Source organism: Nyctibius grandis, chromosome 1, assembly GCF_013368605.1.
Source record: "Nyctibius grandis isolate bNycGra1 chromosome 1, bNycGra1.pri, whole genome shotgun sequence".
Taxonomy (NCBI): domain Eukaryota; kingdom Metazoa; phylum Chordata; class Aves; order Nyctibiiformes; family Nyctibiidae; genus Nyctibius; species Nyctibius grandis.
The window spans coordinates 66,122,611-66,194,699 of NC_090658.1; positions in this window are offsets into that span (position 1 = coordinate 66,122,611).

The following is a 72,089-nucleotide window of genomic DNA, read 5'->3' on the forward strand; positions in this document are numbered from 1 at the left end:
AGGCTGAACAGTCCCCAGCTCTCCCAGCCTCACCTCATATGAAGAATGCTTCAGTCCCTTAATTATCATTGTGGCCCTTCACTGGACTTGCTCCAGTATGTCCATGTCTCCCATGGATACAGCACTCCAGGGGCATCTCACCAGGGCTGAGCAGAGGGGAAGGATCACCTCCCTCCACCTGCGGGCAACACTCCTCCTAATGCATGTTTGCTGCAAGGGCACATTGCTGGCTCATAATCAACATACCGTCACCTCTCTGTGTGCCCCCCCCCCCCCCTTTTTTTTCTTTTCTGCCAAGCTGTTTTCCAGCCAGCCAGTCCCCAACCTGTGCTGGTGCCTGGGGTTGTTCCTCCCCAGGTGGAGGGCTTTGCATTTCTCTGTTGGCTCATTTCTCCAGCCTGCTGAGGTCCCTCTGAATGACTGCATGACCCTCTGGTGTATCAGCCACTCCTCCCAGTTTGGTATCATGAGCAAACTTGAGTGCACTCAGTCTCATCATTCAGGTCATTAATGAAGATGTTAAACAGTGTTGGCCCCAGTATCAAACCCTGGGGTGCACCACTAGTGACTGGCCTTCATTAGACTTTGTGCTGCTTATTGTCACCCTTAATCACAATAACGTGTTTTAGATAGTCAGAGAAAAATGATCAGGTTAGTCTAGTTTGATGTCCGCTTGCCAAATACAAGTTGCACTTCCTCCAGGTTTGTTTTCACCTCTCCATCTTTAAGAGGTTTCTGATTGGAAATAGATTCTGAGACCTGTACCTTGATAAGACAAATGCAGTGAGGTTCATAGGTGTGCTAGAGGAAGAAATCTGTACTCACGGGTAGGAGGGAACTCTAGGAGGCTATGGTTGCATCAGATCTGTGGAATATGGTTCAGCCAATAAACTGTAGGGTCTTTCTGGAAATTTTTTTTGGCCAGTATTATCAACAATAATAAAATTTCAAATAAAAAGGTTTTTTGAGCCTGCAATTTAGCTTACTAATCCTTACGTTTGGAATTGGGATTGCTTCTGAGAAGGAGTGTAGTTTTCATTATAGCAGGAATCTGCAGTGTAGGAGATACATAGTTGGAGTGCATGAGGATACAAAACCTTCCCCTAGCTTTTCTAAATTTATTTCCATGCCAATTTGCAATAGATATCAAACAAACATAACATCTCTTGTCTGCTTGGGGAAATCTAACATAAAAGTGTCTGTAAGAAGGAAATGACATAAAAATGAGATGACAGAAGTAATGGAGATTTAGATGAGGAGAAATCAGCTCTCATTATGAGGTAATAAGATTGCTTATCTGGCTGTGTATTAGAATAGAGTTAATCATCAATGAGATTTCTGTTGATGAAGCTAGACAATGGAATGAACATCATTTTCTTGCCTTTGGAGCTGGTAATTTCTATCCTTAGTGAGTGTATTGCTTATGTGTTTCCAAATATTATGCATATCACAAATAATACAAACACAGAATTCAGCAAAGCAAGTATGGTAGATGTGAACATAAAGCAAATCAAAGTCCCTTCAGTTTAATGAATCACATCTTGACCAAAAAAGAAAGCAGATCATCAGGACATCTGGGGATCAGAAAAGCAAATCTTCAGCAATTGTTTGTGGCAATTATATATCCTGACATGCAGGAGTTACCAGCTAAATAGATTGGACATACTGCAATACAGTCTTAAATATGATTCTCTGGGAGTGTTGTGAAATGCATTGGAAAAAGCTAACTATGGGGACACAGTCTCTGATCCTGCAGATACTTATGGATGAGTTTAAATTTAAGCATTGATTTCTACTGAAGTCAGGGCTAAGAGCTGCCTGCTTAACTAGGCCAAAATGCATCTAAGTATTTGTGGGATGCGTGGCCAGCTTTTCTTCAGTGATACCAAATCCTCATACTGTCCATTAGTGGTCAATGGAAAAAAAGTATATATATATTTTTGATCACTTCTCTTCCTTGTCATAATTTCCGGTATAGACATCTGTTGGGTTTTTTTTTAGTTTTCTTTTTACTGCAAGTGATAGCTCTGCATTTATAGACCTGGATGCTACCCCGCGGTGCTTGCTTGGCAGTTCAGTCTCAGTGTTAAAGCATCATGTCAGTAAGCAACATACCTGACAGGGAGCACGGGATAGATATGCTGTTCTCTGATCTGCTCTGGCTTCTGCTGGTCCCATGGGTGCAGTTTAGGGTGTTGGTTCTGACCCTAAATGGGTTGGGAGTGGAGCCACGTTTCCAAAGCTGAGCCCTTCTCTTGATTCCTCTTCCTATAAAAGAAAAGGGAAGGGAGAGTGGGCAGGGAGTTGTCTGCCATAATCCCTTTGTTCTGAAATTCACTTTCTACTCTGTTTGACCTAGGCTGAAATTGATGGAAATGGGGGTTCCTGGCTTGGTTGTTTGGGAATCACTACTCAAGGCAGCAGTGGTTGCTAGCTCTCAGGGCAGGTTGCTCATCCCTGCTTGCTTCCCAAACCAGGACTGCACTCCCACTCATCTTCCCTTCCCAACCTTAAACTCCTTGCTTCCTTCTACACACCCTTCTTAAGCAACAGTTCACTCCCTGGCTCTTATTTCCTCCCCTTCTTATCTGCCAAAATGAGGACTCAAATCTTACCCTTCTTCCTTCTTAATTGCTCTTCTACTTTCACCTCAGGGATAAACATGATCTAACTTTTCTTCCATCCTAATCCAATGCTCTCTATCTCATTCTGCAAGTTCCTACAGTTTGCATTGGAATTACAGTCATGGTTGTGTTGGATGCTAATTCTGTAAACTCCTGATTGCCCTCTGGGAACAAAAAGGGATTTATCCAGCAGCTCCTATGGAAACCTCCATGCAGCCGTTGTCAAGAACTGCTGCTGCCACCTGCCCCACACATTCACCTGGAAGAGTTTTCCATACCCTCATGCCATGCAGATCATGGATTGGGAACCTCAGATATTGACATCTTTTATGTGGGACTGCCAAGAAAACTGAAGGACTGGGTTTTCAGGTGTGACAGGTGTATGTTGTGGAGTGTCTGCATATGCTAAGAAAGAATATACACTTGGTTAGAAAGAAGGGAAGGAGGGTTTATACATAAGTTGCAGGAATGTGAACTGGGCATCCATAGTGTTTCAGTTTTGTCCCATAATTTCCAACATGATATCCATTTTATCCATGAAGCATGGACTTCTGCTTAAAATTAACTGGGAGCACAAAAAAACTTGTCACTAAAGCCAATTTAATCTTTTACAGGTATACGAATCAGAGGCTTGAAATTATAATTTTCTGTCAGCATCAATGTTTATGATAGCTACTCTCCAATTTTCACATTACAGTTTTTTTTTCCTTTCTGAAATATTTGAAGAAGAATGGTGTTTCTAAAAGATATCAAGTAGCTGGCTCCTAATTTCAGTGGCAATTGTGCATCTAACTTAGATTGGTTTGAGAAAGCCTACCCCATCGAAGAAAAAAAATCCAAGAATAAAGCGTCTAGATGTTCAGTATAGTCTTATCCACATGTGAAGAACTTGCCATGCTTTGTAGTTAGGCTATGCTTAGAATGGGTCAATTAAACAATCAGTGGACATTCAAATAAGCAGTTAATCGATTGTGAGATCCCTGTTGATTCTGTTATGTTAGTATGCTCTTTATAGCCATTGCCTATGTCCACATGTAAAGCTTACTGCTAATGTGCTTCTAACACTCAGGAGGCATGCTTCTCTGATCAGTCAATCTTTTATAAACAAAGCAGTGTGTGTCATGCAGAAAACTGATTGAAACCTGTGGCCTGTTGTGGCATAAGATTCAATGCAAAAGCTTTCAGATGTGCTAGTAAAGCATGTCCAAACAGCAGGGAAACATGATTTTTCAGATCAATCTTTGTAAAAGCCCCATCAGTGTGTATTACACAGAACTATTCATAAGGAGGATGTGTCTATGCCTGGAATGATTATTTATAGCCATATTTTAGAGGGAAGCAACATTATTTTTAGAAAATTTGAAGAAAGAAATTTTAGGAGAGGGTCTCTAAGAGTTCAAGCTGGGTGATCCAGGCACATGGGGTTGTGTACAAGGCACTGACCTAGGAGCAAGTTACTTGAAGCTCACCTCTTCTCTGTGCCATTGTTCTCCTGAAAGATGAGAGACACATCTCTTTCTGCTCTTGGCTTTCCTTTTTTATCTTCATTAGCATTGTCTATTTAAACGGTAGCATCTTTGGGACAGAGAGGTTCAGGTCCAATCCGTCAAGATTATCTAAGATCTCGGGTGACTTTCAGAGGGGAAGGACTGCTTTTCATCAACCATATATTGCTAGACTGAATATAAAGGGAATCTAACTTAGATGATGATCAATAACAGTCAATATTCAAGTTTGCTTGAACTGCATAGTCAGTTGCTATGTGTGGAGCCTACTGAAGCTGGACTCTCCAAGGACATCTGTAACTCAAATGTTCACTATGCCAAGAAGTGTCACTGTTTTACCTCCTAGGATGTATGCTGGTTTTACTTGATTTTAGCCTACTTCTGATTAAGGGTCTTAGACAATATAAATATATTTATTCAAAAGCCATCTGGACATAATCGTGGGCAGCAGGCTCTAGGTGACCTTGCTTGAGCAGGGGGTTTGGACAAGATGACCTCCAGAGGTCCCACCCAACCTCAACCATCCTGTGATTCTCTGAAATACAACAGGAAATTACAGAAGAGCATGCAGACAGGGAAAAAGAAAAGGAAAACTCGTAACAGTTTTGTGGGATAGCTAGAAGCAGTTGCTGCTTGCTCATGAAGATGTTTGCTTCAATGTGAATGCTCAGATTGAGCTGTGATGTAGCTCTGTGAAATGTGGTGCAGTGGCAATGGGGATGAACGCAGTTCATTTTGCGTTTGGGTGGAAAAGATGTGGGCAGCAGCTTGGGCCTTTAATAACTGAGTATATTGGTACAGAAGTGAAATCCCTCCCGCTCAGCCATATGCTTACCCTTTATTTATGACCTTTGTGAGCCTGACATGGAAACTCAGAAAACATTATCTTACGCTAGCAATACATGCCTTAATGATAGCTGAAGGTAAAAATTGCTTTTTGCAATTTTTAATCTCTGTGTTAGTCTAGTATAAAAATCGATGGTACCCAACGACCATCTGGGACAATTTCCACTCCTTTGGATTAATCTAACCAGTTAATTTCCTTACTTACTTTTTATGCCTTCCAAATGCTTACAGCCATCTCCATTTTAGAAGTTCTTTGGCCAAGCTAAACACATTTAATGATTTTAATCTTTTTGCATAAATCGGTCTGTCATACTGTATACTCTGAGGTTATATCAGTTGGAGGAAGTGAAGGAAGCTGATGTCATGGATTAACGTTCCCACCCCGTGTGTGCTCATCTTGTTGCCAGATGGTCGAGAGCAGAGATTTTGAACATAATCTTGGATAAAAACAGTCCTGGTTGGTCAGGACAGGAACGCTTCTTATGTCCTTTCAAAAATGTATACGGCTCAGCAGTGAGAATAGTCCAGGGGCTGGAACACCAGAATTTATGAGCAAATTCAGGAACGCCTGAATTCATGTCCCTGATTCACCTTCGACCACATTTTTCCTATTACTATTGGCAAACCACTCAGGTCTGGACCCTCAGAGGTGCTTGACCCAGGTTTTCTCCTCAGCACTGCAAGATCTGACTCCTTCATGGTCAGTCCAAGCACCACGATGAAAGCACAGGTTTCCTGTGCTGTCTGCAGGCAGAAGCAGCCACCTGCAGAGAGGCAACCATGAGCGACATGCACAGGAAAGTTTTAGGCACCACTTAACAGGCCTCGTCAGAGGTGAATACTTATTTTACAGGATTCTCATCTGCTGACACTATTTCCTGAAGTGGTTTATTTTCTCAAGTGCAGAGGTGTGGTATTGAACCATATTTATCAGTCGCTGCTGAGCTGCACTGAAAATATCCAAGATGACTGAAAGAGGAATTAAATTCTTTTCTTTGTTTAATTGGGAGCAAAGACTCAAGGTCTTCCTCATTCTGGGGAAGTGCTGTAGCCATGGGTAATGTCTCACTGCCCTATTGCTCTGCCCTTGGACTTTTGGCTGTTCAGGGCTTAGGTCTGGTGCAATTGCCAGGAACTGCCAGGGCAAGAATTGTGCCTTAGGGGCAACCCCAGAGACCCGTGGCCCCAATGGTTTGGTGAAAACTCAAGTGAGTGCCAGCGATACCCAGGGCACGTGTGGGGTTAGGTGGCTGCTAAGCAGCAATCTCCAGCCTTTCCCCACCGCCTGTGCCAGGGGCTCAGGTGTACAACATGGCAAAGGGCGCGGGTGGGCGAGGGACTGGCTTGCCTGCATCAGCTCACCTGGCAGATGGGGATAATGGGGCTTTACTGTCCCTCAGGGGTGCCGTAAGGATAAATAGATTAAAAGATTGTGAGGTGCATGGAGGTGTGTGATGGGGCCTTTAGAAGAAGTTAAGATCAATATATTGTCAGCAGTACAACAAAAGATCTCCTGCAGTTTAAGAACTGCAATATATTAATGCTGTCTTGAAAACAAAATAATTTTCATTTTGCAGTTTTTGGAAAGGAAGCATTTCTGTCTAGCTAAAACTCCTTTTTTTTTTTTTAATAGCAAATTTGTGTTCAAATGGTGGGATTTTAAAACTTTAATTTCCCTCTTTTTTTGAGGGCAGGACAAAGAGAAGTCAGAATTGCCCAGTTTTTGAAAAAAATTCCAATGTGGGTTTTTTTCACACTGATATTCTTTTATAATATGTGAAATTCACTTAAAGTGTTCATTGTTTACTTGAGCCGCCTGACAAATCAGTAGGAGCCGGCTTAAAAGCTTTGTCTTGTGTCTTTCAGCTTCACATCTTAATGACTGATGTGAGAAGAACTACTACATCCTCAGAAGACTTACCAAGAGGCTTGTGGTCACCCTGTTTTATACAGTGGTGCTGTTATTAAACAAATGATTTTTATTTTTTCATAGCTATATGTGTAGTAAACTGTAGTAATGGTTAAAATCCTTTATTGATTCCAGGATGGTTGCTTTTATTTCCTATTCTTCTCTTTCAGTTTTATATCACCACCCAAGAACAGGAATTATAATATATATTATATATTATATGATTTTTATATATATAAAAATATAATATATATAATAATATAATAATAATAATAATAATAATAATAATAATAATAATAATAATAATAAAATAACACAAAGTGCAAGGTTGAGTAAAGTTGCCAATTTTTGATTAAGGTCAAAATCTGGACTTCTCCTTTTCCCTGGTGTAATCTAAAAGCAAATAAGAATGCTGAAGCCCGCCCTGCTTTTCCCAGTGCTCTCCCTTGTGACATTTATTTATTCTAATTCTCAGGGCCTCAAAGACTCGTGTTTGTTCTCTGTCACTCATTAGCATGTGTGGGATTGGAATCTGTGGGATTTCTCTGTTTAATAGTACAATGTTTTCTTCTCTGGAGATGTCAAGCTCATGAAAGTGTTGATTTATTTTAATGGCATACGTTAAAGCAGACGAATGATGAACATTGCTACTCTCTTTTCAGATTAATGATCAATTACATGGACGTCATTTAAGTGCTCTGTGTTTGCCCTGTTTCATCTGTGGTGCCCAAGCATAGTATGGCTTTCATTTGCTGGCTCCCTGCTGGTAGGGCATTGGGTAGTGTACTTTTCATGGCACGAGTTAAATTCAATTTAACTTGTTCGTTTTAACCCAGAGGTGACGTCTTCAAATACTTCTAATTCTGGTTCTTTCAACAGCATGCCTAACAAACAGAGCTCGCTTGCCTTAGAGTGCGTGTCATGACTGTGCGGTTTTATTTTGCCCAGCATATTGCCCATTGTATTTTAATTTTCATCTAGAGAAGCAGAAATTACTCTCCTCAGATATTTGCAACAAAGATTACACTGGTGTAAGGCAAAATGAGAAGTGTGCTCAATTTTTGTCCCATGCTGTCTTGGGAGGTAACTTGCTCCTAAGTAGAAAGCTTCTTGCTTTATACGTATTGTAGCATCTCTGTTATTTTTAGCAACACAGGTAGTTCTTAAAACTAAAATGCAGAGCTGAAAAAGTGAAATGTAGTGTAGAGTAAGTTGAGCTGATCATCTGGGCTACCTTTGTATAGGTCTGTATGAGGAAAATGCACAGAGAAGGAAAAATTGATAGAGAACTGGTGGCTGAGGCTCTGCCTTAGTCTCCAAAATCAATGGCGAGGAGACTGAAAGCTTGAGATCTGGTGGGTGAGTTACTGCTGGTTATGGTAAAACACCCCAGAAGCTGAGATGCTGGAATCTTTGATACCTTTAGATGCGCCAAAGGAAAAGTGGCAGGATGAATTCCGGACAAACGCCCGTCTTTCACTACAATTTGGCCAAAACTTCCTGGTTTTCACCAGTCAATAGTTTCCAATGAAAATCTGTTTTTTTGGGAAATTCCCCAGCAAGTGTAATAAGATCCATGTTGAATTGTTGACGTGATAACATATGAATGAGTAATAGCTCATTGCTCAAGTAGATAAAAGGACTGAGGACATCTAGAAAAGACAACATTGAACTCTGCCGTTCATTTGATGTACGGCCTGAAGAGTGCCAATGTTGTTATTAAAGACTTGCTGACTCCATCGAGTGCAGTCCTGTTGAATGAATCTGCCCAAATGTCTTCACAGTCCTTCCTGTTGCTTTCTGTTTGTTTTTAATTACACAGACTTTTACATGAAGAGAGAATGGGTTTTGCCCATGAGTTCATCTGCTTCTCCATTTGGTTGCTGGCTGAACTCCTAGTCACAGAATCACAGAATGTCAGGGATTGGAAGGGACCTCGAAAGATCATCTAGTCCAATCCCCCTGCCGGGGCAGGATTGCCTAGACCATATCACACAGGAACGCGTCCAGGCGGGTTTTGAATGTCTCCAGAGAAGGAGACTCCACAACCTCTCTGGGCAGTCTGTTCCAGTGTTCAGTCACCCTCACCGTAAAGAAGTTTTTCCTCAAATTTAAGTGGAACCTCCTGTGTTCCAGCTTGCACCCATTGCCCCTTGTCCTGTCAAGGGATGTCACTGAGAAGAGCCTGGCTCCGTCCTCTTGACACTTGCCCTTTACATATTTATAAACATTAATGAGGTCACCCCTCAGTCTCCTCTTCTCTAAGCTAAAGAGACCCAGCTCCCTCAGCCTCTCCTCATAAGGGAGATGTTCCACTCCCTTAATCATCTTCGTGGCTCTGCGCTGGACTCTCTCTAGCAGTTCCCTGTCCTTCTTGAACTGAGGGGCCCAGAACTGGACACAATACTCCAGATGCGGCCTCACCAGGACAGAGTAGAGGGGGAGGAGAACCTCTCTCGACCTGCTGACCACACCCCTTCTAATACACCCCAGGATGCCATTGGCCTTCTTGGCCACAAGGGCACACTGCTGGCCCATGGTCATCCTGTTGTCCACTAGGACCCCCAGGTCCCTTTCCCCTACGCTGCTCTCCAACAGCTCTGTCCCCAACTTGTACTGGTACATGGGGTTGTTCTTGCCCAGATGCAGGACTCTACACTTGCCCTTGTTATATTTCATTAAATTTCTCCCCGCGCAACTCTCCAGCCTGTCCAGGTCTCTCTGAATGGCTGCGCAGCCTTGCGGCACATCAGCCACTCCTCCCAGTTTTGTGTCATCAGCGAACTTGCTGACAGCGCACTCTAATCCCTCATCCAAGTCATTAATGAATATATTGAATAGAACTGGTCCCAGAACCGACCCTTGCGGAACTCCGCTAGACACAGACCTCCAACTGGACTCTGTCCCGCTGACCACTACTCTCTGGCTTCTTTCCTTCAGCCAGTTCACAATCCACCTCACTACCCGATCATCCAGACCACATTTCCCCAGTTTAGCTGCGAGGATGCTGTGGGAGACCGTGTCAAACGCTTTACTGAAATCGAGATAGACCACATCCACAGCTTTACCATCATCTATCCACCGGGTAACATCCTCATAAAAGGCTATCAAGTTGGTTGAGCAAGACTTCCCGTTGGTGAAGCCATGCTGAGTGCCCCTAATGATCCCCCTATCCTTGATGTGCCTAGAGACAGCACCAAGAACAAGTTGCTCCATCACCTTTCCGGGGATGGAGGTGAGGCTGACTGGTCTATAGTTCCCCGGGTCCTCCTTCCTGCCCTTTTTGAAGACTGGAGTGACATTCGCTTTCCTCCAGTCCTCAGGCACCTCTCCCGTTGCCCATGACTTAGCAAAGATGATGGAGAGTGGCCTAGCAATGACTTCCGCCAGCTCCCTCAGCACCCGCGGGTGCATCCCATCAGGGCCCATGGATTTATGGACGTCCAGGTTGCTTAATTGGTCCCTGACCCAGCCCTCATCAACCAAGACAGATTCCTCCTCTATCCTGACTTCTTCTGAGGCCGCAGGGGTCCAGGGCTCCTCAGGACAGCCTCCAACAGTATAGACAGAGGCAAAGAAGGCATTCAGTAACTCCGCCTTCTTTTTATCCTCTGTCTCCAGGACCCCCACCTCATTCATCAGTGGGCCTACATTGCCTCTAGTGTTGGCTTTACCTGCAATGTATTTGAAGAAGCCCTTTCTGTTGTCCTTGACCTCTCTTGCAAGGTTTAATTCCAAGGAGGCCTTAGCTTTCCTAGTTGCCTCCCTACATCCTCTGACAACAGACTTATATTCCTCCCAAGTGGCCAGCCCCTCCTTCCACGATCTGTACACCCTCTTCTTCCACTTGAGTTTGCCCAGCAGTTCCCTGTTCAACCATGCAGGTCTCCTGGTTCCTTTCCTTGACTTCCTACCTGTTGGGATGCTCTGATCTTGAGCTCGGAAGAAGCTCAAAAAAAAAGTCCCCCGTGACACCATTGTTTTCCTCATTTCAGCTGTCACCCACTGGGATCAGAGCATCTTTTATTTGTCCTCTCTGGATCAGACATGTGGAAGGGTGCTATGGTCCCCTTGCAGAGCCTGCTTTCTAACTGAAGTGATGTCCTCTCTCATGCTTAGCTCTGGAGCCCCTGGAAATAAATGCCAGCTGGGTGCCAGTCACAGCAGTAGCTGTAATGGCTGGCGATTCGTAACCTGTCAGTTAGTAACGTGAGGGGCTAAACAAGTCTCATCCGTCTTTGCGTAAATATCCTTCACAATATAGTGGGCCAGGTAAGGAGAAACCACAGGACAGGCATGCAGCATTAACTCTGAAAATAATGTCCTGAAAATTAGGACAGCGGGGGTGTAAAGCCAATGAGGGATCCTCAGGAACAGGAATGAAAGGACAGGATATGATTTTTCTTGCAAAGCTGAAACTAATTAATACAAAACTGAAACTAATTCCTACAAAGCTGAAACTAATTCCGTGTACATGAAATGACCTTGCTTTGCATACCAAAGCTGAAACTAATTCCGTGTACATGAAATGACCTTGCTTTGCATACCCCTATATATATGTATATTATATATATATAAAAAAATACAGGTATGTATGTAGCAGAGGTTCACATTCAGATATTACAGGTACTGTTTGTAGACTTGAACTGTTAAAAAGAAGGGGATTCAAAGGATTTAATCAGATTATTTCTTTCTAGTATCTTCCTTCCCTGACCAGGCAGGAAATAAGAAGTGCCAGTTTAAGGAATATTAAAAAGATGTACAGAGATCAGGTGATACAAGCTATCTTTTCCATAATATCTTAATTTTCATAGTAAAGCACCTGGGACTTGCAAAGTCCTGTAAGACATGCGAAGAAGCTCCGTAGCTCCTGCATGGCAGAGACCAGGAGCTGCCTAAGGAACTCCCCGGTAAACTCGCTGTGTAAAAACCTCAAAGAATCCAATACCAGGTAAGTCGGCTTATTGCAGCTTTTCTTTTTTATCCTGGTGACTTCCCTGGGTGCATAACAGATTGAGAAAGAAGCGTGAACTTAAACCCTGACTACACCTATATCTTTTCAAGAAGCAGATGACCTCCTCTTGCAGGTTTTCCTCCTCTTGCCTCTGTACCTTGGACCTGGGCAATGTTTGGAGGTGCTGCAGTTTAGAGCAGAAGACTCCGTTATTTCAGACCTGTAATGTGATTTTCAGTTGTGTAACTCTGAAAAAGGAGAGATTTCAGGGTATCACAGGTGCCAAATTAACTTTCCAAGAGACAGATAACAAGGCAGCAGCTGCGTTACCACAACTACAGCACAACTGGTGACTTGGAAGTCACTGGTATGAAAGAACGTGGAGGTTTTAAAACTCACCTCTTGAGTCACGCAGCATATGGTGCTCAGGAGAGGTTAAGAGCTACCAAATAAAATATTCACCATCCAGTAGCCCTGGAGCTCATTACCCATAAATACTACAGGGTTTACAGGTATGCCAAGGAGGCAAAGGAGATGAAATGCACTTCTGCCTTCAGAAGGGGAATTATGTAATAACATGCATTCCTTTTGTAGATAATACTGCTATTTAGGAAGTCCTAAGGTACATGATGTGTTTGCTTATTAAATTTCCTGTGTAAGCAAAATGTTCATAAAGTTACATAACTGCATTTTCTTCCTACTTCACTGCTGGCAGCAGCAGTACAGGTTTCTGGAGCACTGCAAACCTTGCTTTGCCTCCATTTCTAGGTGGCCTAACAGTGAGGAGAAAAGAGTGGAGGGAGAGCAGAGGAATTGAGAGAGAAAGAGTGATGCTGTTGTCATAAATCCTTCATTCAGTCTGTGTAACTCTCATGTACTTCCTGCCTTCCTCTTGCATCCCTTAACACATCTAGGCTCCCTGTGGCCTATTGCTTCCCACCTTAGGTCATTTCTATAGTTCTGATTCAACAAAGTGACTGAAGTAATTTCCCTTTCTATCTCTGGTGAACTGAGCTGAGAAACCAAGATCATCTGTCCCATTGAGCTCAAGCCTGCTAGACAGCTCTTTGCCTCCTGCTTATGCCACACAGTCTCTTTTCCTATACTGTGGGGCCTCTTTTCCGTAATGTAACTTTTAGTGGACTGGTGAGTAAAGAGCATCAAGTTGCGAGACAGACCTTTGGCCAGAGGATGTCAGACAGGCATCCTCTGCATCACCTTCTGCAAGCAGTTCAACAGAAATGATTGTGGTGGGGAGTGTTTTGGGCATGTCCTCTAAGGGAAAAATTATAGGGGGTAATTTTTCTGCCTCTAGACTGGCTTATCTGATTTTTGTATCCATTTGTGGTAGAGCAGGTCCTTGCCCTGTTTTTTTCAGTCAATTTAAAGAGTGAGTCAGGCCAAGTAGAGTCTATTTCAAAGTTTCCATATTAATTATTATGAGTCAAAGTAAAAATGAATATAAGATTAGTCATTTTGCTTAAGTAGCACTGTCCAATCTGATTAATAAGTACCCTTCTGCTGACCTCAAAATATGTTGTAAAACTTCTTCAAGATAAGGACCAAAAAATGTACAAAGACACTTCTACTGTTCTTGTATTTGTTTATTGTACTTCTGCTCCAGTTTCCTTTGCTGCCAACGGCTTTTAAATACAAATGAGCAAACTGTGGAACAAATTAAAGGAAAGAAAAAAGATTTTTAAAGAAAATGGTGGGAGCTCAGCAGTGGAGTGTATATGAAAGAAGAGCTTTATTGTGTACAGTTTTGTAATACAGAGATTCCCTCTCAACAGATGGATCATTGCCCTGCTGTGTATAGAGAGGCGATGTCCTCATGGCTGAACCCCTTAAGAGAACCAGTGCACTTGGATAGGAGAGCTTAAAACATCCTGTGCGGGGTTTAAAAAGTCAAGCCCAAGAGCTGTTAGCACCAGGGAACATTCACTCTGGAAATTAAGAAAGGGAAAAGGAGAGGAGACATTTCTTCAAAAGACTCTAAAAACACCTTTGGTTTTCATCAGTGTTGTGTTAACTATTATCTTGCATTTTTGAGTTGCTTGGCATGGAATGATGCAAATCTGCTGCACGGCTCTGGGACCAGCAAGGAGTGACAAGCTCAGAACAAGCTGTCCGTTCATTCTGAGTGAAAGGTAGAGATACAAGCCATGCTGCAAGACTTTTGCCCCAAGAATCAGAAAAAGATGCTCTTTTGTCCTGTTCTGCCTCTTCAGGACTCGGCAGCAGCCTTCTTTCAGATGATGCATGATGGAAGGGTCAATCTCCTCCTCTTCAGTCTAAGCCTTTCTCTGTAGTGCCATTTGTCTCATTTTTGGCAGCGATCAGCAGTTTTGTTCAGTGTACATGGGACACTTGCTGCAGACAATTTACAAACATCAGGGGAAAGAAGGGAGTTGGCGGTGGTTTTTAATTCCCATAAGCTCTTCTCTTATTTTGTTGTTTCTACTGAGTAGCTGAAAAACAAAATGAGTGTTTTATTTCCTGATGAGTGCAAATATTTCTCCAAAATAACTTAAATTGTTTATTAACGTGACTCCATTTGGACATTTCTTTTTTAGGCACCATGTGAAAGCTCTTATTTTTAACATGATGGATCTTTGTCATCGGCTCATGTGAATGTTTTGGTGAACCAAAGGATGAATTGTTCTGTTTTACTTGCTTGGATTGTGAAATAAGAATATCCGTAACATGACAGGGCATGAAAGAGCCTGAAATGAATTAAGACTGTACTTCAATGAATGGTCTTTTCATTTAGCGGATTCTTTATAAACAACAGTGGTAAATCCACTTTCAGTAAATCCAAAGGATGGTTGACACATACATTTCATACGGGTGGGTACTGGCAAACTAGAACTGATGATACATCATTCCAGATGGACCATTTTTCAGCAGATGAGTGTTCTAGCTATTGTATTTCAACTGGAAGAACTGCCCTGGTGTAGAGCCAATACAGTATGTACTGTGTTTAATCTGATTATCTCAGCTCAAAACCTGGACAGATGAGAACATTCTCAAGCTGGATACCCCAGAAATCCAACCAAAGTGGATCTCTCAGCCTCCACTGTAAAGGGGGCAGGTTTCTACATGATGAATTATTTTCTAAGTACATGAAGATAACTGGGCCAATGGATATTCCATGTTGAAGGTGGAAGAACTGAGCAGGCATATACAAGCAAAACATGTGATAACACCCAGTGCTTCATTCAAAGCTGTGTGTTTATTCAGATCAGGAGTCCCTCTAGGCAAATGCTGCACCTGACTGTCTTTCAAGTTTTAAGACATAAACAAATATAACACCTACAATCTTAAGAGAAAATTAAAGGGATCTGTATCCAAATGTGAGTATGATGGAAAATGTTGTGACTGTGCATCTGTTGTAAGTATTTGAAAACACTGAATTTTGCCAAGACAATTGTGCCAAAAATGCAGGTCATTAGAAAGCAAGAGCTGTCAGGAAGTGCAGGCAATAAGTTGGATCATTTTGCTTTGCTGATATTTTCAGGAAGTACAGCAGTTGAAGGTAAACATACTATTTGTTCCTTAAGGACTTACTAACCCACTTGAACCAGAACCTGATGTACATTTAGCCATTTCTTTTCTCACAATGATGCAGGCTTACATCACTTTTTGCTCTCAGATTCATCTCAAAGAGTATCAGTGTCCACGTGACAGTTTGCATGAGAAGAGTTCACGGTGACTGACATTCTCTGTGTGCTCCTCTTCACATCAGAGAATACTGAAGCTGAGCCCTATAATCACAACCCCAAATAAACATCTGGGATTCCTAATAGCCAACAGGTTCCTTGGCAGGTCACACACATCTAGTGCTGGTCTGGAGAAATGTTTTTGTGGGATACGTGGCAAGAACACTGTTGATATCTGTGTCCCTTGCCTGTGGCCACTTCTTATTTTTGAAAGTACTAGTGTGATTTTCACTCCTTGGTGATCCCTTTGTGTTAAATTTTGTATTAACCTGCTGTTAGGCACCTAGTTCCAGCTACAGACACTGACTTATACCCATGAAAACACCTCCTACAGCTGGGTGAGGCAATGGACTGAGAACAAACTTACTGTCATCAATCAAAATGATTTCACAAACTTGTTCCTGATTTTTGTTGACCCTACATTTTCAGAGTTGAGAATGCAAAATGCAAGCTCTGTAGCTCAGGACTGAAAGTTTGGACCAGAAAATAGATACTATTCCTTTACACTCAAGTATAAGAGTATAATTGCCACCAGATAGTTGGTGTGACTACTTAGAGAGGTAAAATGTAAAATCCTTGCATGTGTAAGCATAAACTCCATCTTTGCAGACCTTTTAACCTAATTAAATAGGTGGTTGAATGTTTCTAGGAAGAGTGCATGAGAAGATGTGAACACAGCAGAAGACAACTTCTCTTGTCTTTTTTAAAAGATACTCAAATTTTTCATCCTTGGGCATAATCACAGAATCACAGAATGTTAGGGACTGGAAGGGACCTCGAAAGATCATCTAGTCCAATCCCCCTGCTGGAGCAGGATTACCTAGATCATATCACACAGGAACACGTCCAGGCGGGTTTTGAATGTCTCCAGAGAAGGAGACTGCACAACCTCTCTGGGCAGCCTGTTCCAGTGTTCAGTCACCCCCACCGTAAAGAAGTTTTTCCTCATATTTATGTGGAACCTCCTGTGTTCCAGTTTGCACCCGTTGCCCCTTGTCCTGTCAATGGATGTCACTGAGAAGAGCCTGGCTCCATCCTCATGACACCTGCCCTTTACATATTTATAAACATTAATGAGGTCACCCCTCAGTCTCCTCTTCTCTAAGCTAAAGAGACCCAGCTCCCTCAGCCTCTCCTCATAAGGGAGATATATAGCAGATATACCTAATGTGACTGTAGGTTTATCATGCATTGAAAGGCACTAGCCAGTACATTAGATACATTAGAGTCTGTTAGTGTATCAGTGACCCAATTAGTGTGCAATAAACAGATGCATAGCCTGGAAACATTCCCATCTCCCGAACTATGTTAAGGCTGACTCTTTCCATAATTAATAACAAGTCATTATGACAGATAAGGGATGGAGGATACAGAATTCAGTCAAATGAGTATTTCAGGCATCATTTAACTATGGTAAGCAAGAAGTTAACATGGAAGTTAGATGCCAGAGTAGACGTGATAAAGCAATTTATCAATTTGAGCAAGACTCCATTCTAGTCTGACCATGATGTAGACTGTCACTGAACTGAAGTTTATTGACCTGACCTGGTTTGCATCTCATGTTGCTGATTTTGAGAGCAAATGATTTCTGGTGCCTACAAGCTGATGGGGCTTCTAGTTTCTCAGCAGATAAGCATTGGCTGGCCGCCTCTTTCAGATTGGCTTGTGCAAACACATCTGTAACGATTGCCACAGATCACGTAACTGGAGCGAAACGGGCTGCTGGAAGTAGTAGTTACTGAAATCTGGCACTGATCCCCTCTGATTGATTGTGCAGTACACGATGAGTACTTACATGTGCATGTTATGCACATGCCTGCTCCCACTCAGCCCATGAGGAGAGGAGGACTCACATAGCGGTGCCATATGGCACAGGGCACTGAAAGGCTAGTGCACGCATCTGACTCCGACTTTAAATTTTGGATGCCTAGATATTACCAAGGAGTCTTTCCCCTTAAGCAGTGGCCTGAACTCATGCTAAGAGGCCTGTAAAGTCAATCTGCTCTGTAACCCCCGGTATGGCACTTCCAGTTCTCCTCCGGCCATGGGTCTGCGACTGCTGCAGCCAGCAGTGGGCGAGGAGGATGAAAATGTGGCTCCTTTCATAGCCACTGTTGAACCATTGCATTCTGAGCAGAGCTGCCCTGGACAGCTGAACTGCAGCGATCTCAAAATATAGGATTTCTGCTTAGAAATAGAGCCAACTGAGCTTTGGTTTTTCTAAGACCTTGATCTGCTTTTCCATAATCAGCGTAACTTGATGTAACCAAGGTAACATTGATTGTAATTGGAAGGTAAACACTCATGTTGAAAATGGCCTCTTATAATGTTGCAATAATCTGTGGTGGTTTACTGGCAGTCACTATGGTCTAGCTGCTTTGGCTAAACTGACAGGTGATCCTAACCGAAACCAAAACTTTCTGAAGTACTATAGTTCTTCTTAGTCTATGCATATTTTCTCTGTAAGTGGAATTGAAAACTTGTCTTCATAGCATTTCAGCTAAATTTTTACAAATATTTAGCTGATTTAAATTTATTTTTGTGATTATTTCCAACATATTCAGAAAAAAAATTAACCCTTTTTTTAAACCAGTATTCTGAATTTTCTAAGTTTGCCAGTGCATCTTAAGCAATGAAGGTAAAAATTTTCTGCATAAGAGTTTTGAGACAAATATATATGTATGATGCTGCAAGACTAAGGTTTTTTTTTTAAAAATTAAAGTAGAGATTGATCTCAGCCAGGTGTCATTCACACTGGCTTCTTGCGTGGGTTGTAAACTGGAAATAAATCTGCAGGACTAAATGGCATGCTCTTCTGCTCTGTTTGGTCTTGTGAAGAACGTACCTGATGATTATGGTCTCAGGCCCCTGCTCTTGCTGCACTAGTGTCAGTCGCAAGGGCAGGCAGACAGGTGAGCAAAACTGTTCTTGAAAGGCATCAGTGAGAGGGAAAATGATCCACTGTGCCCAGAGAGTACCCAAGGCAATTGCCTGGGCAGTCAAAAGACTGAGGCCACCTTTGCTGGTGGAAAGCTTCTCTCTGATTGTTTCTATGGACCAGAGAAGTGGGTTGGCCTGTTGCTTATCTCTCCTCTGACCGCAGCGAGCTTCTGTGGCCTGTGCTGTTCAGTGCTCTTCAGGTACCCAAGGTGGTGGGTTACTACAGTGTCTCTAAACAGCAGTTTAAAGACACAATTAAGAAAATTATTTTGGAATGATTTATTTGCATCCAGATGGCTGCCCATGAAGGTGCAGGTCAGTATGCTGTCCATGAGCTCTCAATGAGTAGCATAATGGCTTAGGGTTTTGCATGGTATAAACCAGGGTGTAAATTATGTTTGTCAGTTTACTCATATCGAAGCCCTGCCTGATATACACTGGAGCAAATCCAGTTGCATCTTCTTGAAGAGTGTCTATCCCATTTTGGGGTGTCTACTGAGGTCCTGAAACATCCTTCGGTTCCATACAGAAACAAACCCAATCTCTTTCAAACGTGTTCACCAAACTCAGCTGTGTCAAAATGCCACTTTTCATCAAAATCTGAACTGTTTGGGAAGTGTCACATGTGTCTGTTCTCATGTGCTCTGTCTTCCTCTCTCCTTTACTTTTGTCCATACCCCACCCTCTTCCCTCCTTCCTGTCAAAACAGTGACAGGTTATGTTTTGCAATATGGGCAAGTTTTGATTTTAGTGAAATTTAATATAGTAACAAATTTTGGCTATCTCTAAATGTGTGGTTTCCTACGTTGCCTAGCATGGGGTTAAAAAGTACCACCCCCACCCCACCCATAAACTATTAATACAAGATATATAATATAAGACAATATATTCCTGTTAGTTGAAACACCTTTTTGATTTTTAGGCGTACAAGCAGTGTCCTTTCCTCGCCCTCCGTCCTCCTCCCATACCAAAACAAAGCAAAGGCCAGAGGACCGGAGTGTGTGAATTCCACTGCCTCCCTCCTCAGCCGCGCACCCCCTTCCCTCCCGCAGGGAGGTGAACACCGTTCACACACCATTTGAGACAGGAACAATATAACACAATCTGTTTTCAAATTTTCTAAATTTTTCCCAACTTCCATTGCAGGCTGTTGTCTTCATGCTGTGAATTTGTGCCAAGAACTCCCCAACAGCATTCTTTTCTGCCTTCCCAAATCACTCGGAGAGCAAACAAACCTTTCCTTGAGTCATTGATTTCTGCAAGAAAGCATTTGTGTTTGTTACATATGAAGGAAGAATGGCTAGACTGCACATTTTACAGCTCGCAGCTTTCCAGTGAAAGCCATAAATAAGATCTTTGACAGCACAGAACTTCTTTCTCCTCTGTGTATTTCGATCTGTGAGCAGGACTTCTCCCTTCCCAGAGCAGCCAGGTGACTGCTGTGCTGGGTAGGAAACAACTGGCTGGCAGTTTTCTATCCCCTCTGAGCCCATAAGGTGCCGGGACATGTTGTGCCATCTATAATTGGTTTTACTGCCTGAACGAAAAGCTTTTGATGTAATAAACATTGTGTACACAGTGCAGTTTCACAGGATAATATGATCATCTGTACTTCAGTGAGCTATACTGAATGGCTCAGTCTAGACAGGAATGTGTTAAATTAGTACTGGAACAATTTAGCAAACACTAGAAATAATTAGGAGAGGATTTTTTCCTACTGTAAAAAATGTAAGCTATCTAGCACCTAATAATTAAGTTGGACCATAGAAATTTTCAGTATTCATCATCAGAAGTACTTAAAGTGATCATGGTATGTGCTAATACTTGCCTGTGAGGGCCTATACTCATGACAGCAGCAGTTTGCCCTGCCCTGTATGAGTGCATTTGTGCCTGGCCATGACTGTATTTTGAGGAGGCCTAATCCTTGTTTGCCTCCATTTATTTCCTCACTGCTCTAGCAAAGTAGCACTCTTGTATTTCTGTGCATTTTTTTCCTTTGGATCAAAATCACCATCACGTTGTACTATTGTAAAGTGTTATTGGAGCAAGCGTCCTACCATTTGGTGTTTGTGTTTCAGCTCTCCCACTTTTCACGGAGCTGTTCCAATACAGAAAGCACGGTTCAGTGATTAAAGCAAAGAAAGGAGGTTAATAGACTGTGGTTCTATTTCTCAATAGGGCACCAGTGGCTGTCACGTAAAACTGGCAAACAACTTTTTAAGTTCATTGAGCCACACTGTAAAGCAATACTCTGCACCAGGATGTGACTCAGTCTGCCGGTGCTCAGCATCACGCAAACGGAGTGAGTTTCCTTTCCATTCAAAAAGCTTGTGTACCTGAAAGATCATCTGATCTTTTGTCCCTAGCTGTATCACCTGGTTTAAAACACATACCACCTCTTCTTACCACCTTACTTGTATTTTTGTGCTAGTTCATAGCGCAGTCAACATAAAGAGGTCAGTGTACTTTCTGAGGTGTAGAGGGCTTGTGTTATCCACAGGTCTGAAACCATATTGCCACAACCTGGTGCCTGAAGTCTGAAAATCTGAGTGAATATGTCCTAATTTTGGCACCCAGATTCTGAGGCACCCGTGTTAAATGGCATCTGGTAATTATGTCAGTTGGTCCAACTGCCTAATATAAATGGGCTATCACAAAGCTTAATTTTTCACCTTTACAAAATGTGTCAGGGTACCTATGTATAGCTAATATATTGATATGAAACATCACCCCTGTTGCTGTGGAATAGCTGTTTTGCAAAATTATCTTTTCCAAAATGAGATGGCTGAACTTTGCTTAATGTTTGTTTGCTTGATCCAGATAGAAGCAGAAGAATAGTATTTCTGTCTGCTTTGCACTGAGCTTGGGGGAAAGGTTGACAGAGCCTGCATTTTGGACTGCAATGACAAGATTTAGTTTGAGCTGGGGATGCTCCTTCGCCAGTGGTTCTGCTCTGCTGCAGCATTGAGCAGTCTAAGTTCTGGCTTTTAGCACCAAGACTGAAGTCCCCAGTCACTGTTCATGGCGCACTCCAATAAAGCCTATTTCTCATGTCCATTAGCAAGAATATTTTTCTGTCACTATCTGCAAATGTGTGTGAAGAGTGATAGAAAATGCTGTTGATTTACCTCCGGGTGGACTCTGAAGGCCACCAAGCAGGCAAGAAAGACAAGACATGGCAAGACAAGCAGAACATATTTATGCTAACTTCTGGGTGTGTGACCAAGGACCAGTTCCAGTCACTCTCTGTGCACAACTTCACATGTATCTCAGACTCTGGAAATCCAGAGCATCAAGTATATTGAAGACATATTGCAGACCTGAGTCTGTTCATTTAGGCAGTCTGGGTGGATCAAACAGAGGCTGGCCCAGGTCTCACCACAGGTCTCCCAGAAGGCACAGCAATCATTTTCAGGTGCAATTTACCTTCTTGGAGGCAGGGGATACTGCCATCTCTTACGTGTTTGAACTCAGGTTGTGAATGGTGGGTGCCTGACCTGGACAGATTTGGGCTAGGCAAAGCCTGCAATGTGGGCAAAAATCTCAGAGTCATGAGGAGCAGAAAGTTTATGTCTGCACTTGAATCTGCTCCCATTTCTGCTTACCAGTGTGTGATGGCCTTTTAAGCGAGTGCACTTCAGTTTTCTCCCCCGGTATGAGCTAACATAGAGCTGTGGACACTGTGGGCCATGCAGGTAATTCCTTTCGAGGCACTCTACTGCTTAACCTGCTCAATAGCTCTCCAGAGGACTGTGAAGGCTGTTTTTACAGCTAAATATGGCAAGGATTGAACTATGAGCCTTTCATCTTAGAGGTGGCTCCCTACCACATGTTTTTGTTATGGAGAATTTCCAAAGTTTGGTGTTACATATCTAAAAGTTTCCATAGGCCTTTAGAAAAACAAAAGAATCTACATTATTATAAAAACAGAGCTCTTACTTATATGTAATGAGCTGAAGTGAATATATTGCAGTTTGGAAAGTCCTTGCGCTGTTCCCGCAGTTTTAAAGCCCATGAGTATGAAGAATTTTTGAAGAAACCAAGCAACTGTAACTGCAATGGACAACTTCATGCAGGAGATGAACTAGCTGTTCAGAAGATTAGTTCCTGTGTCATAGGAGAACTTGCTTCTCTGCTTTCTGCCTCCTTTGAGCAAACCGCCAGTGCAGAGCTGAGGCAGTCCTGTTGGGGAACAATCACTACACTGCCGCATGCCATCTGTAATTCTGGAATTTTCTTCTCCCACCCACACCACGGTGGTTTCACAATGTGCGTTCTTGTGCTGTAGCAGGGACAGCCTCCTCAGGACATGTTTTCCTTAGTCACATGGATTTGTCAGATCCAGCCTTTTTTGCTAATCAAATGAGCTTTTCAGTGTGTGCTCAGCATTGGATAAGCACAGAGGCTCACATAATCACTCCAGATGACTCTTTAAGGAGACTTTTAATGACTGTAATTTACTGCCTGTGTTTTCTTTCCTTTGAAGCATACCTTACTTCCCTGCTTGGACGAAGCAGTACCATGGCACCTGTTCTGAGTGAAAAATGACAGTGTGGTCCTTTATTGGGAGTGAGCAATATTTCACTTGAATGTTTACGCTGCAAAACCACAGTGACAAAGGACTGTGCAGGGGTGGATAGATTGGGGAAACCTGTGGGACGGCATGAGGAATTAGCGTGTGGACAGCGTGGCTCAGTGGTTAGGCATGGAGACCTGACAGATCTGGCCCTGGCAGACAGAGCCTGAGCTAACACGGGCGAGTAGAGCTCTGCTAAATTCAGTGGCACTACAACAGTTTATGAAATGTGAGTTGCTTTTGTTTTTAATATCCTGCTCTCTGGTGACCACCCTGACTAGCCAAATTCCTTTTTTCTGAGGGCACGTTTCCTAGCTGTTAAGTGTCAAATTATCCAGATTAAAAAACCTGCCAGTAAGGCTTTGGTTTTCTTCCTGCATTGCTGTTGGTAGTTAATGAGCACTGGTATGCGATTGCTCCAGCCTCTGGGGCTTAATCTCACCATCATGTTAATAGTTAGTTATATCACAGAGACCCACTGAATGGAGACTATTCCCTGTTGAAAAATTGCTCTCTCCTCTAAAACAGAGGATCTGTGTGAGAAGAGAGGCATATTGTAACACTGGTTTAATTCTTTAATAGATCTTTAATTTTGAAAGGACTATAACATGGTTTGTCTGCTTTATTAGTGTCATGTAGAGAGAGGACCTGTGTCTCGCGGTCTGCCAGACACATAGCATTGCTGTGGACAGCTTCATTCTCACATCAGGGAATCCTGTGAGCAACCATCTTGCTGCTGGTATTGTCACCCGTTACTGGGGAGGCTGACCTCTCCAGCATGGGAGCATGGACCACAGCACAACCTGCTCAGTGTGCTGCCTGGGGAAGCTTTTTCAAAGTTGGAGGCATTCACTGCTACGCTATGCTCTGCAGTCTGGGCGTGTGTTAAATATAGGCATAGCAGCTGGAAGAATAGAGGCAGAAGAGGGAACCCGAGGTAACAAGAAGTCAATACTGGTCAGATGCACAGTTTGTTACTGGTTTCAGTCAGTTTTCCCCACTTCACTAAAATTCTGTTTGGAAAATAAAAACCCTTTTTTCCTTCTCCTGCTGGGCTTGTGATTACAAATAAAAATGTAAGCATGTATGCGGCTCTCTTGAATCACATTTTCTACATAGCTGTATTGAATTGGGATCTTCCAGACACGGCAAGGTCTTTTCAGAAATCTCTTTTTTCACTAATGTTTCCCATCAGCCTGCTGCAGGCATTCAAAAAGTCAGTGTTTAATTAATGGAGAAAAATGCCAATGCCAAACAGAATGCTGAGTTCCTGCAGGCCACAGGTTAAAAAGAGAAGGATTTTGGCAGCTAATTGAAACCTAAGCAGGATTTTTTCTGGTGCGCTATTATTTCCCCCGTTTGTTCTCTCTGCTAATATTTAACAGGTCTTTACTGATTACAGTGGCAGATTTGTACTCTAAATGGAAGCCAAAGGTCACTTTTTTGTCACGTAATCAGTGGCTATATATATTTCATATATATTTATCTATATCTATATATCATGCATACTTTGCAAATCAATGCTGGGAGAAATCACATCCTGGCACAGTGGGCTATAAAGGCAGAATGGCATTAGTAATTTTAAAAACCGAAAATCTCAGTATCAGCAAATTCTCCACTGAGAAATGGAGAAAGTCTTCGTTACTGCTGCATTACCAGCATGTCTGAATCTAGCTATGAACTCAGCTTCACAAGTGTTGTAAGTTCCCTCTGGGTCTGCAGTCAGGTCAGCCATCTCTTCCCTGATAAAGTGGGAGCACTTCAAATCTTATCTGTGGTAAGTCTCTTTCAGATTCAGCTGGCAGCTGCAGATCTCTTTTGGCTTGGGTTTTTTCAGATTCCTGTCGTAGGGAGCATCGTTAAGGTCCCACACATCCTCCTGCTTCCCTCTCCAAGTCCCACATTGAGCCGTTCCTCTCTGGGGTTTGGACCGCCTGTGCATTGAAAAGCTCATTTCCCAGCTGTGCATGCACATCTAGGATTTTTTTGCTTACTAGCCAAGATTTTTAGTCAAATGGGGAGGATTTATTAAGCTGATATAAATTTGGCAATTTGTAAAATTTCCACACGGTTCACTTCTTGTCAACCAACCCATTCCTATAAATAACTTAATTTGCCATTTCAACATATTTCCCTCCTCCTTTTTTTCTTCTGCCATTGCCAGAGCTTTCTGCATCCATCTGAACTTTGGCAGCAAAGCCCATTTCCATACTCCATGATACTCTTAATCCTACAACTGTGTGAGAGCACATCGCATCCATGCCATGAAGGGTGGCAGACACTGCCACTCTGGTCCTTAGTGCCTGACTGAATTTGCAACTCAATTCTACAGCACGTTTAAAACCACACCTGTGTCATCCCCTTTCTGACAGGCGTGCTGTTGCCTGTGTGTTTGGAGGACTATGGGTGCATTTTCTTCAGCACAAGTTTGTACTGCTACTTCTCTTGATTTTGCCAGAATTTTGTACACCAGTGCCGGTAACTTTATCAAATAAATGTGAAATCTCACTGAAATGTGCAGTCAGGTTTGTCCCCGGCAAAACCTGTTTTCCACTTTGCACTCTGATCTTTGAAGTTGTTAGTCATAAACTCCTGCTCCAGCTTTGCCAAACTTTGCCTGAAACGGATGTCAGCTAAGGGTTAAACTACAGTTTAGTCAGCTATAGTTACCTCACTTTTTGTTTTAGTACTAACACAGTACTGACTCACTTCTGAAATTTTCACCTATAACTGGAAATTTTTCAACAGCTAACATCTCACCCATCTCTTTTGGGGCTCATTGGTATGAATTATCTTGATCTACTGATCCAAGAATATTTCTCTCTAGTTAAAATTGTTTTATATTCTTCCTGCTTGGTTGCAAATTGACTGGAAGTATTTCATCATTATCAGTCAGCTTGTTCTTGATTTTCCTCAATGCTGGGAAATTAGCTCTTTGGAAACAGAAGTATAAACACTATTGATGGGGACTTTGTCTGATTTCCTATAGTTCAGTCATGACTGTTGCTTATGAAGCAATTACAAATGGTACAGGGGGAAATGAACCTTTCACCCATGTGGTGTACCTGAGAAAAGATTAATCTCTGGATTCAGTACTCATTATATCCATATCCCTATAATAAGGTCAATAACAGGCTGTGTTCAGGTTGTGTTAGAAAGCTGTCATCTAAAGTTTTAGAAAAATCTGCTCATATTTCACTAATGGCTGTATGGTATCCTGAGATTACACCACCCATATGAAAAATATTTCAATAACATACTCGTTGAATCCTCAGATTCATTTTTTTATAGACAGGAATAATTTCTCCTTTTGACCTGTCTCAGCAGACTTTAACAGGACCCTGCTAGGATCATGTACATCAGGGCATCGTTCGACATGAATAACTCATGGTTTGAAACCCACTTGAAATGTTTCTGGGTTGTCTGTGCATTAAAGCAACACAACCACTACTATGAACAACCAGTAACACTAAAAATAAGAAATATGGTACCACAGGAGCTGATGTTTCCCAGCTGACATTCTTTAGCTCTTCATTTCCCCCCTCATCTCTCAGTGTCCTTTCGTGGATTCTCCCTCAGCCTCCCTTATAGACAGTCCCTCTGTTTTTCCACTCCTCCAGTGTCATTAGTAGGTCAGTGCTGGGCACTGTAGGGTGGGCTGACAGTGCTCACGTCTGCCAGGAGCACTTGCTGCCCACATCAGTCTGAGCCCCCTGAACTCTTGGGAAATACCACACCATGCTTCCCTGCAGCCCAGGGCCGCAGGTGGGCTGCAGTGGGCAACACGGACTTTTAACACAGGGCATCAAATAACATCTGCAAGTGGAATATGTAAAATATGTTGGTGTTCATTCCTTAGCTATAACTAATAATGAATTCCTTCAAAAACTGTCTATATCCTCTCTTTCATTGTTCTTTATTTCCGCTGCAAATAACTTGCAACAATAAAAATGAAGGGATGCCAAATCTGTGTGGCTCTTCAAAGCAAATTCTTTCCTTGAAATGAAGTTCAATTGAAAAGTCTGACCCTCCTCCCCAGCATTCGTGCAGGCCAGATGGGCTACTGCTGTCCTTCAGTGTGAAGCTGTTCTTAGGATACATTGTTCCTCTTTCCTTTTGAGTCTGAAAGAAAGGGATCAGAAACTTTACCTCTCCCTCCTGTCTTGCAGAATTTTTCTCTGCTGTCTCCTCTGGGTGGAGTCCCTTAAGGCCATATGCATAATGATCTGTTCACTGGCATTGACTAGTATCTTATTCTCCAGAGCCATTCAGCCATTGCTGACTTTCCTTACAGTTCTGTCCTCAGCTTCTTCAGAGTTTTCTTCCTTTCTCGCTAACAAGTGTTCATTATTTCTCCCTTAAACCCCACTGTACCCCATGGTGGATTTTTGCATCTTTTAATTTCCCAGAAGGGATATGAAAGGTCTACAAGTAAAATGCTTTGCTTGCTCTTATCCGGGAGATTACAGAGGGGAATCGGATAAAAGCAGGGGTTGAATACTCAGTGCTTTGCCATTGTCAGCAGCAATGCACTTTTGGTAGAAAAGAGCTTTATCCTTATGCAGTAGGGTTTTAAAAACTTTTCTCAGGCATAAAAAATGGAGGAATCAAATTCTTTGGAAGTTCATTTTCATTCCACTGGAGACAGAAAGGGAAATAGAGTGACTGGATACCCCAGCTCCCATATAATATTCAGAAAGAGGGACTGTCCTTATCATATACCTGTTTCCCCAACATTCTTCAGCCTTTAGCTGGATGCTGGCCATCATAAGGCTCATTAGCAGGAGCTGCAAGGCTGTTGTGATTTTTGTACAGAAGATCTAGCTTTGTCATCAATATGTAGAGTTTAAAATTTTCTGTGAGTACTTTGGTATTTGAACTTCTCATATGCTTGAGCTGGTGTCCCTTGCCTGCTGCAATGAGAAAACCCAGTGTCTTTGGAAGAGTGAGAAAGAACTGCAGGTCAAGCCCTTCGTTAACCTGTGGTGGACTGGCCAGAAGAAGTGTGGTGCTGGGTAAAGTTTAGTAGGCACTCCAAGGGTGAACCCCTCTCAGTCCCCTGGCAGATTGGAGCCAAACTCAAAATAAGTGATTTAAACAGCCACTGACCTCCACTTGAAAGGAGCTGAATGGAAACCAGCATCAGTAGAAGTAGTCTGGGCAGCTACCTTGCAGGGGACTCTCACTGTTTGGCCACAGCACCAGCTGCAGGATGTGAGCTGGGAGGGAGATCTGGGGGACATGGCTGCCCATCGGCTGTGCAATGAACAGACAGCTGTAGCCAGTCTGGTGATGGAGCTGGTTTGGTCTATTGCGCTTTTCAGATGCTGCATGGTAGGAAGCTGGGATTCACATTCGCATCTCAGTTCCTCTGGCCTTTCAAAAATTCATTATTGTGAACATTGTCCATACTAATTATTTTTGAGCAGTTGCAGTGAGCAGCCTTATAAGAGTGTTGGACTGTGTTCACAATTAAGAAGGACTGCCTGAAGGATAAAGATGGCTTTTTTTTTCTACAACACTGATTGAACTCTGATAAAACACATTTTTCCTTGTTTTTCTCGATGCACCCTTATGCTATGAGTTGAATAAATTACACAGTGGGAAGTAAATGAGAAGATTTCATACTGGTAACTATGTGCCTGCTTTAGTTTTCCCTGTTTTGCTTCACCATATTCCCTTCTCTAAAAAGAATGTGTACAGTTACACATCTCTGCTCTCCCCACAGGCCTCCTTTTCCAGATGAGATTTTCTTGCCACATGAAGTTGATCCTCATTCCTCTTTTTGTAAATGCCTTTGGAAATGCAGAATTGTGCTAAGAAATCTAGAGATGGTAGATGAAATAACGTTAAATGTCTGTCTCTACTTAAATCCCTGTACTTGTACTTGTAGCTGGAAAAGTTGGAGCTTAACCTCAGAATTTCACTGCCAGCCCTTCTACTTTCTTTTACACTTTCTCCCATTAGACGTTATTGATTTCAGGTTGCATCTCATAACGCCCATTATGCCAGTGGCTGAATTGGGTGACTGTGGAAAGCAGCTCTATGCTCCTGCTGGTAACAAGAACGTGCTAGCAGCAGGTCAGATTGCTTAAATTGCCAGTGGGATTTTGCACATACTCCTCATGAGTATGGCGGGGCAGCCAGACCATCCACAGTAACGGACTAGCTCTGTGCCTGGTGTGCTCCTGCTGCCACCATATCGCCACAGCTGAGCTTTGCCATTTATCTCCAGCTGGGGAGAGAAGGAAAAGCCAGATCAGCTTTAAAGATCCAAAAGAACATGAGTGTTGCCATTTGAGGGACTAGTATATTAGAAAAGGACATAGTTTTAAGCTCCATGTCATTTTCATTTTATTTCTGCTTGTGTTAGGTGGGGAGGGAAGACTCAGATTCAACCTCTGCACCTAACACATGTGCCAAGGAGTCTGGTTCCCCTGGTCCTGTTTCTGGCCTGATGATACGTTTCTCTGCTGCTGTTGTAAGGTCCTGCTATCCCTCTGTGCTGGTGTACAGAGCACAACTTGGTGTCCTCAGCAATGAAGAAGGAATAATGACTACAGGAGTATGGCAAGGCTTCAATCACTCATATTTGCAAATGGCTTTGACTATTTCTCAAGGAAAATAATGACATAAAGCCATTTACTATTAATAGTCTAAACATGCACTCACCTTATAACCCGATTAATAAGCAAGTATTTTAGCTTAATTACTCTATATGGCATATTAGAGGCGTAAATGCCTTACTGATAGTTTAATCAGGATTCTCCCTGATTAAACAACCTTCTGTGACCATAGTTAATTGCATAAAAATTTAAAATTTGCAAAATCAGGTTTGGGGATTAAAAGGCAGAACTGTCAGTCATATCTCTGAAGACTGCCTTATTTCTGTAAATCTGACTTGAAGGATTTCAAAAGCTTCTTTTCTTATTTAGCTTGACTGGTGAACCAAATGATCATTTCGATTTTTTGTCTTATGCTTGATTTTCTAAATTCTCAGACTGTTCCAGGAAAGCAAGTTTCTTTAAAACAATGTGCCTCAGTAATAATAATTTGTAATAGGAAAATGTAGAAAAATTGTGGGTCTGAAGTACAACTGGTTTTCTTTTCAGTACTCTCTCACAGTCAAACATTGCACATAAAAAATGAATCCCTGCAATTTCAGTTGTTCCTGTGGGACTGGAATTTTAACTAAATGAAAAATGTTTCTGTAATACCTGCTCAATCACCACTCAGTTCAATGACCCACTCACGATCAGATTAACTACCCTTATGCTTCCTAATCTCTTTCAAGGACGATTGGTGAAAGTCAGCCCTGCACTGAAAGCTGGCGGCTTTCTCTCTCCTGGGAGGACGAGCCAGACTCTGACAGCCACTACCTGCCAGCTGTCAGCCAGAGGCCCAGCATCCCATACAGCATCGCCTACAGAAACATACATACACATGCACACACATATACATGTGCATATACATATATACATATATCTCATAGGATTCCATTTGTAAGGCTTCCTCTCCGAGGCTGTTGCCCTTTGAGAGAAATTCAGCCACTCTTAATTTGGTTGCAGGCATTTGAATCGGTGTGACCAGAGCAGAGCGCCTGCTGTGGGTGGCATCACTGTGTGAGCAGGGCTTTGCTTTCTCCCTCCCTCCAGCACGCTTCTGACAGAGAAGTGAGATGCTTGTCAGGCTGTGAAGGGTGCAGTGCTCTGGAAGATGCCACAAGTCTGATATAGACGTAGATTCCTTTTCACTGCTGTTTGACATTAAATGGATAAGGCAGTGTGAGAATACGACAAAAAATTAACTTTACCTTTTTTTTTAAAATGGACGATTCTTATTGCTATACTAAATGGAATTTTCTTCTTGGAAGAGACCAGCAGTTTTATTTATTTTCTCATTAAAAAATAAATTTATTTTAAATGATTTTTTTTTACTGATGCAATATGAAAAGACGGGAGTATGTCTATAAGGTACCGGTATTGGATATCATTGAATGATCCTCTGTCAGCAGTTTTGTGGTGTAAATACACAGTAATTTTGAAAAGTGTCTCAGGATTGCTGAGAGAAAATGTGGTCAGAATCAAACAACTTTATCTAACTCTTTTAAAAAAGAGGAATACACAGTTCCTTCTCTTCTGTGAATCAGACACTGCAGGACTGAACATCACACATCTCAGCCACTGTGGAGAGCTGGTGGGGGTGGAGGTGTTTCTTTCACTGCAGTACAGTTTTGTTAATTTTATTTATAACTTTGGTCATAAAACAACGATAAAGAAGGAATACACCAAAGCATATTTAAGGAAATTAATTCTGTTAAAAGTCAACTTTAGAATTGTAGCTGTAATGTGAGAAGCTGTTTCAGAGCTTTCCAAAAGGATTAGCAAAACATTCAGAAAGTGAGATGACTTTGGAAGTCAATATTGAATGACATTCAACAAACGGTGGACCAACAAAAATGAGTCCATGCAGGGTGTTTGTAGAGGCTCACCATAGCCAGGGGAGGATAATCTCCTCGCTGTCTCTGATCGTCGGTCGAGAGCGGGTGAGTCAGAGGGGCTGAGTCCTGCTCCAAATAGTCCTCTGGACGAAGTGTTTGTCTCTGGAGGCAACAGGAGCCTGGAGCTCGGCACAGCTAAGGCCCGTGGCCCAGGGACGTGCAGTCATGAGCACCATAACCGTATATTAACAATTACACTGACAGACGGTCAGGTTCTGGTGGCTGGGCATTTCCACTGACTAATTTGCTAGCATAGGTTTAAAAAATAAGTTTTAAAAAATTTAGGCAATCTACTCAGATTTGCCAGACCACAGTATCACTGAAATGTTCAAATGGGAGCTCGGGGAGAATTTTTCAGTTCTCCTGTGGAAATGCTTCATCCAGCAGAGACAGCTGTGAAAAGCTAGAGCTTTAAGGGCAGTGGTGTACTTCCACTAAAGAAATAGTACCACTTCTGTACTGGTATAACTGGCAGAAGAGGAGGGGCCAAGGAAATGGGAGGTCTTTGAATATGGTTTGAGAAGTTTCTGGTCTTTCCTCATGGATTGAGGAGAACCATTAGTGTAAAGTGCTTAATGTTAAAAAAAAATTAACAGCTATAGCTTGACGAATTTCTTATTTGCAGAAGAGTTTTATGACTTTCTGACCCCTCTGGCAAGGGGGATAGTGCAAAAAAGAAGCTCATTCCAGCATCTTCAGTTTTACGGTGTCACTTCAACACCTAGGCCTTCACAGCTTTTTCTCTGTATGAATTGGTTTTATTACACTCCTGTTAAACTCTCAGCCATAGAATCATAGAACGGTTTGGGTTGGAAGGGACCTTAAAGATCATCTAGTTCCAAACCCCTGTCATGGACAGGGCCACCTTCCACTAGACCAGGTTGCTCAAAGCCCCATCCAACATGGCCTTAAACACTGCCAGGGAGTGCCACAACTCCCTGCCACGCAGCCACAACTAAACACTGCCACGCAGCCACAACTTCTCTGGGCAACCTGTTCCAGTGTCTCACTACCCTCACAGGAAAGAATTTCTTCCTAATATCTAACTAAATCTGCCCTCTTTCAGTTTAAAACCATTCCCCCTCGTCCTGTCACTACTTGTTCTTGTAAAAAGCCCCTCTCCTGCTTTCCTGTAGGCCCCCTTCAGGTACTGGAAGGCTGCTATGAGGTCTCCCCGGAGCCTTCTCTTCTCCAGGCTGAACAGCCCCAAATCTCTCAGCCTGTCTTCACACGAGAGGTGCTCCAGCCCTCTGATCATCTTCGTGGCCCTCCTCTGGACTTGCTCAAACAGCTTCATGTCCTTCTTGTGTTGGGGGCCCCAGAGCTGGACACAGTACTCCAGGTGGGGTCTCACAAGAGTGGAGTAGAGGGGCAGAATCACCTCCCTCGACCTGGTGGCCACGCTACTTTTGATGCAGCCCAGGATACAGTTGGTCTTCTGGGCTGCAAGCGCATATTGCCTGCTCATGTTGAGCTTCTCGTCAACCATCACCCCCAAGTCCTTCTCCTCAGGGCTGCTCTCAATCCATTCTCCACTCAACCTATATTTATGCTTGGGATTGCATGGAGTCTAAGTACAATCTGCCTCCCTCTTTATCGTTGGCAGAAATTTGGGGGGGTAGTTGGAGGGGAGCATCATAAGGAAGTAAAAGCCTTTTTCTTTTTGAAGTTGGATCTTTGGGATTTTTTTTCATGTCCCGAACAAGGAAAAGACCAGGGTCATTTAGCATTCATCTTAAATACAAAAACAACACTACAAGTATGTTTGATTTGCAAGAGAACTCTTTCATATATTCCAAAACAATTACTTGTGAGGCCTCCCACAGAGAAACAATATCTCCATTACCTCATTGCTAGGGATTGCATTTGGAATAATAACCTCAAAATGAGAATCAGAAGCAGCCCAGAGACTCTGTTTCTCCTCACAGGGTGTGCCCAGGAGGTGGCTTTTAAATGCATGTCTACAGAAATGCTGCAATGTTACACTTTATTGCACACCTTTGTTTTATAAGCTCACTAAGAGAGTTGTTCCATGGTATATTTTTAAAGACTTTCTGTTGTCTGCATTATCACAAATTGGCTGCTTACATCAGTATTATGCGACAAAATAAAGAGAGGAAGATATATACGATCCACAAACCTGTACTGGGCTTTAACAATGCAGTAGGAACAAATCCTATCAGGCAGAATGCCCAACCTTATAGCTGATGATGGAAATACTGGAAAGTATCATGTCTCAACCCTCCTTAATCATATAACTGGAAGTCTGACCATCATAAAATATGCCATCGCCCTACACCTGGACAGTCATACCATACCTCTCTCCTGCCTTAGTAGGTATGTGAAAATCCTGTCATTTGTCATAGCTGACACTTGAGGTGGGGGCCCTGGAGACAGAGGATAAAAAGAAGGCAGAGTTACTGAATGCCTTCTTTGCCTCTGTCTATACTGCTGGAGGCTGTCCTGAGGAGCCCCGGACCCCTGAGGCCCCAGAAGAAGTCAGGATAGAGGAGGAATCTGTCTTGGTAGATGAGGGCTGGGTCAGGGACCAATTAAGCAATCTGGACGTCCATAAATCCATGGGCCCTGATGGGATGCACCCGCGGGTGCTGAGGGAGCTGGCGGAAGTCATTGCTAGGCCACTCTCCATCATCTTTGCTAAGTCGTGGGCAACGGGAGAGGTGCCTGAGGACTGGAGGAAAGCGAATGTCACTCCAGTCTTCAAAAAGGGCAAGAAGGAGGACCCGGGGAACTATAGACCGGTCAGCCTCACCTCCATCCCCGGAAAGGTGATGGAACAACTTGTTCTTGGTGCTGTCTCTAGGCACATCAAGGATAGGGGGATCATTAGGGGCACTCAGCATGGCTTCACCAAGGGGAAGTCATGCTTAACCAACTTGATAGCCTTTTATGAGGATGTAACCCGGTGGATAGATGATGGTAAAGCTGTGGATGTGGTCTATCTCGATTTCAGTAAAGCGTTTGACATGGTCTCCCACAGCATCCTCGCAGCTAAACTGAGGAAGTGTGGTCTGGATGATCGGGTAGTGAGGTGGATTGTGAACTGGCTGAAGGAAAGAAGCCAGAGAGTGGTGGTCAATGGGACTGAGTCCAGTTGGAGGCCTGTGTCTAGCGGAGTCCCTCAAGGGTCTGTACTGGGACCAGTACTATTCAATATATTCATTAATGACTTGGATGAGGGAATAGAGTGCACTGTCAGCAAGTTCGCTGATGACACAAAACTGGGAGGAGTGGCTGATGTGCCGGAAGGCTGCGCAGCCATTCAGAGAGACCTGGACAGGCTGGAGAGTTGCGCGGGGAGAAATTTAATGAAATATAACAAGGGCAAGTGTAGAGTCCTGCATCTGGGCAAGAACAACCCCATGTACCAGTACAAGTTGGGGACAGAGCTGTTGGAGAGCAGCGTAGGGGAAAGGGACCTGGGGGTCCTAGTGGACAGCAGGATGACCATGAGCCAGCAGTGTGCCCTTGTGGCCAAGAAGGCCAATGGCATCCTGGGGTGTATTAGAAGGGGTGTGGTTAGCAGGTCAAGAGAGGTTCTCCTCCCCCTCTACTCTGTCCTGGTGAGGCCGCATCTGGAATATTGTGTCCAGTTCTGGGCCCCTCAGTTCAAGAAGGACAGGGAACTGCTAGAGAGAGTCCAGCGCAGAGCCACGAAGATGATTAAGGGAGTGGAACATCTCCCTTATGAGAAGAGGCTGAGGGAGCTGGGTCTCTTTAGCTTAGAGAAGAGGAGACTGAGGGGTGACCTCATTAATGTTTATAAATATGTAAAGGGCAAGTGTCATGAGGATGGAGCCAGGCTCTTCTCAGTGACATCCCTTGACAGGACAAGGGGCAATGGGTGCAAGCTGGAACACAGGAGGTTCCACTTAAATATGAGGAAAAACTTCTTTACGGTGAGGGTGACCGAACACTGGAACAGGCTGCCCAGAGAGGTTGTGGAGTCTCCTTCTCTGGAGACATTCAAAACCCGCCTGGACGTGTTCCTGTGTGATATGATCTAGGCAATCCTGCCCCGGCAGGGGGATTGGACTAGATGATCTTTCGAGGTCCCTTCCAATCCCTAACATTCTGTGATTCTGTGATTCTGTGATACACAATGATGTAGTATATCCACAAGAAAATCAGCATCTGGACTCACATCTCTTTCCCCTCTGCTTGTGTTTGAGACACGTGCTTGTGTTTGAAGGGACTCTGCAATAGTACTGGTGGATTGTGCCTTCCCTAAAGGCTGAAGATTGATCAGTCCTAATGGAAAGGGTGAAGACTGAGAGCTGCAGAGTTTTTGTGAATCTGAGGAGATGTGGCAACTCCCAGGAAAAGACCCAGGCATTTTATAATTACATTTGCAATGCAGGTGCATTTTACCAATTGAAGTACCTTGGTGGGGTATGCCTTGGCTCCCTTCTGCCCCTCAGAGGGACTCTGAGGTCCAAGGGAGAGAGGTCACAACCATGTCTCTTTCTAGCATAGAGATAGGACATAGCTGGGGAGAGCATATAGACCCAGCCTGGGAAGTGCTCGTTCATCCCACACAGTATATATAGACTTTGACCCTGAAAACCTTCCTCTGAGTTATATTATTTACTTCCATGCTCTTGATAAGTTATACCTAGACTACATCCTGATGTGGCTTGTGTAAACATACTGCCATTCATTCATCAATCTAGCTGACATGCCTAGCTGTAAGTAAAATAGAGGTGCCCCTATTGTAACTTAGGTAAAACCAGCAGCAACCAAGACTAATCAAAAGGACATAGTGTAAAGTTTAATGTTGTTATAGAAGACTATGTTGTAGTTGTGTTTTTAGGAAGGTTATCTGCAGTCTTATGAGCACGGCTAGCAGTTGCAGTCAAAACAGCTGGGAACAGAAACTCAGTTCTCTCCCTAGAGATTGCGGAGTTCTCGAAGTTTTCAACATCTGATTCGCATTTTGGTAAAGCAGCTATTTTTGGGTACATCACTTCTCACTTGAAATGATGTGGACCAAGTCTTTTTCTCTCATTATTGAGACAGCTCTCTCCTCAGATCTAACTTCTCTTTCATAATTTCCTGGTAGCTCTGGGAGCTGCCAGTGTGGTGGGAAAACGATGGTCAGGATGGTTATGGTGTTCTTCAGAGATGGCGGAATGTGCCCTCCTTAGGCAGGGAGTACTATATGGGTGGTAAGACACTATCTGCTGTTCTGTTCGGTGAGTTTACGTGCCTTGTGTGAGCATATAGGGAGACTCAGCAAGATCCTCAGAGGACAGATGCTGCAGAAATTACTAGTGTGTGGAATTAGAATCAATTGGACTTTGAATCCTGCCTAATACTGCCCTGTGCCTAGCAGATTGTGTAAGTACATGAAAGGCTTTTTGTCCATGCATAACTGTAGTCATTAGCAAAGGGATAGGCAATTATGGTAAGTAACATAACAATCTCAAATTCCGGAGATGATTGCATATAGAATCATAGAATGGCTTGGGTTGGAAGGGACCTTAAAGATCATCTAGTTCCAACCCCCCTGCCACAGGCAGGGACACCTTTCCTCTAGACCAGGTTGCTCAAAGCCTCATCCAACCTGGCCTTAAACACTGCCAGGGAGGGGGCAGCCACAACTTCTCTGGGCAACCTGTTCCAGTGTCTCACTACCCTCACAGAAAATAATTTCTTCCTAATATCTAATCTAAATCTTCCCTCTTTCAGTTTAAAAACATTCCCCCTCGTCCTTTCACTACTTGTTCTTGTAAAAAGCCCCTCTCCTGCTTTCCTGTAGGCCCCCTTCAGGTACTGGAAGGCTGCTATGAGGTCTCCCCGGAGCCTTCTCTTCTCCAGGCTGAACAGCCCCAACTCTCTCAGCTTCTCTTCATAGGAGAGGTGCTCCAGCCCTATGACACTAGAGAAGCAGTGGATTATCCAGTATTTGTCTAGAAGCAATCAGACCACTGAGAAGTAAGCCAGCAGTGAAACGCAAAGAGAAACCTTTATGCAAAAATGGCTGTAATGTTTCGTGCAAGCCTAGGACAACAGTGGCCCTCCTACCCATGTTTCTCATGGCTGCAGTTGGTTTCGTATATCCCTAAGGCTGGCTGCACACAGTGGAACTGATGGATTTTTCCCTTAGACATACCTGTCTGCTTTCCATCATTAAAAACTCTTCCTTTTTAACAGTAAGGAAGAGGGAGAGCAGAAGCTGTTCTGATTTCTCCTTGCAATTAACACTCTTTCATGAAAGCTGCTTTATAGCAGCCCAGATAGCAAATGAGCAGTGGATGCCTCTGTAAAGTGCTTATATGAAGGGCTTATACCAGCACAGTTCTCTGTTAAGAAGCAGACTCCCAAGGAGGATTGTAACACAGGAGCATTAGAGCAGAGAACGGTGCTGAAAATGCTTCTTAACTGAATTCAGTTTCTCAAGCCATTGTAATAATTTATCTGTTATGTATGAAAGGAAGAAATGTACTTCCATACTATTTGCATATACATTTGGCCATCCTTTCTCCTAGTATAGGGAAGTCTTGCCACACATCTCTCTTTTTTAAGGGGTGACATCTGCTACATGGTCATCTAGACCCACTAAGCGGTCTCAATGCTCGTATCAGGGAATGACAGTACTGGCAATGACTGCTGATCATTAGGGTAAGAAGTGAAGCTGGCTCAGGATAAAGAGGTTGTGATATGTGAGTGGGTGTCACAGGACTCAAGCAAGGGAACATCTGGGCCTGGATTAAAGGAACATTATAATTACTCAGCACAATTTAAATGAACCGTTAAAAGCCAGACAGCACTGAAATAAAAGGACAAATTGCTTTGTGGAAAAATTAAGCTTTCATACGCTAGTCTGGTTGGTCTTCAACAATGCTGCTTAGTTCATTAGAGGACTTTGTCAGCCAGGATTGTGTTACTTGTCAGTCATATTAGCTAGTTTATCTGGCTATTGGGATGTGGGCAGATGAGGCAGCATGGAGATCTCTAATTTGCTCTTTGGGAAGCAAGATTAGTGACTGCAGTGTAGGCATACCCTTATTTTGATTCCCAGAGGAGGGTGATGTTCAAATATGCTCTGCAAAACCTGCAGTCAGCTTTGGCATAGAAAATGATTTCTCTTTTCACTATACGCTTCAGTGAAAAGCTGGCCTCCAGTTTAAGCTTTCCTACATCAAATTGTAAGCTCGCACTTCAACTCATGGATCAAAGTGAGTATTTTCCGTCTGTAATGTATGGACCAGCAGAAGTCAGAAGACAAATTTTAAGGCAAGTGAATGTTATGTTAGCTGAAGTAATTTTGCTTTTGTTAAGAGAGAGGACTACATCTTAACAGGATGAATAATAGAATGAATCTCTTGACTTGTTACCAATCAGAACAGTAACATTTCATAAACTTTACGCTATTTTGGGCAGTGAATGACAGCACCAGATGTACAATATCAGTAAGTCAGATCTTAGGAATGTAATTAATAATGTTAGCTGAACAATTTAAAACCCATTGTTAAGAGATGCTCTTAAGAAAACAGAACAATTCTTCACAATAGAAGCTCAAAGAACTGCAATAGCTGTTGACAGATGAGCTCTGCTCCAGGGGCTTCTTGAACATCTCTGTAACAAATGGTGGGCCCAACAGCAAAGCTTGTAGGAAATCAAAGACTATGTTAGACAGATAATATTGCCCAAGACTTTGGCTCAATTACACGTACAGGAGCATTGCAAATAATAGCCAGAGGTCAGATTCATTCCTTTTTTCATGAAGTGAGTAACTCAGGAAATTCAACAATATGGAGCTCAACACTTCTATTGATAGACTTGACTGACCAAAACTTATGGCGTGAACTTGTTTCTTCTTCAATGCAATAAAACATAGGTTATCAATCAGTTAAGACTATCATGTATTTGCCCCTTAAAATTAACCTTTAGCTGCTTCTTTTAAATATAATATGAATATCAACTTTGTACTGTCAGAAGAGAATTACTGGGCTGTAGATTACAAAGTGAAGAAACCAGATAATGCTGTTTGCAGAGGAGTGGCATCTTTCTTACTGTGTAGGACCAACGGCTGAAAAAGTTGGGGTTCAGCTTCAGGAGGGGTGTCTATAAACTTTTATGTTTGCTAAGAGGTGAGTCTTCAAAGTTGGTGGCATTGACCAGCCAGGCTAGAGGATGCACTTATTGAGCTGATATTTCAGCTGAGACAGGTAATGCTGTCAGCTTCAAAATGTAGGTACAAATTAAGTCAGAAACCTTCCCATTGCAGACACCAGGATCCAGATACTCTGAAATCTTGGGAAATCAAGTTTCTGGCAACTTCTCAACTTTGCATTTCTAGAGAAGAGAAGCCAGCCTCTGTATTTGGGAGCTTGTTATTTTAAAGGGCTTTCAGTTGAATGAAACCTTTATGGGCTGGGCTAGTCTGTATATCCAGGAGCAGAACTGAATATACAGAGCTGTATCCCCAGAGCAGGGCTGAGCCTGAGCACAGATAAAGGATTGACGTAAGTCCTCGGATGAATGAAAGCATGCAGAACTTTATGAACTTAAAAAAACAAACAAACAAACAAACTGGGTCAATGAAAAAAAAGTTATCCAGGCTGGAAGAAGGGATAAGCACGAGGAATTAGGCAGGCTGGGGAGGCTACGCATGTGTGATCCAGTCATGTGCAACAGTCCCTGCAGCTGCTGTTACTGGAAATGAGCTGTCAGTGTACCAGATGCCATGAGCAAGGCAAGGAAAAGAGGTTACTGAAAAAATTTACTCCTTGACAACTCACACAGTTGTTTTTGTTGGCTGTGTTTTTTGATGTGCCCATTTCCGTTCTTAAATTAACCCCTCCCTTGTGTTTAGGAGTTCAGCACGTGTCTCAAGGCTGAAGCCCTGGAACCTACAGCCTGTCACCACACTGTTAAGCAGGTGTTGAGGGGTGCTGGCATGTGAAGTATGCAACACGAAGGTGAACCGAGATAAAACCTTGGTAAATTGCTCTAAAATGCAGTTAGAGAAAGATCTGTGAGGAACAGCTTATGTGAAAAAGTAGAGTATATGTATCAAAAAATCTCCAAAACATGCTTTTACTCTGCCTCTCTACTGCCTACCTATCAAGTGTTCTCTTGCTTGAAGGATATCTTTAGTGTCATTAAATACATTCAGCTGGTGGTCTTATGGCCTATAACTGTCTCCTGACAGAAAGCAATTGCACAGGTTTCCTAACAGTAATTCATGGTAAAACCAAAGTAGGTTTTGTGATTTGTTTTTTAGTTTTGTCTTTTTTTTTGGGGGGTGGTGGTGGTGGTAATCTAATGAGTGTCTAATGTGAACTATGTAATAATTTCTGGGATCAGACACTACAACACAAGTCTCCCCATGCTCTCTGACCTATTGACTCTGGCTCTCAACTACCTGCTCACCTTCTCACCCAAGCGCTTTACGTTCCCAGCTACAGAGTGATTCAACTTCTAGGTCATGTGAAATTGTCTCTATTTCACCTTGCATCACCTGCAGCCTGAGATGGGAACTACAGCCCCACACCCTGCATGCCCGTGAGCTGAGTGGCAGGCATGGGGGGCTGCCCTGCATAGGAAGGGGGACCTCAGGTGAGGGCAGGAGCCAGCTCTGAGCAGTGGGGCTGCTGATCCTGTTGGTTTGCTCAATGCCAGCACATGGAGTGCATGCACTTACAGCTAAGCTGTTCTCCGAAAATTAGGTTGCCATGCCCTAACCTTCTCTGTTCATGGTCTCATTTTTCAGCTGGGCCTTTTGGAGTCTTATACAGAGTGCTGGCATTTCCCTGCCTCAAGTGTGAATCATGACAAGATTTAGGTGAGCACAAAATGCCTGGCTTCTCAGATCAGGGCATTTGTCCACATATGTCTGGGCTCAGAGGCTCAGTCAGGGAGAGAGCTGTGCTCTTCTAAAGAGAGATGATCATCAAACTCAAGGTTGAGTTGGAGGGCAGGTTTGCTCAAGCTCTCTCTTCAGCTAACTTCCAGGTAATTCTCACCTTGAGTGCATAGGGCAACAGTCTGTATCACTCTATGTGTTTGTTTAGAGGTTGTATGTACAGTTTGTGCTAGGAAATACAATTCATTTTTCTGGTTGGCAGAAAGTATCTGGCAAATACAAGGTTAATGTAAATGCATAAAGACATTCCTTTGAACGCTCTTCAGAAGTGGTTAAGGAATTTACACAATTCATTTCAGAGGCATTACCTTATACCTCCTGAATTATGCCAAACAGGTGTAATAGCAAGGACATTTTAATGAACAATAACTGCTGCTGAGGAAAAGAATTATTTGCTCTTAAGCTAAACCACGTAGAGTATGTTCTGAGAGCCTGGTGACAAGCCCTTGTAGGTATGTATAACCGCTGAAGGCATAACTTCCAGGAGGTGGTAATATGTGCTCAAAGGGTGCCATATTTCTTAATATTTCCTGATTTTGACATGGTTTTTCTTATATACACATTTTTATATTGAACTTACTGATAAATACTATTTGTGGATATAAACACTTACACTAATCATAGCAACAGTGGTCACAGTGGCTTAGCACTGTTACAGACCTTGAGGCAGTACAGTAAGAGAGGAACAACCTGAATAATTTGAGCACACAGGTTAAATTTGGTTTCATTCTGGCCACAGGGAAAGAAGAAAACTGCAGAGAAGATTTGAAAATAGAGTGTTTAGCAGAGGAAGAGGGGATCAGTGTTAGTAATGCTATAGCCCAGCAGAAGTTTGAAGGAGAGGCTGTGAGACAGATCAGCAAAACAGCTCAATAAACTAAGGGCTGATGAGTTTTGAAAGGTCTCGCCACAATTAGAGCTACTTGGAAACCTTCCGGCATAAACGCTTTAATCAAAACACATCTTACCTCTGAAACTACAGAGTGTGGTGCTGTTTAAAAGGTCTCAGATTCAACAAACTTCCACAGTGGTAGGGCAAAGCTCTGAGTTCTCTTGGGTCTTCCTGGAGACATGGGAGGTGGGAAGCAGCCCTGTCCCTGCAGTGTGCGGTGGGACTCCTTCCGAGGCAAGGAGCTGAGAAGAGATCTCAGTCAGCAGGCATGTTCTCTTCCATCACTCCCACCTTTAAATTCCATTATCAGAGGTCTGGTTGGTCTTGCTAAGGGCATCACAGTAGCTGCCAGGCTGGCCTGGTGGCAGCTCAGCCATCACCTACAAGTCTGCAGCTCTGAGGGCCAGCCCTCAGCTCCAGCCCTGGAGGCATCCACCAGCCCAGCTGGGGAGGTCCAGCTGTGTTCACACTCCCATGCTCTGTCCTTTGGGAGTTTGCCTCAATGCAGGGGCATAGTTTCTTTTGTAGGAGAAGCAAAGCAGTACTTTAATAAAGGATTTTGAAACAGGTGATATTAAGACTTCTCAAGAGCACTGTCACAGCCTTCAGCTAGTACAGACTTTTCAACACAGCCAAAACCGTTCCCTGGAGCAGGCCCTCCATCCTGAGTGTGGGGTAAGGCAGGGTTGGGTCCAAAGTCAATGGGAGCTTTTCCATTGCCCCCTGTGGCCTCTGGAAGAGACCCAAGGGTGGGATTGATTATGTTTCTTCTTGCTCCACAGCCTCAAGAACACAAACAATATCTATTAAAGTAAGCATGAGACATCTGGATCCCATGGGACCACTATGAATGTCTCATGGAAGGGAGAGCTCTGTTGATAAAGTGGCAGGCTACAAGTTACATGAGCAGTTGCAGGAAAAACATTCCTGAAACAGCTCTTCCCCTGCTGCCTCCTTCCTCAGACTGACATTTCTATGTTCTGTATATCCAGTGGTACCAATTAAATGCTTACAAATTATTAATTAATGAAGCAGACTGTGAGGATTTATGCTGCAAGGCTCCCTGGGCACTAAAGCGGCTGTTCCAGACACCCAGGCTCCTCCGAGCCTTTTCTTTCAAAAAACACCTTCATGTTAGTGCTGAAACGGGTTTAGAATTTGTTATGTAGTTCAATATAGCAGTGATAAATACATGAAAATATTTTAAGAAGTTGATAATGGTAGGATCAACATGTGCAGGAGCAAATAAAAGCTGGGGGGAAATCTGACGTTGGGGAAGAGCCACCCGCACATGTAACAGGGGAGCTTTCCACAGGCTGCAGCCAAGTGCTCGTGCCTCACGTGTGTGACCGCAGGAGCAGCCAGCTTCCATGTGACTGGGGAGGAATGGTGAGCACAGCTTTCAGTGTGCCTTGATGCGTGCCTGTAAAGTAAATTTCTACAGCTGTTATGTAGTCAAGTGGATTTCTTTTATGAAATGCTTATGAGATGTGATTTAACAGTGCTGACACTGAAAACCAGCTCCTATTCTTTCTCTTCTTTTATGTAAGTGGGAGTTTTGAAGCAGGTAAGTTTTTGCAGGGTGCAACTTGTGTTTTTTTAAATGGCCATTTCCTAACCAGGTCTTAAGTGCCCTTATCTATTAAGAGGCCCAGAGTCCTGGAAAGCCCATGCTGCTCTGGAAGCTTGGCATTTCCATATTTTCATCAAACGGATGTAGGAAGAATCTGAAATCCCCCAGACAGAAAATATCCTATGTGTACACATTTATCTGACTGCTCCTTGTCACCAGATGCTTTTATTTTCAACTGCAGTCCTCTGAGAAATGCTGGAGTTAGCAAGTTCCAAAGGAAGGAGTTGGTTCCACTGTGCAGTCTAGACATGTAAGGGTTTGAATTTTGCTTCAAGGTCAAGTCTTCAGAAGCAAACTTTCTAGAAATTTAGTCTTTATTTAAAAAAATCATCCCAGAAGAAATTGTGAAGGGATTTAAAATGGAATTTATAAATAAATTTACAGTCATGATCAGAAGTTTCCTTTACATTTGTATGTAGCCATGGGATTTAACATTACATTTGGCACCGAAAACCTATCATCCTAGAATAATTACTTTATGAACTCTTACAGCGAAAACTTTGCAAAGGGACTGGCAGAGGACATCCTAGAGCCAGAAATCAGGTGGTGCTGCCTGACAGCTGGCATGTCTTGGCCGTGCTCGCGCAGTGTGACAGATTCACAGCACGGGGTGGGGGAGCTCCCCATTTAACTGGGGCAGGAGCAGATCACCACTCCTGCAGCCAGCTCAGGGCTTCTCCAAATGGAGGCAAAGCTCTTGCTTCCCCAAAGAGGAAAGGATGGGGCTGAGCTGAAGGTGTAGAAGGAGAATTTTAGATGGGAGATGAGGGGGACATCCCTGAAGAAGTGGACTTAGCATGTGTCGCTGCGGGGCAATAGGATGGGAGAGAGTGAGTGTAGGACATGACCCCCTTTACAGGACAATAGAAGAAAAGCCTGATTTTCCTGGGCCCTGGTATAAGGAAACTAGAATATACTTTCTTGCCCTGACATTACAGTGCGTAGGACAACTACTTAGGCCTATGGATAATCCTGAAGCTCACCCATGCTACTCTACCAGAATCTTGCAGTGATGATTAGCAAATGCCACACTTATGTCTGACAAGGGAGTTTCTTTGTCAAGTCCTTTCCATTCTTCTCTCTTTAGAGACTTTCAATACAACAAACAAACAAACTACCTGGTCGCTGCTGTGCAAGTGCATTCTGTATTGTGGCTGATGGCTGCTGGAAACAGGGCTGAAACCACTGCACGATTTTGCACATGATATTAAAACAGTAGGTAAAAAAGATTAGTCATTATTATCATGAGGCTGGTGTTTAATTAGTGACCTAGCAGCAAAAGGTTCATGACTGATCGTTCCAACAACTCTAAGAGCTGTCCTAGAAACTCATCCAGCGCAGACACAGTTTGCAGTGTAAGACTATTGGCATGCAGACAGTGTGCACACCGACTGGGAAATGAAGTGGTGTCAAGAATGCTTTGAGTATATTAACTCTGAGTGTGTCCTTGCTGCCCTGGGATTTTGGTTCTAAATGAAATATTGTATTAAAGTGCTTTGTAACTTTCAATGTCGTGTTCCAATAAGAGGAAAGGTGTAGCATGCTGACAACATATGGTTGTACTTTGAAAGAAGATTGCCAAAGATGCATTTTGTCTGTTTGTTTTGAAGACATAATTCAAGGATTTTGAATTTTATTCTTGAATCCTGAAGATAATCAGAAGAAGCCTTATATATGCACTGACTGATTTATTAGCAAATAAAATAATCATGTTGCCAAATGTCAAGATTTTGGGCATGTTTTCGTATTAATTAACCTAGTGAAGATCACAGATGTACTGAAGGGCACAGTCCATTCCAGCTACTGAATTTATCTGGCCCTGACACGGATTGAGTTCTTCACCTCTGCATCTTAAAGGAAAGTTCTTTTCCTTTGCTAAAAATTACAAAGCTCATCCTGCCTAATGCCCAGAAGTAGAGGATTTGGGAGACTACTATTCAGGATACTGAGCTGCTTTGTCTTGTGCTCTTTGTTGTAGAACTGACCCATCATCACAGCAACAAATTTGGCACTATTTTATTAGATTCAGAGCTAGAGACCTTGCTTCAGAGATGGAGCTGAAGTCTTCTGAATAGCACTCTCCAAAGAGAAAGTGTCCTGATATTGAAAGTATGGCCATTTATTTTTACATGGATAATGTGAAAACTTTGTGCAATAAGAGGAGAAATATTTCACTGAAAGGCCTTTTTATTACCTGCCACTCCTCAGTTGTTTGCATTTATACTTATTCATTTTTACCACAATCAAATTAGAAAAGACCTTGTAGACAGTGAGGAGTTCTGCTTCAAGAGGGCTCTACTTATCTTCTTCCAAATGACAACAGAAGTAAAGCACAGAGAAATTTGGATGCCATCCTCAGCTGTCTTCAATAAATATGGCTTATACTTAGCATTGCATGCCCTGTCTCTAAAAACCAGGCCATGGATGGTCCAATTAAATGCTCACCTTTTGAAGACTAAGATGATTATTCCAGCTTCCAGTTCTTGAGAAACCTCAAGAGAAGTGCTTTCCTTGAGCTCTCAGTAGTGTTTTCATTCCTTCTGAGTCAGGAATAGTGTGAATTCGACTGGAAAAGACATTTTCCACTTGTTTTGTCAATTCCATTAGGAGTATTATCCCCCTAGAGGGGATCTTTGCTCAAATTAATGAAAGATTTATACATCCCCAAAGCGATAATTTAATGCTGTATCATGATCCAGTGGGTTTTGATTCTAGCTGAGAAAATTTGCTCCTCTAAGTTTCATACTCGATTTTCTTCTTACCAAAATATAGAAGAACGAAGTGGTTTGTCATCCTTCTGCAAAAGGTGCCCCCCAAAACTTCCTGCAGGGAGTGTAAAGAAAATTGCGGCGAGCGGCAAGGAAGGCACAGACTCTGAGATCGAGGATGCAAGGGCCTGAAGCCGAAAGGCCTAAGGCTTTTTATTGTTATGCTACTACTCTATTTAACTGCTACAATGCAGGAGCCAGACTAGGCAGTTCAAGATAACATCAACATTCACACGCTAAGCACTCATCACCCATCCTGGGAAGAGCCCACAGTGTCCTGGGCTCAAAACATCAACAATCATTCCTGTTTTCAGCTCTGTGTTCAGAACTGACCTTCAACACATGTTTACTTGTTACATGCCTCAAAGAGCCCTGTGAACTGGTCTCGGCTCCTTTATCTCAGAAGCAAGCAAAAACTATTCTCAGTGCAGTGTTCCCAAGCAAATCTTATGCTCCCCAAGTAAAGCACAGCTCTTTGCAGGCTGAGGGTCTTCCACAGAAAATGAAAGAACAAATGGATTTGGATGATCTTATTTCAAAATCTGGATTAAAAGGGCAAGCAGTATTCCCTAATGTCTGGTTGTAAAGCCAGCGAAGAGCCTGCTAGTACCAAGCACAAGTCTTTAGTGAGTAGGACAGATTCTCATCTCACATAAATCAGTACTACCCTATTAAAGGAGACAAGCTCAGCAGAGCTGTATTTTTTGCACTAAATGAAAATCTAGCCTACTGTTTCTCAGCACCTTTAAAGAGGGTTGAGGAACGATTAGGTAATCTCCAGGCCCAGAAGTCTTTGAATGATTTAGCCTTCTCCTCCCGTCCCGTCCTCTGGCTAGGTCCTCAGTCCTCTCTTAACTTCTGTTTCCTTTTAAGAGCATGCTAATCCTGCTGTTATTGCTGCCTTTCTGCCTCTGCCGCTTTTCCATTCTTTGGGTAAGCTCTTGAGGACACGGTATTTTTGTTAAGTTTTCTTCGTACAACAAACTCCCATAGTAGCCTTTGCTTATCAATTATTTGTTATTTATTTACCCAATATAATTTTGATCACAAGCAGTTTACTTAGCATTTGACGAGAGTTCTGCAGCTAATTACTAACATGTTATAATTCTTTGTCTGGTGAATGAGCCTTTCAAATAAAACAATGCAGAAACAACCACTGGGACCCTGCTGAAACTACGCTGTTTGGAAAAGCTGGAAGTCAAAGACTTGAGAGTTGGAACACACTTTCTAGCCAATTAAAATAGTACACGAGATGCTGGCTCTCCTTGCATCAGTCTGTCAGGATGGGATGCTCTGCAGGATGACCATTCCAGGAACAGAAGGAGTGGCAAAGCATTGGGCTTTTGCTGCACTGTACACTGCTGCCTGTTTTCAGCCTGAAAAAACTCCTTGAAACTATCTTCAGGTGATATTTGTGATTAACTGGACAGGGATGATGACTAGGATTATTATTACTGTTATTCATAAGGTGTTTTAGAGACAATAATGAGATTATTACCTCAGAAACCTGGCAGCGGACACACAATATTCAAAAAAGGACAGAATTGAATACCCGTTTTTTTTTACTCATCTGACATGCTCTGCTGACCCCTGAGAACATCTGCTCTCTCTAACTTAAACTTGTTTCATCAGTCAGCAGTTTTCTAGGGGAAGAGCTATGTATGGTTCATAGACTTTTTAGGAGAGTGTATGTTCAAGAGAGAATGACAGTATGTCCAGAAAGGAATATTGGCAGAAATTATGGACAGGGGGAAAAAAACCCCACAAGACAAAAGTACCGGGAAAATCTCGTCAGAGCAGTTTGTTGGGATACATGGCTGGGAAGAAGGAGACATAACAAAGGGGACAAAAAGCAGGGGACATGAGAAGGACCATGAAGGCAAGCAGGAAGAAATATGTAGTGAAGAGATGTATGGGAAGAAGCCTGTCAAGGACTCCTACATCTACAGGATTTCAGTATCAGTGTGTGGAACACATTAAAGGTTTTAATCTGGAGACACCAGATGAAGAGGAGTTGGCAGCAGATTACAGGAGAAATAATCAGAATTTGGGTATGTTGCTGCTTATAGGACCATTGTGCAATATCAGTATGTGGGGAGTCACGGGCTTTATTTTTACAGACTTATGAAACAAAGAGTTGAGTCTCTCTTGGCATCTGCCAGCCTTAGATGTACCTTGCTTTTTGAACTGTTGTGACAGTGTAGTTGGAAGCTTTGAGAATTTTTTGGTAATAGTGTGGAATTTGGTAAGCTAATCACAGAATCAGCCAGGTTGGAAGAGACCTCAGGGATCATCGAGTCCAACCGCTGCCCCTACACCACCCTGTCAACTAGACCATGGCACTAAGTGACATGTCCAGTCTTTTCTTAAACACATCCAGAGGTGGTGACTCCACCACCTCCCTGGGCAGCCCATTTCAATGTCTAATAACCCTTTCTGTAAAGAAATTCTTCCTAATGTCCAACCTGAACCTCCCCTGGCGAAGCTTGAGGCTGTGTCCTCTTGTCCTATCGCTAGTTGCCCGGGAGAAGAGGCCAACTCCCACTTCACTACAACCTCCCTTCAGGTAGGTGTAGACTGCAATAAGGTCACCTCGGAGCCTCCTCTTCTCCAGGCTAAACAACCCCAGCTCCCTCAGACATTCCTCGTAGGTCAGACCCTCCAGACCCTTCACCAGCTTGGTCGCTGTCCTCTGGACTCGCTCCAACACCTCAACATCTTTCTTGAAGTGCGGGGCCCAGAACTGAACACAGTACTCAAGATGCGGCCTCACCAGTGCCGAGTAGAGAAGGACGATCACTTCCCTAGACCGGCTGGCTACACTATTCCTAATAGAGGCCAGGATGCCATTGGCCTTCTTGGCCACCTGGGCACACTGCTGGCTCATGTTTAGCCGGCTGTCGATCAGCACCCCCAGGTCTCTTTCCACCGGGCCGCTTTCTAACCACTCTTCCCCCAGCCTGTAGCGCTGCATGGGGTTGTTGTGGCCGAAGTGTAAGACTCGGCACTTGTTCTTGTTGAACCTCATGCTGTTGGTCTTGGCCCATCTATCTAACCTGTCCAAATCCCTCTGTAGGACCTTCCTACCCTCCAGCAGATCGACACTCCCACCCAGCTTGGTGTCATCTGCAAATTTACTGAGGGTGCACTCAATCCCTACGTCTAGATCATCTATAAAGATATTGAACAGCACCGGCCCCAGAACTGAGCCCTGGGGAACACCACTAGTGACCGGCCGCCAGCTGGACTTTGCCCCATTCACCACCACTCTCTGGGCTCGGCCATCCAGACAGTTTTTAACCCATTTAAGAGTCCACCCATCCAAGCCCCGGGCAGCCAGTTTGTCCAGGAGGATGCTGTGGGAGACAGTGTCGAATGCCTTACTGAGTCTAGATAGATTACATCCACAGCCCTGCCCTCATCTACTAAGCGGGTCACTGTCATAGAAGGAGACCAGGTTGGTCGAGCAGGACCTGCCTTTCATGAATCCATGTTGGCTGGCCCCGATGCCCCCATTGTCCTGCATGTGCCATGTAATGGCACTCAGGATGATCTGTTCCATCACCTTGCCTGGCACCGAGGTCAGGCTGACAGGCCTATAGTTCCCTGGATCGTCCTTCCGACCCTTCTTGTAGATGGGCGTTACGTTTGCTAATTTCCAGTCAGCTGGAACTTCTCCAGTTAACCAGGACTGCCGGTAGATAATCGAGAGTGGTTTGGCAAGTTCATTTGCCAGTTCCTTCATTACTCTAGGGTGAATCCCATCCAGGCCCATAGCCTTGTGGGTGTCCAACTGGCACAGCAGGTCACTAACCGTCTCCTCCTGGATCCTGGGAGGTTCACACAGCCCCCCGTCCCTAACTTCAGGCTCTGGGGGCCGAGTCTCCTGAGGACAACCGGTCTTGACATTAAAGACCGAGGCAAAGAAGGCATTGAGCACCTCTGCCTTTTCCTCATCCCCTGACACTACACTACCCTCCTCATTCAGCAAGTGGTGGAGGCTCTCCTTGACCCTCTTTTTGCTGTTGATGTATTTGTAAAAGCTTTTTTTGTTGTCTTTGACTGTAGCAGCCAAATCGAGCTCTAATTGAGCTTTGGCCCTTCTAATCTTCTCCCTACGTGACCTGGCCATGTCCCTATAGACCTCCCAAGTTACCTGACCCTTCTTCCAGAGCAAGTAGGCTCTCTTTTTTTCCTGAACTGTTGCCATCTATGAGGACATTATTTTCTGATGTTTATTACCATACTTTCCTAAGGAAGAGTTTATGAGAGTTTGCAGTGCAGGAAAACTCACTGAAGGTTTGAGCTTTCTTAAAAGTTGTCCCCATTTACTTCTCATCCACAGAAATAAACAGGTGAAAAGCGGTAGATTTGGAGTGCCTGTTCAGTTTCAGGCTTAGAACAACTATGACACTCCACACCTGGGTAACTACTCTGAATTTCCTGAAGATTATTTTCATAGATGGTAGATCTCACTGTGTATGCAGTCCTGTCTCCTGTAACAGCAACAACATCTCTCTGGAACTGTTGCACATAGTAGCCCATGATATACTGAACTTTGTTCTACTTGCAGCCATTATGCTTTGATCTATGTTAACTATCTATCTAAGTTATATCACACGGTGGGAGAGCCTGACTCAAGCTACGTCATGGAGAAAACATATCTGACAGGTACAACTTAATGCTGGAGAGGTTGGGGACACTTCATCCCTGGGGATTTTGAAAATGTGGCTTGGTAAGACCCTGAGTAACCTGACCCTTGCTTTGAGCGAGAGATTGGACCAGGTGACCTCTAGAGGTCCCCTCCAACAGAAATTTTTCTATTATTTTATTATTTTAATAAAAATTTATTTGCTGAATAGTGACAATACCTTCTGTAACTGTTTCTTATTTTGAAACAAACCTGCGTGGAAATAACTAAAGCTTTTAATTGAAATTGATTTAATGGTATTTAGTCCAAATTCCTTGGGATAAAAATGTGGTGGGTTTTGGTTTGGTATTTTTTTTTCTTTTTTTTCTTTTTTAAAGATCATCTGTGATTAAAAAAAGCAAATTGGAAAAATGAATTAACTCTTTGCAGTTTTATTTAAAACAAAATGCTTTTAATTAAAATTGATACATTTTTTCTTACTTTCCTTTGAAGAAATTGGAATAAAAGTTGCAGAATTTTCACTTCTTTTGAAAAACCATTCTCAATTAAAAAAAAAATCTGCTTGTTTTTTTGAGCAACAATTTTGGAGCACATTTCCTGTAAATGCTTCCCTAGAGATAAGATTTCATGAACTGTTCCCATTCCCAAAACCAGAAACTTGATGAGGGCTCTGAATAAGGCTACAGATTGTTGTTAATCATCGGGGCTTGTCCCAACAAAGTTTTGAACCTCTCTGATACCAGAAACAAATAAGTGGTTTTTCTTGGGAAATAAATCAGGGGAGTTCTGTGTGTCGTAACAGGTCGTGTGGTAGATTTTTTATTGGTTGCATCATCTGCCTGAAAAGAGAGAGGCCTCTCAAGACCCTTCCCTGTGGGACTGCATGAGCAGTCCTAATGCAGCACATTTTGGCAGCAGCTGTCAAAGCGTCCTTACTGCACCATACCTGGTAGTACACTGGGCAATTTGGTAGATGTTACATGGACACAAGTCCTGTCCCAAGGAGCCTGACACTAGTGTGGTTATGTTTGCCTTCTTCATGACCTCAACACTTCATTCAGGTGGGAACTCTCAGTGTTCAAGACTGATTCTTTTGATGCTGTGCCTGCTATATGTTTCCTGCCCACACTGCAGCCAGCAGTCAGTAGAGGTTTTTCTGTGAGTCAGCACCTCCCCTTGCATTGCTAGGGTTACTTTTCCATTCATTGTGTGCCATAGCAACTGCTGAGCTAGTCTTATTTGTGGAAACATCAGATTCTTCTTCTTTTTTGGCTTTCAGATACTCATTACAAATGTTTGAAAGTATAAAAATATCTAATTCATTCATGTGTCAATAGGGACTCTGTTCAGGAGTGTAGGTAACGTTTCTTAACACTAAGCACATATAGTATTTCTCATAATTGAGTCATGAGGAAGATACTTTTGTCAGGTATCTAAAACAGGCCTTTAATCAACACAGGGTGTAAGAGAGGCATCTTTTGTTAATAATAGCTGGTATTACCAGTCACTAAAGTAGCTACAGGAATTTAGCTACTGCCATAGAAATGGATTGCCAAAGCAATTACAAATTCCAAGTTGCAAGTTCTGTGTTGAGTCATTCATACTTGATTGTACAAACCTGTCAACCTATTGCCTTGTCAGCACATCTGTGAGTGAAGCCATATAACTGTTGCTGGGTTCCCATTTGACTGCTCAGCGCTGACTGACTCTGACCTACATAAGTCAATCGAATAACCAAATAGATAGGCTTACCACACAACCGGGCTAGTGCCAAGTGAAGTATCTGTTGTTCACTATTGGATATGTCCTCTCTCTTGATTTGGGGTTGCTGCACTTAAGTCTGTTAAACCCAGCGTGAACTAAAAGCACCCAGCAATTGGTACTCTCCTTTCCTAATTGGTCCTCTTGCAGCTCTGTTCACTGTCTCATTATATCCTTTTTGAAAAGGCAAAACAGTTACGCGAAACCAAACCAGAAGAAATCAGCCCTAGTGCTTTTTGACAGCCTGTGACACGGGCTCCTCTGCAGCTTTCTGCCACAGGAATACACTCTGAGCTGATTTGTTCTCCAAGCAGAGACACAGTGTAACCAGGATCCTATTATACTGTCTGTATAATACCTTGAACAGTTTGTCAATAATTTTTTTTCCTTCCCCTATAAATAAGAATGCCTGAACAAAACAATAAAAATGATAATTCAGAGAAGCTCGGGACGGTAAGACCAGACAGAATTATTGCTTTGAAGCATATCTATATGAATTATGACCTAGCCTAGGTAAGTTTTATAGCAGAAAGGTGATTAGCAAGTTTATTATCTATAGCTTTTCCAGCTGCATGTGTGAAGCTACCAGAAAATACGTACAAAAGGTTTTCAAAAGATGCTCATTGTTTTCCTCCCATTGATATAATTTTCTCAGCTTCTCATGGAGTGTGAGTCCGTCTTTCCTCTTTTGGAGGAAAAGGCCACTGCTGGGGATGCTAAACTAGCTTACACTTGTGATTTAAGTTGTAAATCACAGAGTTTGTGTACTGTGCCTTAATAACTGGCCCCAGTTTATTTTGTTAACAGTAAGGCTTATTCCAGTCACATCTGCCTAAAGTAAAAATTTCTCAAGAATGCTGCCATGTGAAGCAACATCTTCAAGTCACCTGGACTGTGTGATGGGGGAGTCCCAAACCAGACTTGCTCAACTTCTCAATAAATGTCTTTGAAAATCTATCGACATCAATAGCTGCCCTGCATTGCATGGTAATGCTGTTATGTCCTTCTGGGTGGGCCAGAATTAAAGGTTTCTCTCTCCTTATTCTCCACATCCCATATTCTTTGGTTCTCTTCCTTCATTGTTTTGGGTCTGCTGTAGCCTGAGGGGAGCTCAGAGTGGGACATATGTGAGCCTTGTGTAGGAACATCTGGATTTTGAAACCTGCTCCCTTCAAGAAAGGTGCTCGCTGGCCATTGCCTTCTTAGTGACTGATGGTTCATACTGAATGCTAGCCCATGTAGTTGGATTATTGTCATTAGTAAATCTGGACTGTGGTTTAATGGCAGAAAAATGTTACAGTCTTGAAAGCTACCATCTGATTGAACTAGAGCTTAAGCTGTTTTGGAGAGCTTCCCCCAAAGTTGGTCAAGACACATGTGATCAGCATAGTGGGACTGGCTGATGGTGGTTGTGTGTTTTCCACCTCCTGCATTCTTTCAAATTTGTGACAAGTGAGTGTGAAATGCTACCAAACCAGATGGTGTCTTTCACTCACTTTGTGCTGATGCAAATGGCTTCCTGAGGTCTACAGAAATGAGTTCCCATTCCTATGAAACAAGACTTTAATTTTTTGATGGTCTTCTGCTCCTGAAAAGGAGCATACTGACAGCCTGGGAAATTGAAATCTCTTAATTCACAGAATAAGCTCAAGAAAAGCAACAGATGCGCAGCTCCTCCTCCCCATCCTGCAGTGCTTCTCAGGACAGGGGCTACCTGCAAGGGACCTCGCAGGACATGTCTGCTCAGGAACAGGCTTCTGGATTCTATTTTTTTCATGTTGCTTTTTAGCAACATGACTGATTGTGTTTGTGGACCTGACCGCTGAGAATGATGATTTATTTCACATGAACCATTGAACTCCGTTCATCTGCAAACAAGTTTGGATTGCTGCTGACCTCAAGCTGAGTCAGTAACTGAGAACAAAATGTTCGGTTCCCCTTCTCACCCTAGGACCCTTGCATTCCTCTCTCCTTTGTGTAATGTGAAGCTAGGCATAGGAGTAAGTACTTTTACAAATAATAATAATATTTGCACATCGGATGGCAGAGAAAACAGGCCTATACATTCCCGTGCATAGTTGGGCTTAAAGGGAAAATGGCAATTTTTTTAGAACACAGTGGCCTTAAGGCTACTGCGTGCTAAAAATATAAATGCATGTGTTTAATATATGGAGCACATTTGATAATATATAATTTAAATGTTATATGGATATTATTTCAATGTGTCACCTCAAGGGTTTTTAAATGGTTTCTTTCACAGGAGCTTCTCTTACTCTGTCTTGTCTATCTAGAAAAGTTTATCTTCAGGGGTTTTACAGTATTTAAGGGTTTGATCTTAAAAATATGCCTTGTTTCTATATTAGCGTCAGAGCAGGATCCAGTGGAAAATTAACCAGAATTTTTGAGTCTACTGCACTGTGATCTATCCTTATAGAGGAATACTTTTTGGTTAGCTGAGACCTGAAATCTGATATTGTACATGGTGTAGGAACATATAGAGAATGGCAGAAAAATCCTGGATACGTAGAATAGAAATCAGCATGAGAAATGGGAGAATTGTGTGTTCACAGGTCTCTGACCTCTTATTTGCTTCTGTCCACTAACTCATCTCCCTTCTAGTGTACTGGTATTAAAAACTATCATATGCTTGAAAGGAAAGCAAAGGAAACTCAATCTATGGGAGAAGCATGACCTTTCTCCCTCCTGGTGTGCCATGCCTCCTCTCTCTGAAGGGCATCCACTCTTGACCTGAGGAGGGATGCTGAGCAGCCACCTAAAAATCATTTGCTTCTGCTGGCTACTCAGCATCTGGCAGCTGTGAGGAGTAGCTGGAAAGCTTTTGTTAATATCTCTTCCACGTGTTTCCTGAGCATTTTTCCAAAGCATCTTAGTTGTATGTCATGAGCTCTCATTTCCTAATGCCAGTGACTGAAAATGTATGCCAGGGGATAATTGAAAAGCCGTGTTATTTTTTCTGATCGCATCATCTATGCCTGCTCCCTGTAATTCCTTGAGAATGATAACACAGGAGCATTGCACGTTTCATAAGGCACATAAAATAAAACTCGGGGGTGGGGGGGAATGGGCTAGCCTTTTTAAACAACTCTCTGCTTTTAGACAGTGAATTTGCAGGTGGCTTTGGTCAGACTAGGCATTTTTACAATGCTGAATAAATGTCCAATTTGTAACAAGGCTAGGTGAACCCCTCTTGTTTTCAATTTAGCAGCTGTGGGTAATGTTGAAAATTACTGCATGGCTAAAAAGTGACATGATCTCCTGGATCCCTGGCACAGTGTACAACTGAGTCTGCAGTCCCTGCTGTCACATCTTAACAGCTACTGTTCCCTGTGAATGAGGTTAAAGCTAGTGGAATTATGTCTACCTGCACTCCTAACACACCTTCATTTGCTACACAGGTGTGATTTTGACACCTCAGGCATTGAGAGACAGGTCAGTGATTTGTCTTCTGGGTCTACAAAGCACCTACTTTGGGAAAGGGCATGTGGGCAGAACTGTAACAACAATTCTGGATAGAGCTGAGACACAAACAGCAAAGTCACATCTGTGCAGCCACTTTGGAGTATGCAATGTGTTTACTTTTGCCGCTTTAAAATGAAGACATTTTGCCTTCTGAATTCTGAACTATCTTTGCTTGGAGCCTGCAAAAATAAAGGCTTAACAATACACAAGAGCTTTAGGAGAGGAGAGAGGAGAAGAGAAAGAACCAACGAAGACAAAATCTGTTCTCAGAGGACTCTTGTGATAACGCTGCTGGGAGGGCTCCTCTTCAGACCGCAGTACTGACTATTTATGAAGAACGAAGAGAGAAGTAGACAAGGCATCACTGTTGTACCTGACCTTTCTTTTAGCTTATCTCTTGCTCTCCCACATGTCATATCTTCATGTTTGGGATATGGAGCTTGTTCATCCCAGTGGGAGAGTAAGAGAGAGAATCATAGAATCATAGAATAGTTTGTGTTGGAAGAGATCTTTAAGAGTCATCTAGTCCACCCCTCCTGCAGTGAACAGGGACATCGTCAACTAGATCAGGTTGCTCAGAGTCCTGTCCAACCTGACCTTGAATGTTTCCAGGGATGGGGCATCTACCACCTCTCTGGGCAACCTGTTCCAGTGTTTCACCATCCTCATTTCAAAAAAATTCTTCCTTATATCTAATCTAAATCTACCCTCTTTTAGTTTAAAACCATTGCCCCTTGTCCCATTGCAACAGGTTCTGCTAAAAAGTTTGTCCCCATCTTTCTTATAGGCCCCCTATAAGTACTGAAAGGCTGCTGCAAGGTCTCCCCAGAGCCTTCTCTTCTCCAGGCTGAACAGCCACAACTCTCTCAGCCTGTCTTCATAGGATAGGTGCTCCAGCCCTCTGATCATCTTCGTGGCCCTCCCCTGGACTCACTCCAACACCTCCATGTCCTTCTTATGTTGGGGGCCGCAGAGCTGGACACAGTATTCCAGGTGGGGTCTCACGACAGTGGAGTAGAGGGGCAGAATCACCTCCCTCGACCTGCTGGCCACGTTGTTTTTCATGCAGCCCAGGATACGGTTGGCTTTCTGGGCTGCAGGCGCACTTTGCCGGCTTATGCCCAGCTTTTCATCCACCAATATCCCCAAGTTTTTCTCTGCAGGGTTGCTCTCAATCCCTTTATCTCCTAGCTTATATTGATGCCAGGGATTGCCCTGATCCAGGTGCAGGACCTTGCACTTGGCCTTGTTGAACCTCATGAAATTCACATGTGTCCACTTCTCGAGCTTGTCCAGGTCCCTCTGGATGTCATGCCATCCCTTAAGCATGTCAACTGCACCACTCAGCTTGGTGTTGTCTGCAAACTTGCTGAGGGTGCACTTGATCCCACTGTCTATGTCATTGATGAAGATATTAAACAGTACCGGTCCCAATATGAACCCGTGAGGGACACCACTTGTCACCAGTCTCTATCTGGACATTGAGCCATTGATCACAACCCTCTGGATGTGACTATCCAACCAGTTCCTCATCCGCCGAACAGTCCACCGATCAAATCCATATCTTTGCATTTTGGAGAGAAATCTCTCCAATTTAGAGAGGACTGGAAGGAATTTATCATCTTTTTTAAATACCCCATTTCCTGATAATGAAAGCGGGGCAAACACCAAATGGAAAAAAGGCATTTTCCCGCATGTTTAAGCCAAATGACAGACTTCTTCCACAAGCCTGAAAAAGGGATGTTAAAACTGGATTTGGTTCTAAGTCAAAACTTCACAAAATTTGAAGTGAAGGGAGAGGTTTGGCAGAGGAAACTGAAGAGTGGGTCAGGTATTCATTACTCATATCAGTAACTTCTGTTTTGTATAGATAAATCAGTATCAGACACTGATAAGCTGATAATTGACCTAATAATAGTTTTACAAGATTTGCAACGTATCTTTTGCAATTCTCTCCCTACACCTTCTTTTTTTCTAAGGTGAAATTTGTCAAATACTCCCTACTCCTTCACTGGATAGATTCACTTTCCCTTGATGAACTTTGGTGCTGAAAAACTTGCTTTGTTGGGCACATTCTCTGCACAGGGAAGAAAGTAACTTGGACAAGTCTCTGTAAGCTGAATACTGGTCAAGAAATGGATTAGTTGCTGACTGCATGAACCTTGCTTCCTATGGAAGTGCCTCCTCCTCAGTGCTTTCTCCTAACTTCTGTTAGAAGTTGTCCAACTTCAAAACTGGGTTTTGGATTTCTTTCAGTGCCTAAGCGAAGGTTTTCTGCTGCAGCCTGTGAAATGACTTCTGAGCTGTACATGCTATTTTCCACTTTAGTTTCACAATTTATGGACCTTAAAGGTGTTGTGTTTTTTTTTTTCCTTTTAGCTCCCTACTTGCATTAAAACACTTTGTTCAGCCTTGACTAGCGTGGCTGTCCCCCTTGACCTTCTCATAGTCTCTGCACAGCAAACCCTGCTGCATTTGTTGGCACCAGTTCCAAGTGACCACAGCTGGGATCTGGTTAAGCTGAGCTCTTTTTGCTACCACTGTTTACGCTAATACAAATAAAACTTTGAAAGTGTATCACCTTTTAGATTTTCTTATGGTTTCAATACAGCCAAAACACCTGAGTATTAAGAGTGCAAATGACCTCTTTGGGGAGAAGAGTGACTTTGTAAGCAGGTCTTTGGAGGTGCCTGGTTGCAAGGGGAGTGCATCTGTGCCCTTTAGAGGGGCAGGAGGAAAAAGGAAGGCCTTTAGCCTCCTCTCCTGTTGTCTTTTGTAGTTCTGGGTGGGTCAGCATATTGTAACCCCTAGGAACAGTGTATGTTATATTCTGAACTAGGAAATTAGAAATTCATGCAGTCATCGATGTTGTTACTTTTGTAACAGTGGTAAGACTTTGGTAAGACAACGTCAGTGACAGTGAATCCCTTGTTTAAGACAGTACTACTACTTTCCATGTTCTCAGTACAGCTATATAGCTTGCTAACTCTGTGAGACGGTAGTGTACCAGATAGATAGTCAGAAAGAAGACAACTTCATGATTCAAAGATGAAGTGAAAAGAAGTGTTTTATATGTGTGTGTGTGTATATATACACATATAAAAAAACCCTAAAACATAAAATTATATAGTAATCAAAATAAATGGCAGGTTATGAAACAGCAAAAAAATTGTCAGGGAAACAATAGACAAAAGAAAAATCTAGATCCAGGAAACAGAAGGATAAAGAACATAAATACCTGAGCAGTAAAGGAAATTTTGAAAATTAGGAGGCACATTACTAGCTGGAGATTTGGAAGAGGAAGAAAGCATTAAATATAACTCTGTGTGCCTGTAAACAAGTGAAAGAATTTGTCTGCACCCTAGGGAGAATCTTACAGTCCTTTACTATCTGAGAAGGATGATGGCAAATATCTATGGCAAATCTTTTAAAACCCGTAGTCATAGTTAACTTGTGCTAATCTAGTGTAGAGAAGTTGGCTGAAGAGATGACTGGTGTACTTGAAACAGTCATCACTGTGATCAGTGACTGTTGAGGTGCTTTTTCAGCACTGTACAGTGTTCTGATTTACATATTAGTGCTGTTTTGTATCAAAGCAATGTTATAGATCAAAACTAAGGTAAAAGAAAAATCCTACAAGTGGTTGCAAGTGAGGAACCATGATAGATTATTTTTATCTCTAAGCGAGATATTGTCAAGACAGTCACAAGACTGAAACTAGTGCTTATTTTTAGCAACAGTCTAAGTTCATTGCTGAGAAAATGTAGAGATAATATAGTGATCAGCAGACTGTTAAATTGAGAGGATGAGGCAGCTGATGGAGTGATCATGATCGTGTGATAAGCAAGGCCATTCAGATGTTTTTAAATGAAAATTTATAATCTGGGAACAAATAAAGCTGGACATGGCTGCAGAACATGGGCTTTGGATCTGCCTGTGCAGACTTTTCAGAAGCAAACCTCCAAAGAGAGCAGCAACTAAGGCAGTGCTGGGCTGTACAAAACAGCAGGACCAGGAAGACAGCTTCTCCCTTTGTGACAGTGCTGCTGGGCTATGGTATTCAACCATAGAGACTGTTTTGCAAAAGGAAGAGTGAGAAACTGGAGACACAACAGAAGGGATGCATAAAAGTGATTTGAAGGCTGAAGAATATGCCCTGCAGGTGAAAATAGAAGAGTGTCTGAGACATGATTTGATTACAGCGCATCTTCATAGGAAGCTCATGCCAACTATAAAATGGCACAGACAAGGAAAGCAGCACAGTGAAGGCTTAGCAGCTGATCCTGTACAAATCTGAAGGAGGAACAACTCATTAGTGAAGTACATAAACCTTCAGGACAAGCTAGGAAGCAGATTTACTGCCCTTTAAATTCTTCAAATCAAAATCCAGTGTTCTTCTGTTGGTAGGTTCATGAGTTTAGTAGAGGGGCAATTGGAAGAAAATTAATCACATGTGATGTACTAGAGGGAACGCCAAATAACCTAGTGGTCCCATTATGCCTTAAACTTTGTGAATAGACTATGTGGATTTTTCTCGCTAGTTGGCAGTAGTGGAAGAGGAATGATCAAGCCTAATAATGTATTTTTAGAAGTCTTAACTTATTACTTCATATCACGTGAGATACTAATTTGACCAGTAGTGGAAAAAGGAGTCTTGGGGACCTGTGCTGTGTCTGGTTTCAAGTGTGATTTTTCACTGTCTTATTTTCCATTGATTACACTAATGGACTGGTACAGCCAACTCCCCTGCCACATATTTTTGAAAGAGTTCACAATTCATAAGAACTGTTCAAATTTTAGACAGCTGCTGTTGTTTATTCTGCATGTTTGTATTCATTAGAGTAAAAAGATACTTTGCAAACCAGCAACCAACTAGTACCGTATCTTATAATTTGTGACCTCAAGTAGGAAAGCAACCAGTGGGAACAATTCTAAGGCAGATTAGGTCAACTGTGACAGAAGAATACTATTGAAGATTGCTATTTGGTGAGTTACCTTTTATGAATATAGTGAGCACTGCAATAATCACTGGAATTGGTGGTAATTAATCTTATTGACAATGTAATGTAATGAGACAGGAAAGAAACTGAAAATAAATTCTATTTCTGCAGATAGCTGCACCAAGTGGAGACTGAGGTCTATTAAGCAGTGTCTCTTCTGGAACGTGTCAGTCCTGGGACTTGGCTCTGGGGTTGTTTTATGGTAAATGTACCCAGCTGTCTCATGATTGTTTGGAAAAATGCAGCAAAGGTTGCATGCTTTAGGAGTGTTTCTTGGTGCGTATACTTATAAGGACAGCTGAAGAAACAGATTAACGATCTTAAACATGGACCTGGGCCTGAAAATTTCTGCATCTGCTTCCATTTAAGCATGTTACCATACAATTTAACCTATGCAAGATTTGCATGACTTTTTTTTATATATGTCTGTATATATACAGTACACACTCACACATCTTCAAACATAGATATGGATGCTCTGGCCAAAGAAGAAAATTTAATAAAAATGAAGTACCTGACAAACTGTACAAAATGAAATTAATTTTCAGCATGGCATTGGCTTTATGTAGATAATTTCTTGTATGTGGAATTTACCTGCAGTGCTGTTGTGGGTGTACGTATGACCTATAACCAGTAAGGTGGGGTTTCCCTGCATTGTTTGGGGGAGTGTCTGCGTAGACAGATATGAAATGGTGATCTGAAAGTTTGACAGTAGCAGTATAAAAACATGTTTTTCAAAAATGTTAAGAATGTTTCTTGGTCTGATATTCTGGTACATTCCGTGTTACTGATTCAAAGAAATACAAGCAAACAAGAATGCCCATCATGCAGTTACATACCTAGGCAAAGTTAAATGATTTCTAAGTTACTTACATGCTAGGGCAGTGGAATTTGTAAGATGCTTTTTGAAGATAAATGTCAAAAGAGTAAAATAAATGTACATATACATGTTGTTATATCTTGTGAGGTGTGGTTCTATATACCATGGGTGGGCATTTCACTATGATAGCGTATGGCAGAACTATGGCTTCTCCATGAACATCTTTTTTTCATTTAGTTTTCTATACTAGAAATGTCAGGTCCCAGTTTATCTTTATTGGTTTGGCAGCTTTTGGAGAAAAATCTGCCAAATATTATCATTTGTATCCAAAACTTGTGATGCACTTTTCTTGTCATTCTCAAGGATGGACAAAAAGGGATGAAGAGTTGGGCTCCCACTCAGTGAAGCCACATGTGTTTTGCATGCAGATGAATTATATCTAAGTCAGGGGCTTAGATGGGGTAGGACTGCAAGGTATGTCTGCAAGCACTCCACAGCACTTCAAACAGACATACAGACAGCTTTCATCTTGTGAATTTGGTTATTAACGCCACTGAGACCATGCCAGAGTATGCTGCATATATCTGCTGCAGACTATATAGGGTCTGAAGCCAGTTTTGCCATAACTGTGACAGTGGAATCCAAGACTGTGATTTTAATGGGTTTCATCAGTTTTGGTGTTTGCAGCAGTATCAGTTTGAAGCTGTGAAAGATTGACCCCCAAGACCTTCACAAGTCTATATGGTCTTTTCAAGCACTAAGAGAAAAGCAGAATCCATGTTTGAGATGGTTTACAACTGAGCACCTTCCAGTCTTTCTATTGGGTGCTACCTATAGCATTATGTAGGTGAAGTGCTGCTATCTGGAGACCAAAGATCCCCAAAGTTATTAAGCACATAACATATACACTGTCTGCTGGTAGCTTTAGGCATCTAGGTATGTTTAAGTGCATCACCCAGGGACAAAAGGACATTATTTGTAAAGATATTCAGGCACTGGTCTCTCAAGTGTCGCAATGCTTAATTGACTAATCCCTCTGATTCATTTAAAAAATTACTTGTGATTCTATGACTGAGACTTCAAAGGAATGGGGGTGCTTAAATCGGTGGGTGGTTCAATTTCTGCTTGTTTATCCAATAGCTTTCTAATGGTAAACAAAAAACTGTCACAGATGCAAGGACTGAAACCTAAATTTCTTTCTTCCCAGATGGGTCAGGAAGAATACCAATTCCATCTTCTTCCTTTGCTCTTTCTGCTTCAATGAATCTTGAATTTTTTGTGTTATTATTGCAGAGTTTCTTTAGAGAGTTGGAAAGGTTTCCTTGTTGGTGCCAGGAGATGTGGGTTTGCATTATGTTAAGCACAGAAAAGGAACTAACCCTTCAAAACTGAATCAAATAATGCAGGACTGAACAGACTCATGTCTCTAGAGACAACTCTAGATAGTTATCAATAGATAACTGTCTCTGGGAGCTCCAGGCTTTCTTGATTTACCTTGCATAAATTTACTCGATAAGTGGGTAAAATGGTACCCAGTGGCAGAATAACGAATTCACTGTGGACCTCCAAAGTTTCAAGTGAGTGCTGTGAAAAATAGACCAATTTCTCTCAATTTGAGACAGGTTTTTAATGTGCTTGAGATCAGTGAAAAGTACTCATGGGCTCAAATAAAGCTCCTCAGTATCTAAAACTTCATTAGTATATGAAATATTAACTTCAAGCTCCTCTGTTTTTATATAATTTCCTAAGAGTTAATGAATAGTGTTGCAAGCTGAAAAATCTACATATACATTTCTGAATATGCTAGCTCTGTAATTAGGTAATTGAAACTTTGTAGCACATAGCATTTAATGTAATTCCCTCATCTTATAAGATTAAATATCAAGATCCCTCTGATGGAAACAATTATTAAAACCATCCCTATTTATGCTCACCTGAAACAATGTTGAGAAAACACTGTGTTGTTTTTTTTTTTTTTGTTTTGATCGTGTGGCAGCTTCTCAGTTCTACTTCTCTACCATGAGAGTTTTAAATTTGAATTATTTCTGGTAATATACCTCCAGAATAATAAAACTCCTCAAGTTGTAGACTATATTAACTCTGTGAGAGAACTGAGAGAGTAATTTTAAGGCAACTAACCCCCGGTTAAAATCACTGGTTTCCATCTTTACTGTTCTCAAATCAAAACTTCAAACACATTTAATTAATATTTTGCAGTGATGCAGAGAATAAGCAGTGCAGCTTAGGACATATTTCAGCTGGTTGGGACCTATACATGATATATAGTCCAGATCTGACTCCAAAGAGCTTTCAGCATCAATGAAGACAGATGAAGAAGAAGAGGAAGAGAGAGGCAGAGTTACTTCCCCAAATATGAAGTCAACAGGTCAGTGACAGAAAAGGGGAAAAAAATCTTATTTTCTTTGTTTCAGATTTGTATTCTGATGAATATGCTATATTTAAAATGAAGCTGGATTGCTTTGTGATGATCAAATAAGTAACAGAGGTATGATGTTCGGTACTATGAACTTCACGTAACAGCCCCCTTTCATCACACTTTTAAAACAAGAACTAATGTATCTCCAGCGTGCCCCTGAGTGAATAACTTCATTGCTGTGCAAGAGGTGGTAAACTTGAAACAAAGTAAATGTAAGGAAAAAAAGAAGTCCAAGATTGCATAGAAACAGTTTTCCTGCCTCCAGTTCCATTGTTGTTGACAACAGATCACAGAATCACAGAATCACAGAATGTTAGGGATTGGAAGGGACCTCGAAAGATCATCTAGTCCAATCCCCCTGCCGGAGCAGGATTACCTAGATCATATCACACAGGAACACGTCCAGGTGGGTTTTGAATGTCTCCAGAGAAGGAGACTCCACAGCATCTCTGGGCAGCCTGTTCCAGTGTTCGGTCACCCTCACCGTAAAGAAGTTTTTCCTCAAATTTAAGTGGAACCTCCTGTGCTCCAGCTTGCACCCATTGCCCCTTGTCCTGTCAATGGATGTCACTGAGAAGAGCCTGGCTCCATCCTCATGACACTTGCCCTTTACATATTTATAAACATTAATGAGGTCACCCCTCAGTCTCCTCTTCTCTAAGCTAAAGAGACCCAGCTCCCTCAGCCTCTTCTCATAAGGGAGATGTTCCACTCCCTTAATCATCTTCGTGGCTCTGCGCTGGACTCTCTCTAGCAGTTCCCTGTCCTTCTTGAACTGAGGGGCCCAGAACTGGACACGATATTCCAGATGCGGCCTCACCAGGACAGAGTAGAGGGGGAGGAGAACCTCTCTTGACCTGCTAACCACACCCCTTCTAATACACCCCAGGATGCCATTGGCCTTCTTGGCCACAAGGGCACACTGCTGGCTCATGGTCATCCTGCTGTCCACTAGGACCCCCAGGTCCCTTTCCCCTACGCTGCTCTCCAACAGCTCTGTCCCCAACTTGTACTGGTACATGGGGTTGTTCTTGCCCAGATGCAGGACTCTACACTTGTCCTTATTATATTTCATTAAATTACTCCCTGCCCAACTCTCCAGCCTGTCCAGGTCTCTCTGAATGGCTGCGCAGCCTTCCGGTGTGTCAGCCACTCCTCCCAGTTTTGTGTCATCAGCGAACTTGCTGACAGTGCACTCTATTCCCTCATCCAAGTCATTAATGAATATATTGAATAGTACTGGTCCCAGTACAGACCCTTGAGGGACTCCGCGAGACACAGACCTCCAACTGGACTCAGTCCCATTGACCACCACTCTCTGGCTTCTTTCCTTCAGCCAGTTCACAATCCACCTCACTACCCGATCATCCAGACCACACTTCCTCAGTTTAGCTGCGAGGATGCTGTGGGAGACCATGTCAAACGCTTTACTGAAATCGAGATAGACCGCATCCACAGCTTTACCATCATCTATCCACCTGGTTACATCCTCATAAAAGGGCTATCAAGTGGTTGAGCATGACTTCCCGTTGGTGAAGCCATGCTGAGTGCCCCTAATGATCCCCCTATCCTTGATGTGCCTAGAGACAGCACAAGGACAAGTTGTTCCATCACCTTTCCGGGGATGGAGGTGAGGCTGACCGGTCTATAGATCACCATTACCCTCCATTGCCTGCAGCCCTACCATGAGAGAATTTTTAAAAACCCACCTCTTTTATTAGTTTTTAAGAAGGTGTGAGTGTCCATAGGAAAGCTCATTTCACAGATGAAAACTGGACTGGATAAAATCACATGAAGCATCATACCATTTAGATTTTATACTGTTCAGCCAGTCACATCTTTCCTTCCCTTTGAGACAGATGTATTTTGAAAGGGCTATTTTAGGTTCCAAAATCTATGCCTTGCCTTTATGCTGGCTTTTATATTTTGTCCTTTCGTGTGTGTGTGTGTGAGATTACTTTATTAATTGCAAAGAAAACATCCTTTAGGGATTAGACTAAACCATTTTTTTTTTGCAACCAGTGAGAGAGGGCATTTCAGACGACATCCAGTGACATTCATAATATAGCTTTTGCTGGTCTAAGATCTCATCTATTCCACTCCCAAGCAAGAATAATATTCTGACAAAAGTAAACCACACCTGTGGTTCAGACAATGGAATAAAGGGACTGTCTGGCTAAGCCATGAAACAGTGTGGAATATGGAAGGCTTTTGTATAAGCTTAGGGGAAAAAAATCTTTTGCTGGTATATGTCTCATTTCTGCTAAGAGAGTTTGCCAGAATAGTTTGACTAGTAAACCTTCTCTAGGCTAGGCAAGGCCAGTAGGTTGGGCTCTGTACTCTTGTCTTGGCTTAAAGTGTATAGAGCGTAATTAGGGCTGCAATGTGGTATAGCACCCTGGCATGGTGCTATATCTCAAAAGGATTTACTAATGGCCACAAGACTGGTCTGATGTGCCGATACTGCTTCCAGTTTGTGTGTCTGCTCCAGCTCTCTGCAAGGTATTTCACTGCACTGGTGTTACGCTGTGGCAGTGGCTCCTCTGGGTACATGCAATCACTCGCCACATCCATGTGATCCCCTTTTAGACTTGGATCTGTTCTCACCCAAGCTACCTCATTGCACTTATTGATGTTTCAGCAGTGTAGTGGGTTCCCTGGCTTGGAAAATAGAATTTTCAACCATTGAACAGCATGATCAATCTCATTTTGCTTGAGTCGACTTGCCATTAAAAGCTTAATGGAGAGCACTTGGTTTCTCAGCAAAGGTTGAATTCTCTTCTGGATGTGTGTGGGGAAATGGATTATATGCAAATATAATGAAAAGGTGCTGTGACAACTTGCATGTCAGCCCTGTAACTGCTGTTGAATAGAACACAGGAGCTCTTTGCTTTACTTAACACAGCATGATTTGGCTGTCCTTTCCTGCACATAAGGGCACATGAAGGGCTGTGCAGGGCATACTAGTTCCAGTTATGGATGCACTGGAATGACGGAAAGACAGACAGGAGGCGAAAAACGAACTCACTCTGACTACAGTTACTTCTGTTCTTATGGAGATCATGTATGGATTAAGAGAATCTTTATATAAAAATCAGTGTGTATGGAAGGAGTAAAATGAAAAAATGATGGGGGAAATCAAGTTAGAACTATTGCATGGAAATTCAAGGACTATTGTGCAGTTGACTTCACAGGGCTAGCCTTTCACCGTTTGTATATGTGTTACAGTAAGCCTCACTGCCAAGATGTGTGCTCAGCTTTAGGGACATAAGTTGTCTTACTGACATGGAGTATTTGTGCAGCTGAAACCGAGCATATTCCTAAGGCGTTGACAGACCACAGCTTTACTAGATGATCTGTCCACAGAGGAATAACATGATTTTCCAGCTTAGGAATTTGACCCTCACCCAGAAGGTGGCTATCGCGAGTCCAAGTTCTGCTTAGTTTTACATACAACAACATTGTACTGGCTTAGGTAGCTCCTGCCCTGTCCTTCTGTTGAGTTGTGGGGGGTATTTTTGTACCTTTCCACAACAGCTGGCTGCTCCTTTGGTTGGGCAACTACAACTGTTTGTGAAGCTGCCTGGGAAACTGGATCACTGGAATGACCCAGGGGAAAAATAACACTCCAGAATGAGAGCTTCTTCCCACCTCTCTTTGGCAGTTTGCCCTATGAAGTCAGCACATGAATGCCCACATAGCTCCTTAAAAGCCACAGAGAAAATTACAAAAAATTGTTTTAAAAATTTGTTTTAAAAACTAACTACTGATAGGACTCTCGCTAAGGCTGCTCAGAGAGACCACACCTACGCTGCAGTAAGAAGTATTTGTAATCACACTCCAAAGATGACAGCTATATCCTTGCTACCCTGAGGACGAGTTTGACCGATTTCCTTTAACAGAGAGAAAGATCTTGTGCTCTTCCTTCTTCTGATTTAAGACTAGCTCGACTTGCACCCAGGAGAGATGGATTTTAATTCTGTTATCTCAAAGTTTTCAATGGCTTTTCTGCACTGCATTTCCTCTGTCTAAGCATAGAAGGCGCTCTTACACTGCTGTCTGCAGCTGGGAAAAGCTACTCCTACAGCTGAACGTTGTTTGAACTATTGGTTTTGACCGAATAAAGTAGTAAATCGTTCTACCCCAGAACATAAAGCAAAGCTGATAACAAAGAAGTAAATACATTAATCTGTATTTCTGCAAAGGTAAATACCTTTCTGCAAGGGTAAAAAAGTTATTTACATTTAGGGAAAGAAAATGTCCACTGAGACACACCATGGTACAAAGCTGTGAGTAGCTGTAAACCATGACATATTATCCATGAAAGATCTCTTCCACAGATTGGTCTGATACTTTGAGCTTTACACAAGTCTTTCTCAAGGGCAAAACCACCTTTTCTAAGCAGACCTCGTAGGTGCACGTGTTTCAGAGTTGATTTTTAATTGCATGAAATCCTACCAATCAATCCAAATAGGCTATGTTTGGAACAGTCTGAATTGGCTACTTGCACTGATTTGAATCGTCTGAAATTGTTTTGATAAGCAAATAAGAATGCAATGCAACGTGTACATATACATATACATGTATATGCACATGCACATTTATATGTATATGATATACACATACAGGTACATGTACATATGTATGTATATGCATACGTATATATACACTGAAATGTAACTCTTCCTTATACTCGTCATGAGAACAGTAAAAAAATAAAAGTGGGTTAGAGCTAATTTTGCCTTGTGACAAATATTGATTTGCTCTTAACTTATGTGGTTTGGAAAAGCAGATGATAAAGCACCTCCTGCTCTGTTTCCTGCTCTCCTGGGACTCACTCTGAATATCTCCCAAGAGCAGGACAGATCCATCAGTGAGATCACATCACTGGAAGATGTAGCTAGGGGCTGAATAACCACACTGATCCCTTTCTTGTTGAAGCAGAAAAACTCTCCTCTCCTCTCCTCTCCTCTCCCTCTCCTCTCCTCTCCTCTCCTCTCCTCTCCTCTCCTCTCCTACCCTCTCCTCGCCACACCACTCCCCTCCCCCCCATCTCCAGTCCTCTCCTCTCCTCTCCTCTGATATTTGACCAGTGACTACCTTCACCCCCACACTTTACTTCTTTGATGCAGGTCCAGTTCACTTTATTTTACTATTCTTATGTCAATCAATTTTAACTCCTGTGTGTGTAGTGCTTACTTATTTGCACTCCAATTTGCCCCTCTGTCACTGGAATACTCCTTGTCCTTGCATGACCTGAGGCTAACTAGATATATTTTGAACTTGATTTGGTTTCCTAAATCTTTTTGCTCCTAAGTCACCTAGAGTCTCCACAGGAGAAAGGCAGGCATCATTCTGTGTGCAGAATAGCCCTAAAAGATAGTGAAAAATAATTTTACTCCCAGGTTCATCATTTCTGATTGGAAGCTCTAGCTAGGCCTGAATCTGAATCTTTCCCTAGTTATTCCCCTCATTGATCTCTTATTTCCACCCCTTCAAAAAGAAGGTTGCCATTTTGCTTTGTAGGCTTCACCTCTGGTTTCTCTCAGGACTAGATGTGAAGGTAAGATCATATCTAGTGTCCTATCCACGTGCAGAAAAATCTGAACATCTATGGGACTTGGCACCAGAGAAACTGCTATAAACAGAATGGTAATTCAGCACACTAGTGGGCTATATCATTGAACACCATCAAAAGCTGGCAGATAAGTAATGGAAAATGAGTTAAATGCCATTCTGCCTTTCCATAGCTTGTCTTTATGTTTTTTCATCAGAGACACTAAGCAAGTTTAGCATGTTTTGGCATTACTCAGCAGTCGCTTGATAATTACAGGTGCTATGATCAGGTATACTGATCTTTTCTGGTTTACTCTCCTTATTTTTTAGGAAAATAAGAATCTAATGTACAGTGAGAATCTTGGAACATATCAAGTATATGCACCTCTTGGACCATCAAATCTTTTTACATTTATTGGGAGCCTTTGAAAAGAAAGCGGAGTGTAAGATAATTAACAGTTGAACAAAAGTTTCAGAGGGAAGCTGCTTTTGAAATGAATGCAGATCTATCTAAATGAGGAGAGGAACAATACGATGAGAACAAAACAAATAAATCTACACAGAAACCCAGTGTTGTCCTTTACACCAATAAGAACCACCACAAAAGAGCTCTTGCGCTACTCTTCTGATAAGATATTGAACTAAATTAAAAGGGATCTCATTCCTTCAGCACTACTGAAAGTGATTGCAGTTTTTCTTGTACAGTGAAATTTTTTCAGTGTTGTAAACTGGGGAAATGATAAACATAGGTATAATCTCTTGTACTGTAACAAAGTTATGGAGTACCACAAGATGTGAAACCTAAGCCTACCTGGAAAAAAAAAGTTTTTAAATATTAGGATCTTGTGTATTTTCTAATGTTTTCAGATTTTTCAACTTCCTCTTCATCTTCCCAAAATGTGGGAAGAAAGCACACTCCTTTATAAAGCAAGAAACACACACACACACATTCATACTTTTCATATGACTCCAAGAGCTTGAGTTATCACAGAAAAAGCACAGCATCATGAGATTCATAACAGCATTTCTAAAGCTTGGTCACATTGGGTCATGTGAAGTTGTGATCTTGTCACGTAGATCAGTGGCTGTTGAGTGCAGAGGAAGCTGTCTGTATGTCAGAATCATCAACTTTTATTGCAGTAAAAGGTTTTTAAAAGCTTACAGTGGTATTTAAAGAAACATAAAGATTAGATCAGCCTTTTTTTCTAAGGATATGCATTTGTGCCATGTGCTTAACTTCAATCTGCATGCCAACAGTGCTTTGACGATCTGTTCATTTTGCTCCATTGTCCCAGCCCATAACAAATATTTTTAACTTGAAGTGTTGATTTTTCTCATGCATCACATTTTTTGATATTATTCTAAGGACCAGAAAGGAAATTTTTTAAAAGGCACAAGTGGTAGTTAAGGACCTCACTACCAATGTGAAAACTTGTGAAAACTAGGTGTGTAAGTGCCATTTAGGTTTCTGGAACCTAATGCAGTAAACCATGCAGTAGTTTCTGGCAGAGATCAAGTCAGACTCATTCGTTGTTATTTTTATTTGTTTGGACCTCATCTCACAGTCTAAAGAGGAGGCTAAACACAGTGTATGTTCTTTGGGTATCTTCATAAATAGTA